The sequence below is a fragment of the Lathyrus oleraceus genome, chromosome 2, assembly GCF_024323335.1.
Source record: "Lathyrus oleraceus cultivar Zhongwan6 chromosome 2, CAAS_Psat_ZW6_1.0, whole genome shotgun sequence".
NCBI lineage: Eukaryota > Viridiplantae > Streptophyta > Magnoliopsida > Fabales > Fabaceae > Lathyrus > Lathyrus oleraceus.
The window spans coordinates 148,447,006-148,519,094 of NC_066580.1; the positions used below are offsets into that span (position 1 = coordinate 148,447,006).

The window sequence follows — 72,089 nt, forward strand, 5'->3', positions numbered from 1 at the left end:
ACTTCAAATAAGGCCACAAATCATGTGTCAACTTCAAATGAATGCCAAGCAGAATTGGTGCAAGATAAATGAACCACTCCAAAGCCAAAATAACATTAAACATGTTAAGAATCAATCCTCCAAATTTCATCTTCATGTGATATGGCATGAGAATTTCACAAGTCATGTAAGTTGATCACTCAAAAAATATTCACAAATGGCTAAACAGCAAAGAAAATTATCAATCAAATAGGAAATGGATCAACAAATCCTACAAAAAATCATGGTTAAACCTAACAAACAGATGGAGACACATGCAAAAATCCAGGGCAAATGGCATTCAATCAGCATGGAAACAAAATTCAAGAAATGGACATAACATAGTGTGACACACATTGTCACACTCAACTTGATCACATCATATCTATCAATCCAGAAACTCAAAAATAGCAAACTATAGATCAAAATCACCAAGAATGAGTCAAAAATGTGCCTATAAAATTTCATGCATTTTGGAGCAGGCATCATTATTTTATGAATGAAATGGCAAAACATATGCAAGAAACATACATGATCAAAATCTCTAGACAAAATTAAAAATCAATCAGGCACAACTTTTGCTATCATACCTAAAAAAAACTAGAGAGAAATTGGAGATGAATGCAAAAATCCCCAGCCAATTTGGATCATCCATGAACATTTTATGATTTTTTGAAGTTTGATCTAAAAATGAAATAAACATTTAAATAATTAAAATGAATTAAAGACTGCAATGGCATTTTTGTAATTATTGAGCGCTAGCGTTGAAACGCAGCGTTTCATTAAACACCGTGGCGCGCTCTGACTGGCTGGAACCCGCGGGAAACAAGAATTCAAACGAAAGCCAGGCGGAAACGGATCAAACAAGCATTTGGAAGCGTTCTTGAGCGTATTCAAAGTGTTCATCATTCCAGAAATCAGCAAGAACATTTGCTCACGAAACTTAGCAAATCATACATCAATGGAATCGTCTAATCACGTACATCAACAATATCAACATGCTCTAGCCTAATTCTAAGTATCCAGCACGAATCGATCAAAAGAAGTTTCACATTCAAACCTTCAATTCCAAATTTCTCACTCAAAACCTAATGAAATTCAAAACCACAAGTTGCAGTGTATTCTAGGTTGCAAGATCTACCTAAACCACATGCCAATTTCAAGAATCGAAGGAGTCGAAATCTGACCTTATGAATGTGTAATCCTTGATGCAGCTAGTTTCGAGCCTCCAATTGCAAAAACAGATGATGATTGATGCAAGGGAAGATGAAAGGAATCGATGCTTTAGCTCAGAACCTCCTGGATCAGCTTGAATCTTCAAACGCCATGTGAGAACTCAAAATGCAACAGCCACGATTTTCCAGTTTTTTCCAAGTTTTGGCTTCAACAGATCTTCTATAGCATCTGCAAATGATGATTAGTACGAAAGAAAGCAAAAAGAATGATGAATTCGAAGGAAAAAGTGAGAAAAAGTTTGAAGAATTTTGAGAGAATTTGGAGATTTTTGGATTTGGATCTGAGAAAATGAATTGTGATTATGCAATTTCTGTTATGATTAATGCTTTATACCATGTGCTAATCAACTTGCTAATCAAGATTAGGCAAATCCAAGTGAATTAGCAAAGTGCAATTTTCATGTGTTTTGGCCAAAATGCCCTTTTCAAAATGCAGCCAATGTAACAGTGCAAATGCAGTCCAAACAAGTCCAATTTTCTGTTTATGATGTGTTGGAAATGGTTTTGAGTGAAAATTACATGTATTTTTCAAAAACACCTTTTTTCCCACCAAAATACAAAATGAACACTTGAAAAATGGACTTTTGCTATGATGATTTTTGATGAAATGTGATGATGCATCATGAAAGTTCATGTCAAATGTGGTTTGCTCAAAAAAGAATCACCCAATTTGGCCTTTCCATTCAAAAGTTATAGCACCTTGAATTTCAACTTTTTCTGAAAATGTTCTGATCACAACTTGCCAACCACACATGAGAAATGAGTGTTCTTAGACTTTTTGGAAAGGTAAGAGCAAGATCTACAACTTTCATGTTGAACAAAATTTCATTTGAAACATTTTTGGACACGTAATTTTGAGGAGAAAAACTTTCCATTTTTGGCAATTTTCAATTACAAGTCACTTTCTATTTTTGGAAAGTTTCCACCTGACTTTATTTTCTTCATTCTTGATGTTTGAAATGCCAAATGAAACTTGTCTAGACATGAATGAAGTGTCTCTAACTCTCTCCCACCTCCAAGTCCATCAATTCAGGCACAGTTGACCACAGTTGACTTTTCTGACTGATAGATGAATTTCAGCTTGACTGATCAAATTGAGCTTCAAACTCCTGATGGAATGGCTCAATGATGAAACCCTAGCTTCCATAAGCTCAAAATAATCATATGATGATGCCCATATCCATTGAAAACCCCATCTCCTTGCCAAGCCCTGACTGGCCCAATGCAGATGATTCAACTGATTAGGGTTGACCAGTGGTCAAAACCCTAATCCCAAGGTATCTGATCAATCTCTTGGATGATATCAAGATCATGATGATGATGATGTATCATTGCAACCAAGATGAATCTCAACCCCCTTGAAAATCAAGAAACCCTAATTTGTACCACACATCCTCAGATGGTTAGTGATCAATCCAATGAAACCCTGGCTTGCATCTTAACCTCTTTATCTTCTGACCAAGACTTAAGAGGATGACTTGCTCAATGTAACCACATGATATGCAACATGCTAATGATTAATGACCTAAGAAATGCAATGCAATATGTTAAGCTAGTCCCAAGAGAGGAGGGCAAATTTTGAGGTGTTACAATGGTGTGACGGACGTCACACCATTCTCCTATATTTTTGGCTTCAGAGACGTTGAGGCCTATTTGTACGCCTGACCATTTGGCACGTGAAGACCCTTTTACGCGGAAGACTTTTGGAAGCAGTTACGAGAAGAGACCAATATAAATAGTAGTTTTTGGCAAACCCTCGAGACGTCCTTTTTCTTCTTCGCCGTTTTCTCTTTTTCGCACTTTTTCTCTTCCAGCAGCATAAGTATTTTACAACATTATTTTTACAACTTTTATATTGTTTCCTTTGCAATTTCTATTTTCTTTTTCAGCAATTACTTAATGTTTTGCACAGTAGTTTCTACACCGGAAACTATTGTGTACCTTTCACTAGATCTAACCTTACGTTAGACCCTAGATTTTTATTCCTTCAATTTTATTTTCCTGTCCGATTGAAGAATTCAAGAACAAATCCAACCGGTCTGTGGTGGAGTGTTCAAGACTGCTATTTAATTACTCAGGTTCTTTAATTATAGTTTGAATTTATATATGCTTTGTTTTACTGTTTATTTATGTTATCTGCCTGAGATGAAATTATTTATGCATGCTGATTATTTAGATCTGTTTAGTATGTCTGGCTAATTCATTTAGGTGTCGGTATGTAAAGTAAGCGGAATGAAGGAATCAAAACTAAGTTGGTTTAATTAAGTTTAAAATAAAATCACTCTTTTTACGGTCTCAACTTACAGGTTTAATAACAAGGTTTTTGTACGAAAGTAAAAGACATAAAGAAGTTAAAATCAATAGAACGAGAGTTTGAGTTTTTAACTGGACAGTGTAAGTTGGACATTAATTCTAGATCAGGGCGAGAGCAATTTTTAGAGTTAATTAAATTCTAATCTTTTCTAAAAAGTATTTTTAAAGGTTAAGTGTGAGGACGAGAGTTAAGCATTTGAATTTAATTATATAACCTAAGTCAACAGAGCGAGAGTTTGAGACAAGGGTGTTTAAACGATTAGTGTTTTCTTAAAAAGAGTTTCTACGGATTCTATTGTTTTCAAAAAGTGGTTTTTGACTTAACTAATAAGTGACAGCTACGTTAATATAAAATCATAGTTTATTCAACAGAGCGAGAGTTTGAGATAAGACTTTTAAACAATAGTGTCAACCGAAAAGATTTATTTTAAAACCAAGAAACCAACGAAGAATTGATTCCCTAATTACGACGAACTACATACCGATATCCGCTTAATTAATATTTAATTTAGATCTTATTTTTTAGTTTTAACTTTTCCCCAAACAATCAAAGTATCATCCGCCTTAGCTTTACGAAGTAACCTTAGAAAACGGTATATCGATTCATAAGTCCCTGTGGGATCGATATCTTTTAAAACTACGCGATAGAACTGTGCACTTGCAGTTTGTACCCCAAATTCGACTCATAAAGTCGCGACCAAGTTTTTGGCGCCGTTGCCGGGGACTTTTATTTAGTCGATATCGTAACTCTTCTGTTACGCTGTAGAGACTAAGGCTTTTCTTTTTCTTTTCTTTCTTTCGTTGATTTGTATGCCACACACTCGCTCACAAGGCGAGCCGTACTATTTACGAATCAACGATATCGAACTATATCTCCGAGTCTTACGACGAATTCGGGAATATCGTGCTGCAAACAATCTCCCTCCTAGCGAAATTCCTGATTTCAAAAATCTTTTTTCTTCGATACCCGAGATGGCAGAACCAGCTCGTGCTCTTCGAGATTACGCCGCTCCATCGCAAGATGAGCCGCATTCGAGTATTGCTCCACCCGCAATCGAAGCAAACAACTTCGAACTTAAACCTTCACTGTTGCAGGCAGTGCAACAGAACCAATTCTCTGGAAATCCTTCCGAGGATCCAAACCTTCATTTATCCGTATTTGTCTAATACGCTGATACTGTTAAAGCTAACGGTGTCACTTCAGAGGCAATTCGACTTCGTCTTTTTCCTTTCTCGTTAAGAGATAGCGCTAGAAGATGGCTTCAATCTCTTCCTTCCAACTCAGTCACCACATGGAACGAGTTGAAGAAAGTCTTTCTTGCCCGATATTTTCCGCCAAGCAAAACAGTTATGTTAAGAGCCCAGATAAATGGATTTAAACAGAAAGATAACGAGTCTCTTTTCGAAGCATGGGAAAGATACAAAGACATGATGAGACTTTGTCCACACCATGGTTTAGAAGACTGGTTAGTAATTCATACCTTCTATAATGGTCTCTTGTACAACACGAGGTTAACAATAGATGCCGCCGCAGGTGGTGCACTAATGAACAAACCTTATGCTGATGCTTACCAACTTATCGAAAGCATGGCTCAAAACCACTATCAGTGGGGAAGCGAGCGAACAATGGTGGAAAAACCCAAATGAAAACTGGCATGTACGAGATAAGTAACCTTGATCATGTTAATGCAAAAGTGGATGCTCTGGTCCAGAAAATTGAAAGTTTAAATGTATCACCTCCAGCCACCGTGGTAGCCATAACTCAGAATTGCGAAGTCTGTGGAATCCAAGGACACACTCCTGCAGATTGTCAACTCCTAACAGGAATCCAAGCGGAGCAAGTAAACTATGCTCAAGGAAGCCCCTACTCGCATACCTATAACTCAAATTGGAAGAATCATCCCAATTTTTCATATAAGAGTAATAACGCTTTATACGCACGTGGACAATCTCCAAATCAAGCCCCAGCTATACCTCCGGGATATCAGAAGCCGATCCCATCTACACCCAACAATAACGCCCATAGGAAATCCAACTTGGAAATTATGATGGAAAACTTTATAGCCTCTCAACAGCAAACCAATAAAGATTTCTTAAACCAGAATGTACACACCGGCGAACAAATTAAACAACTAGCAAGTAAAGTAGATGCCCTGGCTACCCATAACAAAATGCTGGAAACGCAAATATCACAAGTAGCTCAACAACAAGCACCTACTGCTGCCCCAACTGGTACATTTCCTGGCCAACCCCAACCTAACCCGAGAAGCCACGCTCATGCAATTATACTGAGAAGTGGAACGGAAGTTGAAGGACCGTCTGATCCAAGGATAGAAAACCAAAACTCTAAAAAGTCAACTGAGGAAGAAAATAAACCTAAGGAAAAGGAAGAGAGTAATAAGGAAACCATAGAAAAGAAGGAACCTTATGTACCTCCACCACCTTATAAACCACCTATCCCTTACCCTCAAAGGCTTATTAAAACCAAATATGCGGGCCAATTCAAAAAAATTGTTGACCTACTAAAACAATTAAACGTCACAATTCCGTTTACAGAAGCTATTACGCAAATGCCCTCATATGCTAAGTTCTTGAAAGAAATTCTTTCTAATAAAAGGAAACTTGAAGATAGCGAAACCGTTACACTTACCGCTGAATGTAGCGCTATAATCCAGAATATGCCTCCTAAACTTAAAGACCCAGGTAGTTTCTCTATACCCTGTCACATAGGAAAATTTGTCATTGACAAAGCCTTATGCGATTTAGGAGCCGGTATTAGTGTTATGCCTTTATCCATATGCAAGAGACTGGAAATGGGAGAATTAGGACCAACTAAAATGTCTGTGCAACTAGCAGATCGTTCCGTCAGATATCCTGTAGGAATTCTTGAAAACGTTCCAGTGCGCATAGGTCAATTCTACATTCCAACCGATTTTATAATTATGGATATTAGAGAAGACGAAGTTACACCCATTATACTGGGAAGACCGTTCTTAGCAACTGCCGGTGCAATCATAGACGTAAAACGAGGACGACTCACCTTCGAAGTAGGAGAAGAGAAAATTGAGTTCATTCTTTCCCAATTTTTGAAAGCACCTGCAATAGAAGATACATGTTACTTCATGGATATCATCGATGAATGCATAAAAGAAACAGAGTTAGAAAAAGACAAATCATCTGACTATCTTGTAGAAGACAAACTTAACCAATGTTTAGCAATAACACCGGACCCTACGCAATGCCTTAAGAAACCAACCCTAGACCTGAAAACACTTCCCAAAAATCTGAGATATGAATTCCTAGACTTAGAACTTGAACGACCAGTGATAGTTAATGCTGACCTAGGAAGACTCGAAACAGAAAAACTCCTGCATATCTTAAGAAAATATCCAACCGCACTAGGATACAACATCACCGATCTTAAAGGAATAAGTCCTTCTATTTGTATGCACCGTATCATGCTAGAAGAAGACTGTAAAACTTCTAGGGAACACCATAGGAGACTAAACCCGATCCTGAGTGAGGTAGTGAAGAAGGAAATAACCAAGTTATTAGAGGCAGGTATCATATATCCTATATCTGATAGCAAATGGGTTAGTCCTGTACACGTAGTACCAAAGAAAGGAGGTATAACAGTCATTGAAAATGAAAAAGGAGAAACTATAACCAAACGAATCGAATCGGGATGGAGAATGTGCATTGACTATAGGAAACTAAACAAAGCAACCCGAAAAGATCATTTCCCTTTACCATTCATTGACCAGATGTTAGAACGATTAGCAAAACATTCTCATTTCTGTTATCTAGACGGTTACTCAGGTTTCTTTCAAATACCAATTCATCCTGATGACCAAGAAAAGACAACATTCACATGTCCTTTTGGTACCTTCGCTTATAGACGAATGCCGTTTGGCTTGTGTTATGCTCCTGCAACCTTCCAAAGATGCATGATGGTAATATTCGCCGATTTTCTCGAAAACATCATGGAAGTATTTATGGATGACTTTTCCGTATGCGGACAAAGCTTTGAAGAATGCCTTGAAAACCTAGAAAGAGTTCTAGAGCGATGTGTAAAAGTAAACCTAGTACTTAATTGGGAAAAATGCCACTTTATGGTACAAGAAGGAATTGTTTTAGGACACATCATCTCGAACAGAGGAATTGAAGTAGACAAAGCCAAAATAGAGGTAATCGAAAACCTTCAACCTCCGAAAACTGTGAGAGAAGTACGAAGCTTCTTAGGACATGCCGGTTTTTACCGACGATTCATTAAAGACTTCTCTAAAATAACTAAACCTTTAACCGGGCTATTAATGAAGGATGCTGAATTCATATTCGACAATAAATGTTTAGAAGCATTTCAAACGCTTAAACAAGCATTGATCTCAGCACCCATAATGCAGACACCAGATTGGAACGAACCATTCGAAATAATGTGTGATGCCAGTGATTACGCTGTGGGTGCTATTTTAGGACAACGAAAGGATAAAAAGCTTCACGTTATATATTACGCAAGTAGAACTCTAGATGAAGCACAAATGAATTACGCCACAACCGAGAAAGAACTTCTGCAGTAGTGTTTGCGCTAGATAAATTTCGTTCTTACTTGGTCGGAGCCAAAATAATCATTTACACTGACCACGCTGCTATCAAATACCTCTTAACAAAAAAGGATGCTAAACGTAGACTCCTAAGGTGGATCCTGTTGCTACAAGAGTTCGATTTGGAAATCAAAGACAAGAAAGGAACTGAAAACGTAGTAGCAGATCACCTCTCTAGACTTGAGAACCTTGAACCGGAAAGAACATCAATTAACGATGATTTCTCGTACGATAAGCTTATAGCTACTTTGGAAGAAAATAACACTGATAAACAGGTAGAAACCACCTTAGCTATATCTGTTACACCGTGGTACGCTGACCTCGTCAATTATTTAGCTGCCGGAATAGTTCCACCTACTTTATCCTACCAGCAGAAGAAACGATTCTTCTATGACATAAAACACCATTACTGGGATGACCCCTTACTTTTCAAAAGAGGCCCCGATGGTATTTTCCGTCGGTGTATACCCGAGGAAGAGGTAGAAAATATAATCCAACACTGTCACTCCGCCCCTTATGGTGGACATGCAAGTACATCCAAGACCTGCTCTAAAATCCTACAAGCCGGTTTCTATTGGCCAAATATATGGAAGGATGTACATGCAGCTATTAAGAAATGTGACAGATGTCAACGCACAGGAAACATATCTAGACGTGACGAGATGCCACAAAAGGGCGTTTTGGAAGTAGAGATTTTCGACGTGTGGGGAATAGACTTCATGGGACCTTTTCCATCCTCTTTCGGTAACAAATACATACTCGTGGCAGTTGACTACGTATCGAAATGGATTGAAGTTATAGCTTCTCCAACAAACGACACACGAGTAGTAACTAGACTCTTTAAGAATATAATATTTCCAAGGTTTGGTGTCCCAAGAATAGTAGTCAGTGATGGTGGATCGCATTTCATATCCAAGGTACTCGAAAAACTACTGCTTAAGTATGGCGTAAGACATAGAGTAGCGACACCTTACCACCCTCAAACCAGTGGGCAAGTGGAAGTGTCTAACAGAGAAATTAAACAAATATTAGAAAAAACAGTCGCCACATCAAGGAAAGACTGGTCATTGAAATTACCAGAAGCTTTATGGGCTTACCGAACTGCTTACAAAACTCCCATAGGGACAACCCCATTTAAGCTCGTTTATGGAAAATCCTGTCACCTCCCGGTAGAATTAGAACATAAAGCCTATTGGGCTATTAAAAATCTAAATTTAATCTATAAGGCCGCCGGTGAAAAGATAATCCTTGATATAAGCGAATTAGAGGAACTCAGAAGAGACGCTTACGAAAATGCCAGAATCTACAAAGAGCGAACAAAACAATGGCATGACAAGCGCATATCAAGGAAAATCTTCAGGCAAGGCGATACAATCCTTTTATTTAACTCCAGGCTAAAGTTATTCCCGGGAAAACTACGATCTAGATGGTCAGGTCCTTTCCAAATCACCAAAGTTTTTCCCAGTGGAGCGGTAGAAATTAAAGGCAAATCTATGGAACCGTTTACCGTAAATGGGCAACATCTAAAACATTATCACTATGCAGAAAACAATGAAGATTCGCAAGTCTTACACTTAGACGAAATGCCTCCAGAACTTATAGATTATAATTGATAGTTTTTATGTCGAGCTTGCGACATTAAACAAAGCGCTTAGTGGGAGACAACCCACAAATATTTATAATTTTTTATTTTCTCCCTTAATTATTCTTTCAAATTTTGTTTAGTATTCATTCTTAATTTATTTTAATTTATTAAAAAACTTTTTTCTTCTTCTTTCGGCATTTGGCCAAAATCCTGACTAAAACTATTGTTTTTCTTTTCTCTAGCTAACACTAACCTGATGGGACAAATTGATCGTATGGGTATCAAATTCAGAGGGAAAGCTCAGAAACAAAAGTTTGAGGAACTAGCCACGAGAGAGATGCTACCTAGTTTGTATGCTGATGATTGGGCAATGACTGCCCTTGGACTAAGACAAAGTGTCCTGTATTTGTTGAATCAGATTGGGTGGGAAACCTCTCCTATCCGTAGACACTTCGTCACTTACCGGGGACTAACACTAGAATTCCTTAGTTCCCTGATTTATCTACCCAGCCATGGAAAAGGAATAAGCAGAGGTTTCATCCAGTTCAGAATGTTTAACATGGAGTACCAATTTAATATTCAAGACTTTACCAACCTTTTAGGTTTCCCTACCTCCTTTGATACATTCACAGTGAGCCAAGAAGAACTTTTTGAATATAGAGAACTTGAACACTTTTGGGGAAGCTTGACTGGAAATGACGATCCCGAGGAACATGAGTTTCTCTCTGGAAACATACATAACCCGACCTTTCGCTATTTCCATAAGATCCTGACCCACACCTTATTTGGGAAGAAGCCAAACAGTACCACAGTTTCACGTGATGAACTCTTCATCATATTTTGTGCTTCCCAGAACCGTCCAGTAAACGGTGCCACTTTTATGCTAGCAAATTTAGACCACCTTATCCAAGATGAACGAGCACCAATTCGAATAGGAGGTTTGATAACCATGATTGGTAATGCTATCGGATTACGTCAGCCTATGCTTGACTTAAGCCCTTTTTGTGGCATTACTATTATGAGTATACCCTTCCTCTTCAACACTATGTTTATAGCAAACCTAGGATCTGACGAGTTTGAGCTTATAATTAATAACCAAGTTCTTTGCCTATTCACCATGCCCAATCCTAGGACTAGTGTTCATAACCGCAATAACTGGCTCTACAATCTGAACGAAACCCCCTCTCCTGCTAGATCCACTGAATCCATCCAGGACTATGAGATTTGTGATGACCAGATCCCTTATGCTGAATCTGACCCTCAGACACCATCTGGTTACTATGATATTGATCCTCCTCCTCAACCTGTTCAGACCGAAGAATCGGCAATACCCGACCTTAGACATCATATGCCTGGAACTGATTATAACACTGCCATTGAAGCTTTGATGTCAGAACAAGACGCCCTCAGAGAAGAGTTCGCTAACATGACACACGAATTTCTGGGATACATGAACAGTATGACAAATCAGTTTCACGAGTTGCTATATCGTGTTAACTCCTTTGCTCCTCCGGCCAGAGATCATGCAGATGGATAGAAGTTATTTTTATTAGTTATTTAGTTTTAAGTTAGATTATTCATTAATGTTATTTCAAATTATGTTCGTATTTGTTTCTCTTTCGCATTTTTGTTTTTTTTCTTCCAATGTTACATTATGATTATTTTATGAAGCTATTGATTTATTTTACTTTTTTATGAATTATGCAATATCTATCAATAATGCTCTCTACTGTTGCTGCCTACATATCTTATTAAAGAAAAATATATTTATGCACTATTATGCAAAGTAGAATAGCATGCAAGGGAAATTTAAATAGCAGAGTAAAATAATCTGAAGCAAAGCAAAACAAACAAAATAATAAAAATAAATTACTATAATTATTATGAAGAACGCAAGCAGTAACCATGCCAGAATGACTGTGTGACGAGCGTCACACAATCTATCACGGACGTCACGCCAAGTGCTTGTGACGCCCGTCACGCCCCTGTCACGAGCGTGACACCGTCTGACCATGTTAACGTTACTAGCCGTTGGGTGGCGACCGTTACACCACTTCACCTTTTTACCTTCCCCATTTATTCACATTAACCCACATTTATTTACTTTTCAACCACTTCCTTTCCAACTTCCAAACTTTTTTCCTATAAATATCCATCATACCTTTCTTCCTACATCACAACTATTCTATACAATCAAATACATTTCTTTTCTTTCCTATTACTTCTTCCAACTCATTCATCAGTATGGCGGGAAATCAAAATTTTGGAAACATCATCTTCCGATCTGAAGATGATAACTATCAAGGAGAGCAATTCGAGCGTTTCCAACAACGAGGTGTCACCTCTACCAGGTATCCGGATTCAACTTGTTTACAACAATTAGGATTACTTCAAGGTATCGAGTGGATGCTCCGCCTTGCCGATCTAACCTTTCTATGCACTCATAATCAACCTACCTACCCCTCCCTAACCTTAGAATTTTTAAGTTCATATGCATACAACACTCCCACCGGTGAAGACGAATTCTTAACCGGTACCGCAACCTTCCGTATGTTCAACACCGAATACTCCTTATCCCAAAACCAATTGAGCACCATGCTACAGTTCCCTGTAGAAGGTCAAGTCCACCCGAGAATCCCTCCGAATTCCCAGTGGAACATACACGCCTTCGACCTATTTAATAAAATATCCGGCGTAGATACCAACAACTGGGATGTGCTCCTTGCTTCCCATATACATAACCCAACCATCCGGTACTTCATCCGCATCCTGCAAAACACAGTTTTTGGAAGACCGAACAACAGCAAAGTCAACGCTAAGGAGTTATTCTTCCTCGAATGCGTCTTCGAACCGGATACTAAGGTAAACGCCGCCTCCTTCCTATTTCATCATATCCGCACCTTATGTGCTAGAGGCCGGCAACCTTTTGTAATTGGTGGATTAATCACCACCATAGCACTTGGCTTTAACCTAGGGGACCGACTCCAAACTTTAGAATCTTTACCTCCCCTATTTATGGACATAAGCTACTGTCGGTCCAGCCGCCTAATCAAGAACAGGATAGGCGGAGGGTATTATCTTATGGTGAACAACCAAGAGGTCCCAAGCGTTGTTCTACCCAACATTGCCTTAACCGATGTCACCAATCCCAACCGCCATATCTATGATCTTAATGCTCCCGAAGCTACCGAGCCTGCACAAGCAAACCCGTCCACCGACGAGTTTGAAGAAATGGAGCACGGTGATCAGATTCCTGCACAACAATCAGTCCCGCTCAACCCTTCCGATAGTGCAGCTGGTCCATCCTCACGACGTCGTCGACGAAGAAGGCCTGCAACCAATGACGACATCATGGATGCTATTGATGGTATGCAAGCACAAAATCTCGAAATGATGCAAATGATGCGCCAAATGCAACAACAACAAGAAGCGAGGAATGCCATAACCGACCAGCGGTTCACTGATTTGCTTAGCAGGTTTGATAACTTAGAAGTACATCAGCGATCACCCGGTCCAAGAACAAGAGGCGGAAGACAACATTGATTCCTTTTTCTTTCTTTTTGTATTTCATTTCTTTCCCTTAAAACATTGGGGACAATGTTTCATTTAAGTATGGGGGGGGGGGGGGGGGGGGGAACCGTGTTCTTTCTATCCTCCCTTCTTCAAGTATGTACCTTTCTTTTCATTGTTATTTCCCTTATAAAAAAAAATTCTTATAATATAGATTTATTTTAAGTTAAGTCCCTAGTGTGAAAAATTTATATTATCTATTCCCTCAAAAAATTTCATGAGTCATAACAAATATTCAACACACTCAGTAAGTATAAAGGTTGCTTATTTTATCAAACTTGAGACAAATTAAGACTAAAACTATTACCGCCCCGATACTCTAAACAAACCTCAACATGTTAGATCAGAAAGGCAGTTGTTATACAAGTCCCTGGATTTTTAACCTTATAATAACCCCGAGTAGTTTATACAAGAAGTCAGCACCATCTTAATAGCAAACTACGTGGAGGGCCGATGAATATAAGTGAATGATTCCCAAAATAAAAAAAATATAGCAGGAAATGCACTAACTAAGTTAGGTGATCCTCACCAGATCATTTAATCCAAATGTTGCAAATCATGCAAAAACATAATACGAAAGACCCATTATAAGTTGGTTCAGCAGGTATCTGGTACTGAACTTGGTAGGGCGGACTGCGGTCCGATCCCCCGCAATTTGCAATGGACTGAATAACGAAGTTATCCGACTTATGTACCAGAACTTCTAGCTAAAAGGGGATCAGAATCACTAACCGGTCACTCCACTATGTGCGCGAAACGATAAAGGGCTTAATGTGATTTCGCTAGAATGAAAACGGGTGAAATAAGAGTAAAAGAACCAGGCTAGCTATAATAGCATGACTCGAACTGGCTTGCATGAGGTGAGATTATCTGATGTGGTAGCGGTAGTCCTTGTTGTCGAGATTAGACTCAAGATACTTCAAAACGAAATCTACTTGCAACCTAGTACGAATTGATGTGTGTTTTGGAATTTCATCTGGCTAAATTCTTAAAACAAGTTCTATATTGTATTTTGCTTGAGGACAAGCAAATATCTAAGTATGGGGGAGTTTGATAACATGAAATGATATAACATTCTAGGACTCAATTTAATTAAATTATATTATTATTTACTTCAATTTATTTCATTTTATTCGATATTACTCGGTATTTTCTTTCTATTTATCCCAGGTAGTTTATTTGAAGCACAAGTGAAAAAGGAAGAAAAGGAGGTGAAAAAAGGAATGAAAAGAAGCAAATATCAAAAGCCAAAGCCCAGCCCAAAAAGCACAGGCGCTGCACCTGTGACGAGCGTCACACAGGCTGTGACGAGTGTCACGCTTTACCCACTTGTGTTACGAGCGTAACACATGGTGTGACGGACGTCACACCATTCTCCTATATTTTTGGCTTCAGAGACGTTGAGGCCTATTTGTACGCCTGACCATTTGGCACGTGAAGACCCTTTTACGCGGAAGACTTTTGGAAGCAGTTACGAGAAGAGACCAGTATAAATAGTAGTTTTTGGCAAACCCTCGAGACGTCCTTTTTCTTCTTCGCCGTTTTCTCTTTTTCGCACTTTTTCTCTTCCAGCAGCATAAGTATTTTACAACATTATTTTTACAACTTTTATATTGTTTCCTTTGCAATTTCTATTTTCTTTTTCAGCAATTACTTAATTTTTCGCACAGTAGTTTCTACACCGGAAACTATTGTGTACCTTTCACTAGATCTAACCTTACGTTAGACCCTAGATTTTTATTCCTTCAATTTTATTTTCCTGTCCGATTGAAGAATTCAAGAACAAATCCAACCGGTCTGTGGTGGAGTGTTCAAGACTGCTATTTAATTACTCAGGTTCTTTAATTATAGTTTGAATTTATATATGCTTTGTTTTACTATTTATTTATGTTATCTGCCTGAGATGAAATTATTTATGCATGCTGATTATTTAGATCTGTTTAGTATGTCTGGCTAATTCATTTAGGTGTCGGTATGTAAAGTAAGCGGAATGAAGGAATCAAAACTAAGTTGGTTTAATTAAGTTTAAAATAAAATCACTCTTTTTACGGTCTCAACTTACAGGTTTAATAACAAGGTTTTTGTACGAAAGTAAAAGACATAAAGAAGTTAAAATCAATAGAACGAGAGTTTGAGTTTTTAACTGGACAGTGTAAGTTGGACATTAATTCTAGATCAGGGCGAGAGCAATTTTTAGAGTTAATTAAATTCTAATCTTTTCTAAAAAGTATTTTTAAAGGTTAAGTGTGAGGACGAGAGTTAAGCATTTGAATTTAATTATATAACCTAAGTCAACAGAGCGAGAGTTTGAGACAAGGGTGTTTAAACGATTAGTGTTTTCTTAAAAAGAGTTTCTACGGATTCTATTGTTTTCAAAAAGTGGTTTTTGACTTAACTAATAAGTGACAGCTACGTTAATATAAAATCATAGTTTATTCAACAGAGCGAGAGTTTGAGATAAGACTTTTAAACAATAGTGTCAACCGAAAAGATTTATTTTAAAACCAAGAAACCAACGAAGAATTGATTCCCTAATTACGACGAACTACATACCGATATCCGCTTAATTAATATTTAATTTAGATCTTATTTTTTAGTTTTAACTTTTCCCCAAACAATCAAAGTATCATCCGCCTTAGCTTTACGAAGTAACCTTAGAAAACGGTATATCGATTCATAAGTCCCTGTGGGATCGATATCTTTTAAAACTACGCGATAGAACTGTGCACTTGCAGTTTGTACCCCAAATTCGACTCATAAAGTCGCGACCAATGATCGAGCGTGCGATGCATTTAGGTATATTTTCGCTAACTTCAGGTACTATATGTGCATAAGGAAAAATGGATTCAAGCACTCCGACAAGAACCTAATCAACTTTAGAAGGCTATCGAACTCCTCAAAGGAATATGAGAGTAAGAAGGGTAAACATAAAGGTTCATGCTACAATTGTGGAAACGTCAGTCATTATTAGCCGAATTGTTTATTGATCTAGAAAGATGGAGAGAAAGGCTATCATAAGAAATCTAGCAAGTCTAGAAGAGCATATATTGCTTGGGAGAGTGAAAGTGATTCTTCAAGTGATGAAAGCTCAAGTTCAAGTGGAAAATTGGACAAAATTTGCTTCATGGCCAACAAAAATAAGAATAAGAATGTAAGTCTTTCTAAACTTGAATTTATTAATGAATTGTCTTATTCTCAATTACTAAAGGATTTTGAAAATCTACATAGAGAAGTCATAGACGCTTTTAAAAAGTTAGCTTCAAACAAAATAATCTTTTCACATTTAGAAGCTAAAGTTTTAGAAACCAAAAATAATATGGAAGCTCTTAAGCAATTTATGGTAGATTTTCAAAAAGATAAGAATGAGGATGAAGAACCTTCATGGTTCGGTTGCGAAACTTGTCACATTTGGCAAAATGAGGTAAATACTCTTAAAACTAAATTGGACAAGGCATTACAATCAAAGGTTACATTTGCTATTAATCCATCAAAGTTTAAACGGTCTTTGAATTATTCATATAAAAAGTATAAATATGTTCAAAAGGATTCAAATAGCAAAAGTACATCTCATCATAACTTATCTTGTCATTATTCTTGCAAGAAAGGTCACACTATTGAAAAATGCAGGTTTAAGAGACTTTTTGTTCCTAAAGGTGTTTTTTAATGGTTGCCCAAATGCAACCTTGATTTAACTCACTCTCAAGGATCCAATGAAATTTGGGTACCTATTACTCTTGTTTGATACTATAGGTCGAATGTCTTGGTTCTACGGAGAAAATGTGGTTTCTCGATAGTGGGTGCTCAAGATAAATGGCGGGTGACATCTCTCTATTGATTGACTTTGTGCCAAAGAAGAATGGTTATGTTACCTATGGAGACAACAACAAGGGTGCAATAATTGGAAAAAGTAGTATAAGTAATCCCTTGTTTACTTCTATCTCCGATGTTATGTTAGTTGAAGGTCTTAAACAGAATCTTCTTAGCATTAGTCAATTATTCGACAATGGGTTTAAAGTAACTTTTACAAATACTTATTGCATGTTTGAACATAATGAAAAACAATAATGTATGTTTAATGGCTTGAGGTTTAATGACTACTATATGATTAACCTATATGACATATCCTTGATAGGAACTAAGTGTCTAGTGACCATGAGTGAAGACTCTTAATCATGGCATAGGCGCCTAGCTCATGTCAACTTTGATTTACTAAAAAAAGTGACTTCAAAAGATTTAGTAATCAGTAAACCAAAAATAAAATTTTCAAAAGACCATCTAAGTGATGCATGCCAAATGGGTAAGTAAACAAGAATCTCGTTTAAATCAAAAAACATTGTGTTAGGTTTGGTGTGTTAGTGATTGGCTACATTTTGAGAAAACAAAGATGTTGGGCAAAATGTCTTGCCTTGTTGGCACAACATCATAGCGAGCCCTATTTCAGTTTCTCTGAAGCTTTACGAAAACTTTTGAAGACTCTCTGAAGCTTTACGGAAACTTATGAAGACTCTTTAAAGATTTTTTTCACGTATTATATGGTCCAAGAAAAGTGTATTTTAGAAGCAAATGACATGTTGTGCTTTGCCTTATTTCTGAAGAAAAGTTGTCAAAACATTTTACGAAAACTTCTGATACGTGTTGTTTCTACAGAAGGTTATGCAGATATCAAAACATTTGCAGAAACTTCTGATATGTGTTATTTTTGTAGAAGGTTATGCAGATGTCAAAACATTTACAAAAACTTCTAGTATGTTTTGTTTCTGCAGAAGGTTATGCAGATGTCAAAACATTTATAGAAACTTCTGATATGATTGGATTCGATTATGCAAAAGATTGTGTAGATGTCGAAACATTTAAGGAAATATTAGATTTGGTTCTGCAGAAGATTGTGCGTAATGAATGTCAAAACATTTAAGGAAACATTAGATTTGATTATGGAGAATGGATGTGAAAATATTTAAGGAGACATCTGATTTGATTTGATTTGTTTTGATTTGCTGATATTTTAGCCCGGAGCCCATGCTTTTCTAGGGCTATTTAAAAGACGATTCTAAACCTAAGAAGAAAACAAAGTAGTGCTGGAAATTGTTGTTTTAGGGTTTAGTTGTTTTTGTTATTTGTGAGACATTCTAGTATCTCTTTGATACTTGAATTGGACTGAGTTTATTGGGTTGTAATTATGAATCATTCATGAGATTTTAAGCAAGAGTGTATTCTATTTCATCGGAAGTGTGTCTTCTGTTCTTTGATTGTTTTTCAGTTGTTATCACTATTGTGTGATTGAAGGGAAGTGAGAAGGGTCTCACATCTAGGAGAGTATTAGATAGAAATTCCACGGGTAATGATTAGGTGAGAAGTTTGTAAAACCAAAGGTTGTTTAGAACTTCAAACTAATACTATTATGGTGGATTTCCTTCCTAGCTTGGATGCCCATAAATGTAGGTAAAGTTGCACCGAACTGTGTTAACAATTATTTATGTTATTTACTTCTTGTTACTTACTTGAACATTGTTATTGTTTGTGTTGTGACAATGTCCCGCTCCTGGTGTCGTGATATCATATATGACATTTGGGATCTGCATACCAGAACTTCAATTGGCATCAGAACAGGCACCCTATTATGTTTTGGGTGAGCTCTAGGGAGATATTTTCTAGTACTATGAGCAAGGAAGGAGAATTTGTCCACATACCACCTATTCTGGATGGCACCAACTATGATTACTGGAAAACGCATATGATGGATTTTCTAAAATCTATGGATAGCAGAACCTGGAAAGCAGTTATCAAAGGTTGGGAACATCCTGTGGTGCAAGACAAATATGGGAAGAACACAACTAATTTGAAGCCTAAAGAGGACTAGTCAAAGGAAGAAGACGAACTTGATCTTGGAAACTCCAAAGCTTTGAATGCCTTGTTCAATGGAGTTGACAAACATATATTTAGGTTAATAAATACTTGTAATGTGACCAAATATGCATGGGAAATCCTTAGAGCCACTCATGAAGGCACATCAAAAGTAAAAATGTCAAGACTTCAACTTCTCACCATCGAATTTGAGAATCTCAGGATGAAAGATGATGAGTGTATTCATGATTTTCACATGAATATTCTTGATATTACCAATTCATCTAATGCCTTGGGAGAGAATATGTCAGAAGAGGAGCTTGTTAGAAAAATTATCAGGTCGTTGCCTAAGAAGCTTGACATGAAGGTCACAACTATTTAAGAAGCCCAAGACATTTGCAACATGAGAGTGGATGAGCTTATTGGGTCACTTCAAACTTTTGAATTGGCTATCAGTGATAGATATGAAAAGAAGAACAAGAGTATAACTTTTATCTCAAATACTGAGGATGAAGAGGATCAATGTGACTTGGAGACTGATGAAGGAATTTATAATGTCGTTTTGCTTCTTGGGAGGCAATTCCGTAAGGTGTTGAAGAAAATGGATAGAAAATCAAGACCTGATGTCAAGAACATGTCATTTGACATCAGTAAGAACAATGATTCTCAGAGAAAAGTAGGAACAAAATAAAATCCCAATCAAGGAAAAGGTATTTAGTATCATGGATGTGAGGGTTTTTGTCACACTAGATCATAATGTCCCACGTATCTCAAGAAACAAAAGAAAGGCATGTCTGTTTCTTGGTTTGATAATTCTGAAGGTGAAACTGATGATAAAACTGCTAAGCATGTTAAAACTTTCACTGGTAGATATGAATATGATGAAGATTCTTGTGATGATGATGTCTCTTATTGAGAATTGACTGCTTCCTATAAAGAGCTTTGTGTCAAAAGTGAAGAGGTGTGTAAGACAAAAGAAGAGCAGAAGAGAATCATAACTCAAATACAGGTTGGAAAAGAGAAACTTTTATCTACTATCACTGATGTTGAAAACATCAAAATGAGTCTTCTAAACTTGAAAACATGACCAAATCCATAAGAATGTTGAACAATGAGTCTATTATGCTAGATAAAATTCTTCAAGTTGGAAAATGGGCTGAAAACTTAAAAGGTATATGTTTTAATTACTAATATCAAAATAAACAAGGATAAACCCCTGTGACAAAATTTATTCCTCCATAAAGGAAGTATGAGCCCATGATGTCCGACCAAATGTTACAACATCCTGCCAGACATCAGGAAACTCAAACTAAAGTCAAGTTTTTACCTTGGAAATGTCATTACTATGGTAAATATGGACATATAAAGCCTTTCTGCTACAAACTATATGGTTATCTAAAACATCCAACATATCCTAGGTATAATCATGTAATGATTAAAACTAGAAAGGAGTGGAAACCTAAGGTTATTGTCTCTAGTCTTACAACCCATACTTCTCTTAGAGCTTCATCTAGACAAGATTGGTACTTTGATAGTGGTTGTTCAAGACACATGACAAGGGTCAAGAAGTATTTGGTGGACATTAATTATTATTCCTCTAGTTTTGTCACATTTGGTGATGGAGCTAAAGGTGAAATCAAGGTTATAGGAAATATAGGTTACGATGGTCTTCCTATATTAGATGATGTTCTGCTTGTGAAAGGACTGATTGCAAATCTCATCAGCATTAGTCAGTTATGTGATCAAGGTTTAAATGTCAATTTCACCAAGTCAGAATGTTTAGTTACAAATGAGAAGAATGATGTTCTGATGAGAGAAATTAGGTCTAAAGATAATTGCTATTTATGGATACCACAAGAAACTACTTGTTCTTCCACATGCCTAATATCCAAAGAAGATGAAGTCAAGTTGTGGCACCAGAAGCTTGGACATCTGAATCTCAAAGGGATATCTCTTGGTTACTCTACAAACAACATAACTTGCAGGGTATTTATCTTCAGAACCAAGGGCATGATAATGTTGTGGTTAATGATTCAATTATTGTAAAAGGGACTGATGTCGATGAAGATGTTGGAACATCATCTCAGTAGATTGATGCTTAAAAAAATGTGGAAGACACTGAGTCGAATATTGAGCCAACAAGGGCTGAATCAGGTAACCCTCAAGCCAACAAAGGTCCTTCTATCAGAATTTAAAAATATCATCTAAAGGAACTCATTATTGGAAATATTAATGAAGGGGTCACCACTAGATCTAGAGAAGTGATATCCAATGCTTGTTTTGTCTCAAAGTCTGAACCTAAAAATGTGAAGAAGGCCTTGACTGATGAATTCTGGATTAATGCTAATGAGAGAAAAAATACTTTTGTAGGATGCTTCTTTTTGGAAAATAATCTTATATCTTGGTTCAACAATAAGCAAAATTGTGTGTCCCTGTTTACTACTGGAGCTGAGTATATTGCAGCAGGAAGCAACTGCTCTCAATTGATTTGGATGAAACAAATACTAAAGGAATATAATGTCAAGCGAGATGTCACGACATTATATTATGACTTTGAGTATGATGTCAAACAGATCGTCCAAGACATCATGCCTCTAAAGAAAGTTGTTGGGAAAAAGGTCCCTGTTAATATGCTTGAAGTTCACATTGACAACATCTTTTTTCACTCTGTTGAAAATTTTGTAAAATGGAAGTTTGTGTACAAAAGGAGGTTGCATTTGGAAAAAGAACTTGGGAAGGATGCCCTTGAATGTAAGGAGGTAGTAAGTCTTATTGAGAATGCAAGATTAATGAAAAGTGTTGTTGGGTTTGGTAAGTGTTATGAAATGCTAGTAAAGGAGTTCATTATGATCATTACTATGGATTGTGACAATAAGAAGAGTAAGGAGTACAAAAAAGTGTATGTGAGAGGTAGATGTGTGGATTTTTATCCTGAGGTGATTAATAGGTTTATGGGAAGGTGTGAGGATGAGTAGGCTGAAATAAAAGTACCTGATAACACTATTTACAAAGAAATCACTGTCAAACAGGTGTCACAATGGCCAAGAAAGGGCAAGCTATCAGCTAGCAAGTTGAGTGTGGCATATGATGTGCTTCCTAGGATAGGAGCTGCAAATTGGATTCATTTACATTGTTGGAACCAAAACCAAGTTTGACTTTGGGTCTTATATCTTTGAGAAAACTCTGAAGCATGCTAGTAGTTTTGCTGTGAAAATGCCTATTGTTTTTACCTCTCTAATTTGTGGAATAATTATGAGTCAGCACCCTGGGATCTTGACCATTTCTGATGTAACAAGTAAGAGGGAATCTCCTTTATCCTTGCATTATAGGTTGTTTGCAGGGACACATGTCCTAAACATTGTCATGACATCTGGTAAGGAAACTGCTAGCTCAACCTCAAAGGATGGAATAATTGTTGATGCTGCTACTAATGAAGAAACAAATGCTAGTTCTGACATCTAATATGGTTTGATTATTGCTTCGGTATTTGTGTTTGTGGGCCATGCCCTGCATATTTGAGCGCTTTTAGTGCTTATGGTCTGTAACATAATATTTTGCATGCTCTGCTACATATATTTCAGTTTTTCTCCACTACTTCTGTGGTTGTTTGTCATTTTTTTGGCTAAAAACGGGAGTAGTGGTGTGGTGTGGTTATTTGGTATTTTTCCTTTTTCCCCTTGAGGGGGAGTACTAATGGAGGGGGAGTAGTGCTTGCCTCTATTATGGTGTTTAGGGTGAGCATGATGTTTTGATGTTGTCATGATTGTGATATGCTTTAGGAGGAGCATGATATTTTGATGTTGTCATGACTATGAGATGCTTGATGTCATACTTGATATCTTGACATCCTGTTTGGGAGAATTCATTTTTCTCTACAAAAAGTTTGTGTTATGAGAGTTTATTTCTCCGTGAGGTTGGTTTTATCTTATTCTGCTGCGTATGCCTCTGTTGTATCTTAAAGAAGTTCTTGTATGTTTATTGGTGTTTACACGATATGTTTTACAAAGGTTGTTTTAGCCAAAATTTTCCAAAGAGGAAGATTGTTAGGTCTGGTGTGTTAGTGATTGGCTGCATTTTGGGAAAACAAAGATATTGGGTAAGATGTCTTAACTTGTTGGCACAACATCGTAGCGAGCTCTGTTTTAGTTTCTCTAAAGCTTTACGGAAACTTCTGAAGACTCTCTGAAGATTTTTTTTCACGTATTGTGTGGTCTAAGAAACATGTATTTTAGAATCAAAGCACAGGTTGTGCTTTGCCTTGCTTCTGAAGAAAAGTTGTCAAAACATTTTACGAAAACTTCTGATATGTGTTGTTTCTGCAAAAGGTTATACATATGTCAAAACATTTGCATAAACTTATGATATGTGTTGTTTCTACAGAAGGTTATACAGATATCAAAACATTTGCAGAAACTTCTGATATGTGTTGTTTCTGCAGAAGGTTATGCATATGTCAAAACATTTACAGAAACTTATGGTATGTTTTGTTTATGCAGAAGGTGATGCAAAAACATTTACAGAAACTTCTGATATGATTGGATTTGATTATGCAGAAGATTGTGAAGATTTTGGAACATTTATGGAAATATTAGATTTGATTCTACAGAAGATTGTGCATAATGGATGTCAAAACATTTAAGGAAATATTAGATTTGTTTCTGCAGAATGAATGTCAAAACATTTAAGGAGAAATCAAATTTAATTTAATTTGATTTGTTTTGATATGCTGAGTTTTTAGCCCGAAGCCCATGCTTTTATGGGGCTATTTAAAGGACGATTCTAAACCTAAGAAGAAAATAAATTAGTGTTGGAAATTGTCGTTGTTAGGGTTTAGTTGTTTTTATTATTTGTGAGTCATTCTAGTATCTCTTTGATACTTGAATTGGACTGAGTTTATTAAGTTGTAATTGTGAATTACTCATTAGCTTTTAATCAAGAGTGTATTATGTTTCATTAGAAGTATGTCTTATGTTCTTTGATTGTTATTAAGTTGTTATTAGTGTTGTGTGATTGAAGGAAAGCGAGAAGGGTCTCATATATAGGAGAGTCTTAGATAGAAATTCCACGGGTAGTGATTAGGTGAGAAGTTTGTAAAACCAGAGGTTATTTAGAACTTCAAACTAATACTGTTATAATGGATTTCCTTTCTGGCTTGGATGCCCCCAAATGTAGGTGAAGTTGCACCAAACTGGGTCAACAATTATCTATGTTATTTACTTCCTGTTACTTACTTGAACATTATTATTGTTTGTGTTGTGAAAATGTCTTGATCCTGGTGTCGTGACATCATATACGACATCTGGGATCTGCATACCAGAATTTCACATTGTTTCAACTTCGATACCTCTTGAGCTTCTCCATATGGATCTCTTTGGTCCCTCAAGGACAAAGAGAATATGTGGTAATTACTATGGTTTTGTGATAGTAGACGATTACTCGAGATTTTGTCGGGTCATCTTTTTGCATAGTAAAGATGAGACTTTTTCAACTTTCACACAATTTGCAAGGTTATCCCAAAATAAGATGAATTTAAAAATAGTTACTATCTGAAGCGATCATGGGGGTGAATTTGAACCACCTCTTTGAGAATTATTATGATAAACATGACATTGGGCATAATTTATCCGATCCAAGAACTCCACAATAAAACAGTATTGTGGAGCACAAAAATCGTGTTTTAGAAGAGTTGGCTAGAACTATGCTCAATGAGAGCAATCTATCTAAGTATTCTGAGCCAATGCCAGTAGCACGACATGTTATGTCTTAAATAAGATACTAATACATCCTATTTTAGACAAAACTATTTACGCAAATGCTTTGTTTTAAATCAAGGAAAGGAAATCTTAGAAAGTTTGATGCGAAAGAGGATGAAGGTATCTTCCTTGGATACTCTCGATCTAGCAAAAATTATAGGGTTTATAACAAAAGATTATGTATTGTCGAAGAGTCGGTACATGTCACTTTTGATGAATCTTATCCGAGAAATGTCGAAAAAGGTGTTACTTTTCATGATGTAGGTGTATCTTTACAAGACATACTCAAAGAAACCGAAGAAGGAATTGATCAGCCTAAAGTGGTGGAACTTGAGAAAGAAGAAGATAACAATTATGGAAAGGAAAAGGTTGAAAGTCCAATTGTAGTGGATGATCTACCTTTGGCTTGGAAGACCTACAAGGATAATCTAATTTATAACATACTTGGATACATCACCAAAATCTTGGCAACACGCACCAAGATAAGTAATTTTTGTTATCACTTTGCATTCGTTTCACAAGTTGAACCTAAAAATGCAAAAGATGCTTTACTTGACGAGCGTTGGCTTATGGCCTTGCAAGATGAATTAAACCAGTTTAAAAGAAATGATATAACCTTGTCCCTCATCCGCGAGATCATCGAGTTATTGGCACTAAGTGAGTTTTTATACATAAACTCTACGAAACGGAGTGATAACTAGGAATAGAGCCCGACTAGTGGCTCAAGGTTATAACCAAGAGGAGGGCATTGGTTATGATGAAACTTATGCTTCAGTTACTCGCCAAGAGGTTACATGCCTTTTACTAGCTTATGCTTGCTCTAAAGATTTCAAGTTATTTCAAATGGACGTGAAAAGTGCTTTCCTTAATGGATATATTAGTGAGGAAGTTTATGTTTCACAACCTCCCGGTTTTAAAAATCATGAGTATCCTAATCATGTTTATAAAATAAAACGAGATTTGTATGGTCTCAAACAAGCCCCTAGGGCTTGGTATAAGTGACTTAGTAAGTTCTTAATTGATCAAGGATATTCTAGAAGGAAGGTAGATACTACACTTTTCATTAAACATCAAGGAAAACATACTCTTCTAGTTCAATTTTATGTTGATGATATCATATTTGGTTCCATTAACATGTAATTAGTCAAGGAGTTTTCTAAGCTAATGCATGGTGAGTTTGAGATAAGTCTCATAGGGGAGTTGAATTACTTTCCCGGTCTTCAAATCAAGCAACTCAACAAAGGGATGTTTGTGTGTCAAAAAAAATATTGCAATGAATTGCTAAAGAAATTTAGTATGGAAGATGCAAAATTACTTGACACTCCAATGCCCATAAATGGAAACTTGTAAGAATATTGAAAAGGTAAGGATGTTGATGTCAATAAGTATAGAAGTATGATTGGATCTCTTATATATCTTACTGCATCTAGGCCGGACATTATAGTTTAGAGAATTAATCATTAATTTTAAGATAGTTTTCAATTAAGAATTTAGGACAATTTCCAATTAGATTCACATTAGATTTTTGGTTAACTTTTAATTGTTTAGTTAACTTTAGGTTAATTTTAGAAAAAAAATGCATGATTAACATCTTAATATTTTTAGGATTCTAGATATAATAACAATCTATGTGCTTGATTCGTATCCCCGATTGGTTGATCGATCAAAATCAGTTTTGATCAAATAATCACTTGACATCTGTCTAATTTCCCATATCCAATAAAATGATCAAAAGCCTCTTGATCACTTGATAAGACTAATCCTCTGCACTGACATGTAAATGGATCTCACACTCAAGACATTGAAGACAAAAGGGACAACAAGCACAACAAAAAGAATCTTCTTCAAAAACTTGTCAATTACCATTCGAATTGTGCGATACGAGCCTTAAGGAGTGGAGAAGAACGAAAGGGATTATTCTTATCCTTATTTTGAGTATCTTTGAATACGAAGCGTAGGCCTCAGTTATTCAAAGTATTCTCCTTCACTAATAGACTTTAGTGCAATTCAAATCGAATAACTATCAAGTCTTCTTCCTCACATCCCACACCATTCCACAAAACAACAGTGCAACAAATCTTCACCCATTTTCTTCCCCTTGTTTACTTAAGACTAAAATAATTTTTGTAAATACAATAAAAAAACACTTAAAAATACGATACGAATTGCACGCCATGAGCCTTAAGTAGTGGAGAAGGGTGAAAGGGATTATTCGTATCCTTGTTTTGAGTACCTTTGAATACGGGACGTAGGCCCCAGTTATTCAAAGTGTTCGTCTCTATTCATAGACTTTAGTACAATTTAAATCAAGACAATATTTTCAAAGCTAAAATCAATCTTAACCCATCAAACTAATTTTTTGCCTTACGAAATTCAAAACCTTTTCATAAAATACATGTCACCTTCGTTCTATCGCAACACGAACACCATTTAAGTCTCCCATGCGCGAGCATACAAGCAACATTTAACTGCTAAAATGCGAATGTTAACATCGTTCAATAAAAACATCCAACACATTTGTATTTTCTACCACGAACTACAAAACTCTAATTTCCTTATTGCACTATGAGGAAACATATGCACGAGGGTCTGAATCTTTGACGGTCACATTAATTAAAAACTTATTTTTCCCCTTTAATAAATCGCAAATAACCTTTAGATAATAACACCCATTTATGAAAAGAACAATCAAAATGGTTCCCGTTGAGTACAACAGATGTGAGGAATGCTAATATCTTTCCCTTGCATAATCGACTTCCTTACCCTTTTCTCTTCCCTTTGGGTTTTATCAATATTTTCCCTTTCCTTTGGAATAAATAAAGTTAGGTGGAGACTCTGTTGTATCTTTGAGCGTGCGATACGCTTAGGTATTTTTTCGCGGAGTGACACATATTAGCTAGTACAATGACTTTCATCACATCCAATGAGCAAAAAGGGTTCATCCAAGACATGAATATCAAAGATAGTATCTGCCTTGCTTTAGAGGCTATGAACTTGCTTGACATAAAATCTACTGGTGGGAACTTAGCCATTAAGATGGATATTTCAAAGGATTTTGATACTTTAGATTTGAGCTTTCTTCTTAAAGTGCTTCCTAAGTTTGGCTTCAATCCTAAGTTCTGTTCTTGGATCTCCACTATTCATAATTCAGCTCATTTGTCTGTAACAATCAATGGCACAACTCATGAATTCTTCAAATGTAATAGAGCGGTGAGGTAGGGTGACCTTCTCTCTCCTATTTTATTTTTGTTTGCATGAAAATGTCCTTAGTATAAGTCTTTCTTTGCTTGTACAAGAAAAGAAAGGTTGACCTTATGGTCGGAGCAAGACAAGTTAAAGTTCTTTCATATACTTTGTATGCTGATGATACTTTCATATTCTACAAAGGAAAATTCTCTAATATTACAACTCTCAATTATGTCTTCTCGAGAGATTTCGCTAATTTTGGTCAAATCTTTAGTCAATTAAAATCCACCATTTACTATGGTTCAATGTCAGATGTTAGACTTGATGTTTTTGTGGCTAGAACTCGTTTTTCTAAAGGTAATTTCCCTATTAATTACTTAGGTGTGACTATTTTCAAAGGCAGGGCGAAAGCGCATCACTTACATCCTATTGCTAATAAAATCCTAGCCAAGATCTATGCTTGGAAAGATTATCTTCTCTCAATTGCAGATAGGGGTTGCCTAGTTAAATCTGTGATATAAAGTATGCTCATTCACTATATTTTTGTTTATGCCTGGCCTAATGCTACTCTCAAAAGGATTGAAACAACTATTAGGAATTTCATTTGGAACAGTGATGTAAAAGAAGGAAGTTAATTACTATTTCTTGGAAATTCCTTTGCAAGGCTATTCCTCATGGAGGTCTTGGTATCAGGTCACTCATCTGCTTAAATGAAGCCAATAACCTTAAACTAGTGGGAAGCCTTGGGCTAATCTGTTGAGAGCTAGAGTGAAGATATCCTTTGGCTTTATTAGGTATCACATCTTTTCTTCTCTTTAGTCCACTTTTAAATATGAGTTGTTAGTGATCTCCGCTAATTCAATTTAGCTTCCTAGTAATGGTTCTTCCATCTCTTTTTGGAAAGACAGCCGGTGTGGTGATCCAGTTTTATCAATGTTTGATCCTGATTTACTTTCTTCTCAAGGTATGTCGATCCATGCTGAGGTGGAAGAGTTTATTGGTGATAATGTCTGGATTATACCTCCTTATTGGCATGATCTTTTCCCCGAGGTTTGCCTTAAGTTGTCTACCATCAAGCCTCCTTTTGGTATGCTTGATGATCATTTGGTAGGGAAAGATTCTATCTCAGGCGACTTGATTCTAAAAGATACTTATCTTTTCAAGGCTCATGCATCTTTGTCTCTTAATTGGGCAAATGTTATTTGGTCTATTGATATTCCTCCTTCTAAATCTCTTTTGGTTTGGAGACTAATGAATACTAATGATCATAATGATGATGATATGCTCAAACTCAGAGGTAGTTCTTTGGCATCTATGTGTTCCCTCTGTGAGTCAAACTCTAAATCTACTTTTCATATTTTTTTGATTATCTGTTTGCTAAAAAGTTATGGTGCTGGCTCAATTCACTCCTTCAAACCCCTATCTATTTTACTTCTTTGGATGTTTTATGGTTGCTGGGTGATATAAGCAGTTCCAAGCATGATAGTCTAATATTCACATAAACTCTCATTTATCTCATCAATGCCATTTTGTTTGCTAGAAATTGTGTCAGGTTCAAAAATAGAAGAGTGTATATGGAGCTAATTATTGTATAAGTCAGGTCTCAAATCAGCATCACTGAAAAAAAGATCAAGACTTTCTTCTTCAAACTCAAATTTTGAATTTGCATTCAGGTCTGCTTTTAACATTCCCTTTCATCTCATTAAAGCTCCACAAATTAGAAGGTCATCTGGACTCCTCCAAATTCAAATTGGGTGAAAGGAAATTGTGATGGAGCTTACATTCATAACTCTAACAAAACTGTATATGACGACCTTTTCAAAGACCATAAAGATGATTTAATTGTTGGGTTTTATGAGCTTTTACCTTGGTCTTCCTTCTTTATTGTTGAATTTTCTACGTCCTTAAGACTATTAAAATTGCCACTTCTTACCGTTGGTAAAATCTATGGTTGAAATCAAATTCCCTTTTGGTGGTCAAATCTTTTGGGGTCGCTACTCTTATTCCTTGACAATTTAAACTAGAGGAAATTAGTTGTGCGGACTGTTTTGCCTCACATCTAATTCTCTCCGCCTAATTTATTCTATTCTCATTAACATTAGATCTGACTTTGTAAAGAATAAACTTGAATTATATATTTATAATTTTTTTTGAACTTTTTTTTAATCTTTTTTTTTTTTCAATATGTAACTATTTTTGTTTAAAAATTGTAAAACAATATTAATTGTCAAAGAATTTCTTACAACTATAATAATAAAAATCGTACATTAATATATATGAGTGATTAACCGTATAAATAATATATATATCGACTGTATCAAAATTAATCAAATTTTATTATTTTTTAATAATATATCCAATTAACTACTTCCAACGACTACCATTAATATAAATGTATTTTAGTCTCCCTTAATTATTATTTTTTATCTATATTATTTCATTCTAAAAATGATACTGTAATTTTTTTATAAGACAATGAATTATTTTTATAAAATCTGTAATTTGTTTAAATTTAAACAAAACTTAAACTAAAAAAAAATGATATAACTATTACTAATATTTAATTTAATAAAAAGAAATAAGAAAGCGACAGGTTGAGAAAGAACGTTGCAGTTGGATCCGATAGTTAATCCAAAATCGATGGAAACACTGACACCTTAGACAACCCGACCCGATCTCAACACATTCCGCATTTGGATCACAATTTACCCGAAATTTACCCGCATTTAGTTTTGTCCTATATCTCTCTATGTCCCACCCACAAGTCCACAGTGTCCGTAAGTGGATTACTTTCTATAAATACTCGGTCCCATTCTTCTTCCCTCCTTGCTAATTTCCATTTTGTTAGTTCGGTTTAGGTGGAGAGAGAGAGAGAGTGTGTTGAGATTTTTTCTTTCATTTTTCTTATCAATTTCTCTTTATTTGTTAGGTGTTTTTTCTCTTTCCTCATTTTTGTAGGTATATTGTGGAAGAAGACTTTGTAGCTTGACTTTGTTCAAAAGCATGTGAGTTCATTTTCTCCCTTTTCATTAATTTGTTATGTACAATTCTATTTTTATTTTCATAATTTTCTGAATACAGTTTTTTTTAATGAAAATAATTAATTATTTTCATAATTTGTGTTAATTATGTTGTTTTGTTGTTAATCATCATAATTTGGCACTGGTTTAGATCTGCCCCATGTGGATATTTAGGGTTTGTCTTATTAGCATGAGAGGGACATGATGGTAATTAGAATACGCAGATATTTTATATGTCATTTTGTGATTAGATATTGTTGAGAATCCATTTAGGTTTCTCTCATTTGATATAATATTGTTTATTTAGGTTAGGTTTTCCCTTTTTCATCTATGGTTTGAGATCTAAATTTATGGAAGCAATTTTCTCTTTTAAGTTTAACCTATAATCAATTTTTAAATGGAATAATTAGTTGTAGATAAGTATGTAATTAGTTTATTGTTAGAAGGAAATTAAAGTGAAATTAGTGTATGAGTTAAGTAATTAGACACAAGCGGGTCAGTTTCTGTTGAGTTTGACTGAATTCTATGTTGTTGTGGTGGGCCCTGCAGACGATTCAGGGAAGGCCGTAAAGTTGGAGTGAAATTAGATTGAAATCTTAGAAGTTTCTCTCTTTGGATTTGAAGAAATGGAGGTATATGGAAATTCTATGGTTGCCGCTCCTTCAAATGTTATTTATCTGTCAAGTATTTTGGGCCATGATGGTCCGAGTTCTGTTCACAAATGCGACTGGAAATGCCAGAACGAACGTGTTTGCGGAAACATGTTTCGCTGCAAGCTCACAGGGCTGACACACATCTGTGATAAAAACTGTAACCAGAGAATTCTGTATGATAACCATAGCTCCCTTTGCCTAGCAAGTCGTCAGATTTTCCCCCTGACTCCAACAGAAGAACAGGCAGTGAGAGGCGTTCGAAGGAAGCTCGACGCGGCAGAGAGTTCGCCTGTTGATAACATCGGTTGTAAGCGTAGGCGGGATGCACAGTTCCATCCTTCTCCATTTGAGAGATCTTTCTCTGCTGTCAGTCCTATCTGCAGCCAAGTTGGAGACGGCATGGATACAAATTAGATATCGAGATTCATATAACTGAAGGAGATCTTTATCGTTTTTCCGTTTTTTTTTACTTCATTACTGATGAGTATCCATAACTGAACTTGAACACTTATGAATCGCCGATTGGTGGACATGATGTGTCCCCATTCGCCGTAGGTCGTCTTTATGTTTCTAGTAATAATGTAATGCAGTATTTTAAGTAGCTTGACTGTTGAATGGAGATTTGAGCAGGCTGTGTGTAAACAGTTATGAGACTTGAATTGAAATCCGTTTCTTGCTAACTTACCGAGAATCTGACTCTTATAGCTTACCACAGGATATGTTCCGGCATTCTATGATGCTTTAATTTATATGGACCTGGTTGATGTAATTATTAGCAATGTTTCTCATTTTCATGTATCTGTAATCATGAAGCGTCCATATTCTAGTATTAGAGTGGCACACTTGTGTATTCTTCCACTTTTGTTTACTATGGTTCTGTTAAAACAGAAAAAAGTATCGATCTTGTTCCTGCTGGTAGCTCAGGTTTTATCCAGTTCTTCATATGCAAGTTTTTGGATTCTTATGACGGCTGGTTTACTAACTTTTCCTCTGTTACAGGCTCAAGGGAGATGATACTAGTTTTCATTCAAACTTGTTTTGAATTGAATTTCTGTTATTTTTTATGGTTAAAATTGATTGACAAATGGCTGTGTGAGTTGAATGTAAATTGTGCAGGTTTTGAAGCATATGTGCTAGGAAGGTGCCTTCAAAATATTTGTGTTGCAATATTGAATGATTTCTTATGATTGATTTTCTCTGTCATAATGACATGAAATACTGATAAAATTTCATTTTCTTGATGTAGGTACATCCATTGCAAGTTTAGCTCGTGTCTCTCTGTCTTGGCCAAAGTTTGGAGAATGGAGCTGTGAAGAGTTAATAGGATATTTTGACGCTACAAGATGTCAAAAGAATTGAGGCAGGAGCAGTTATGACACTATATCGAAGGCTGATAAAGTAGGTGGCGCTGATCTTAGATATTCATTCTCATTGAATTTCAGACTGCATTGTGTTTGATTTCTCCATTATATATGATCTATTTCTTGTAGAATGTGAGGTGAAATTGAGCGAATAAAGGGTTGTCCTCACCAAGAAATCTATCATCACTGTCACCAAAAATATCTGCATAATGTGTTCAAGGATTGAAAGTAGAGTTTCCTTTGAGGATGTGCAGATGGGCTAGATAGCATGACCTCAAATTTATCATAGGGTCTCATAATAGATTTGTTAGAGTTAAACCATGATTAAATAGGGTTGATAATCATGGTTAACCTATACAGGATCTTCAAAAATTTCAGAAAACCCTGATTGAAAGTAATAGCCTGTTTTTGAATTGAAGGATTGAATGTAACTTATCTGAATTGCCTTGTTCATGGCATCAGCTGAATTTCTTACTTCTGTTTCATTCTTAGCATATTTGTGAAGCTAGAAGATCGTTCATTTTTTTTCCTTCCAATTTTGATGTCTCTATTTCATACCTTGTTTCTTGTAAGTATCCAATCAATGAAATTCTTTTCATGTAAATGCAGCTATCCTAATGGTGGATGTTCTGATTTGCTTTTACTTTTAATGTCATTTTCCTTTGCCAAAAAAATGATATAAAACTAGGCAAGTTTAATTAAAATGTGCCAAGAAGTTTCAAATTTCTTTTATTATTAGTATTACTACATGTGGTTGTTAAAGCTAAAAAATTGAATTCAAAATTCTACCAGCTTTGTTCCAGAAGTTTGTGAGGTGGGGCTAGTCTCCCAACGGGTAGACTTGATAATAATTGAGGACATATTCAAATTTTCTATTGAAAAGTTATTCTTTAGTACCTCTCATAATTAAAGTTCAATAGTTCGAATATGTCAATGTTTTTAAGTCACTACTAATATTAATTGTGTGTGTGAAAAATCACCGTGAAACATAGCTTTTCAAAATATAATGCATATAATGCATACATAACAAGTTTCCATATACCTAGTCAATATTTTTCTCTCTGAGGAATAATAGGTCACTTCTTTATAGGATAATCCTATGCAACTTGCCATCTTTTTGCAATCTCGAATCCCCTTTTCTTTACTAGATTCTTTGTCATAGATTTTCTTTCATAGAGATTTCCTTATTTTGTAGATTTTCATTTTTCCAATGAAATAGAAAAGGCAAAGAATTGCTTCTAAGTTAGGCTATCTATTATCCAGTATCCACAATAAAAAGAAATACTAAACCTATAAAGCTAGTCTTGCGGCTAAGAATTTCATCAAAGCAAAGTAACGTTTTGGTTTTTTTAATACCAAAGAAACTCATAATTCATCATCATAGCATATCACACCAACACTTTATATTACAAATATGAGAAACATTACAAGTCTATTATTTCCACCTCCTCTATTGTCAATATTTTCTATTTTTATAACCATAAAATAACAAACAGCTATAATCATTGATAATGCCAATAGTTGTTGTACCTTGGAAACTCCTAACTTTCTTTTTTGTTCTTTTCACTTTGTTATCTTGCACTTTCTCTAACATATTCACCATAACAAACAATTGTCCTTATACTATATGGCCCGGCACACTTGCCGGCGCAGGAACACCGCCGCTACCAACGACCGGATTCCAGCTTGACTCAGGTCAAGCTGTGAAACTAACTAGTGTTCCTGGTTGGTCAGGTCGGATATGGGCGAGGACTGGTTGCACATTTGATGCAACAGGAATCGGGAAATGTCAAACTGGTGATTGCGGTGGAAGGCTTGAATGTGATGGGAATGGTGCAGCTCCACCTACTTCACTCTTTGAGATTACACTTGGGCTAGGTAACCAACAAGATTACTATGATGTTAGCATGGTTGATGGCTACAATTTGCCTTTGCTTGTTCTACCAAGAGGTGTATATGGTAATAGTGCCTGTAATTCTACAGGTTGTGTAACTGATCTTAACAGAGGTATGAGTTCTAAATTAACGATACCAACGCGACACTGATACTTGTAATTACGTTCAATTTATTCATGTTTTCAAATTATTATTGATGTCGACGTGTTAGTGTCGTGTTTGTGTCTGGGCTTCAGGTGACTGATACGCTTTTTTGATTAAAAAATCCCAAATTTTTATAGGTTGTCCAAAAGAACTTCAAGTGGTTGGTGGTGATGGATACCAAGGTAGTGTAATTGGTTGTAAGAGTGCCTGTGAAGCATTTGGATCAGATCAGTACTGCTGCAGTGGACAATTTGCTAATCCAACAATATGCCAACCTTCCTATTATTCCACAATTTTCAAGAAGGCTTGTCCAAGAGCTTATAGCTATGCATTTGATGATGGAAGCAGCACTTTCACTTGCAAAGCTTATGAATATGACATTGTGTTCTGTCCTACTAGCAACAAGTATATGTTTATTTTCTCCCTCAGATATTATCGCGACTTTTCCATTTTCTTTCAATTTATTGTGCGACGTGCGTCAGATACTTGCAAACAAAAATCTATGAAGCACAAACACTCCTAAGATTAGACGTGTCCCCGTTTTTCAACACACGTAAACTCATCTATGGTTATAATGGTTATAATGGGCGTCTTTTCTAACATGATTCTAACTCTCTTTCAACATTTTGAATTGCAACAGGATTAACAAACCAAATGGTGCATTTCCTCCTCCACCACCGCCATCAATTGGATTTCCTTACGAGAAGGTTCAGCAAGACAGTTCTTCTTCAAGTATTATCATCTTGCCCTTTCGAGAAACAGTGTTTCTACTAGTTATCACAATCTCGATGTTTATAGAGAAGACTTTGCCACGGATTTGAAGTATTGCTAGTAGAGAATCACACATGTTTTTCTTGGAAAGTTAGGTAGAAACATGGAAAATGATATGCAGTGAAAATGAATCACATGAAGAATCAAAGGAAGGAGAATGCAGATATTACTCATTCAGAACTCTAAGATGGAAGATGATGAAAAACCAAAACCAGAGAGTCTATTAAACAACAGCTAGTCATAGTTTCAAGTTAGGCTTGTAAATCTCCAATAAAAAAAACTTTGGAATAAATTAAGAAAATAGTAAGTTATTTGCAATATAACCAGGATTAGAGAAACTCAAATTAGTCATTCTGTCAAATGTTATATAGCCAAATTAATACTTGTGTATAAACTATTTCAATAACAAAAAGATGAAATAAAGTCAAACTATTTCATGTAAGGTACGAGTTGTTCTCCTAAGTTATCATAGGGATTGAGAATTTATGAAAATAAATTTAAAATAATTTAGGTCATAAGTTGTTTCTACCAGCTCTTCTAAAGAGATTCAAAACTATTTATATTTATGATAGTAGATAAACTCAAATAAGACAATCTAAATATGCTATTAAGTTATTTTTGGTATAAGTTAACTTCTGAAGAGGTCAACATTTGAAGGAGTCAGCCTCTGAAGACAAAGCGCAAGGATCAAGGTGACTCTGATGGATCCCTATCAACCTCTGAGTCTACTATGTCATGTGAAGACCGAAGATCTATTTTCTCCATAAGGTCTGTTAGGATGCAACTGCTAATTTCTTTTGTAGTAAAGGATTTTCAAACTACCTTGATAATTTGGTGAAACATCCCAAATATCTCTTTTGAAGCTTCTTAAAGGACTCAACTATGTTGCATCTTCAACGTCTATTTTTATTCTCTATTTAAGGATCTAAAGACTTGAAGAAAAATATATCAATTGACACTCAAAGAGAAGATACTCTGTAAAAGCAAAAGTACAAGTTGAACTTAGAATTTCTTAGTCTTGTAAATCTTAGAAATCCCTAAGTCTTAAAAGAGTATATTTGTGCCGTATTCTTTATACATCTCTGATTGTATATCAAGTGTATTTTTCCAAACAATCATTCATTCGTTAGGTAGATTGTAAGAAGTCTCTTACGAAGTGTTTGAGCATTAAAAGTTTCTTGCTCATGCGTTTAAGCATTGAAAGTCTCTTGCTTGTGTGCTTGAGCAAAATAAGTCTCTTACTTTAATGTTTGAGCAAATGAAGTCTATTGTTTGTGTGTTTGAGAAAATTGTAATCTTGTACTATATAGTGAAAATCTCTTGTAAGTACAAAGGGACTGAATTACTCTCAAGTAGTGAGAGGAACCAGGATAACTTTGTGTGTTATTATTCTTTCTTGCTTATTATATCTACTTCCTATCTCTGTCTATATCAGATTCTACAACCTTGTGTTTAGAATCTGATTTAAGATTTTAAAAAGAAAAAAAAAGTCAATGCAATTCAATCTCCATTCTTGTGTTTTTCTCACCTTCACAAAATCCATTGGGAAAGCAAACTCAATTACAACTATACAACTTCCTCCCGTACTACACCATCCATATTCATACGCAAGAGTTGGTAGAACTCATTCATAGCATACAACTCAGTTGCTACTATACAACTTCCGCCTTTCATATTTCGTCTACCATTAACGCTCCTTCACGATTTCCGAACACAAATCCACCTATTTCGTTGATGGTAATAAATTAAACATTATCTCACAATCATTTGTTTTTCCTTTATATGTTAATTGTTCGTTTTAAAGTTCAAATTTGTAGTTTGATTATCGTTTCTATGTTGTGTTTATTGTTGTTTTCAAATGCTGTTGAAAGTCACCTTCACCTTCTCATCGATTTGACTATTGAACTGGGTTTATTATGGTTTTTTACTATGTTGGTTTTACGTGTTTGATTGCTTTCTTCCATAGTCTGTAATGTTGCGTTTCTTTATTATCAGCTCGATTGTGTAATCAATGACACGTCTAGTTGAGAATGTTAAGGATATCAATGACTCCAAGGATTTGTGAAAATTTTCTGTTAGGATTAAATATTTATGGTATGTCACAAGCATGTCTAACAAAGAGCACATGGAAATGGTTATAATAGATGCAAAAGTAAGTTGTTGTTGTTGTCTATCCAGACAATGACTATATATATTTTTTTGTTTCAAACATAAATAGCCTTTTGTATCTCATGATATTTATTTCTTTGTCTGGTTTTGTAGTGCGACATAATTCAAGTCATTATACAACCACATTTGGTTTAGAAGTATAAGTACACCCTTATTGTAGGCAATGCATACATTATGCAGAACTTTAAAAGTTGCTAAAAATGACTTCTCCTTCAAGGAAATCTCTCATAAGTTCAAGTTGATCTTTTATGGTATATCTTCCGCAAAAACTGCAGATTTGCCAAACATTTCTCAAAACCACATGAACTTGATTAGTTTTGATGACATACTTGCTGAAAAGTTTCAATCTGAATTCTTAGTTGGTAATTTAAGTGTTGAAATTTTGTTGGTTTTCATTTGTAATAAATTGGATTTGGTTTTTGCTTTCTTTAATGGTGTGGTTTATTATTATATGTTATTGGAGGAGTTCATGAAATCATTCAGACACAGATGAATCCGTTAAACAACAAAAACAAAGTTGTCTTTACCCTAATAGATATGCGGTATTATGCATTATTCTTATAACAAGATGAAAAATATGTATTTATTTAGATTATATTTCATATTGACCATTAACATAGTGCATATTTTGCTTGATTATTTTATTGTTGAATGTCTTTAGTTCAATGTACTCTTTAGGGTGACCTTACATCACAATTCTGCAATTACTACAACAATAACAATGAGAGTAATCATGTTATTGTACTTTTGAAAAATGCACGAATCAAGGAAGCTGAAGGTATGAATGCTTTCTATTTGTTGTAGTAATTTATATAATGTGTTTTCCCAGTATGTTTATATAACTGAATTACACTGATGTTACGATAGATGGGATAAATAATTTCAAAGACAAGTGATTGCTTTGACTTATTATTATTTTATTGTTTCAAATTATATATCAAAAGTTTATTATTCTTAGAAGTTGAGGATATGTTTTTTGTTTTCCCGTTTTAAAGTGGAGATTTCTTTATTATCAATATTTAACTTGCAAGTTGATATAACTCAATACTCACAATATTCTTATCTTGATAATTTTACATGGATAACTCAGGTGCTAAGTATTGTTGAGATCAACAATCTTCAATATGTAAGTGTATTTTGATTCATGATTTATATAAATGTTTTTGATGATTAAATTTCAAACTATTGTACTATGTCGTTATCTAAAGAATTATTGTTTATAATAAAACTAGGAGACAACATGTGTCATTGTTGCCAAGTTAGATAAGTTTGAAGTTGGGCAGACTGGGTGCTTTTATGACGGGCGTGGTGAGTGTACCAAGAATGTTTCACTTAAAGATGGAAACTTGAAGTGTTTCTTAAACCATGAGAGAGATGTATCTATTCCAATGTTTATTTATTATATGAGTGGTTATAGAATTTTCAATTGTCTTCAATCAATTAGAAATACTTTGATCAATGCATAAAGGTTGGTGTTGTGTCTCAATTTAATTGAACATTTTATTTTCAATTAGATACAAACTTGAATTTCAGGAAAATGATAAGAAATACAAGGCAAGGCTTGCCTTTTGGGATGATGATTGTGTCAATAAGATTGGAAAGACCGTCCTTGAACTCAATATTGAGCTGATTGAGGTACTTGCTTGCTTATAATGACCATAACATGCTACTTATACCATAACATTCTATTACAATTATAAAGTTTTGTATAATTTTAGGTTGGCGAAGATAATCCACTTGAATATCCATATGCACTGGATAAAATGTTGAAGTAAGAGTTGGCTATTAAAGTTATGTTTCATCCAAAATATGGTTGATCATCTGATGTTGGGTTTAGAGATAATGAAGAGGCAATTCAGAAAATAAGAGACCAATTCAAGTGTGAAGAGGTAGTCTAATACCAAGTACTTATATATTTAGATAATCTACATGTATATTTATCTTGTTATTATGTTTTTTAGCATACATCCAAGTTACAACTCTCTGAGCCTTCAGCGCGGGAGGAACCTCCAATTAATTTGTAATATTCCTTAAGCATCTCACTTTTTATGCAGTTCATAATTTGAGTGACATATCATTTACATATGTCTTTACCATCTCTAATGCAAAAGTCTTTGTCTGCCTCTATTGATTATGATCCTGCTGGTGCAAGCTCTGGCCTCACACCTTCGAAAGGCTCACCGAGTGATTTTGTTGACGATATGGAAAGTGTTCAGCTGTCCTCAACAAAGCTGATTAAATATGTAAAAAAGAAGAAATCATGTTTTAATTTCTTATGTATCGTTTGTCGTATTTTATATATTTTATATTTGCATATTTTGTATTTTGGGTGATGTTGACATACATTTGGTTATTTTGGACCAACAATATTGTTTGCATAATTTCTCTTTTGTAACTTCATACTTATCTTTAAGTCTATACAACTTGTTGTTTTGATTAAGGTTTTCACTGTCAATTTTGCTTAATGTGTCTTATGGTATTTTTATGTACTGAATGCTTAGATCTCAATAGACCAGATTGATTAGTTTGCTTGAAAACTTTACTTGGTTAATCTGTCTTCTGGCCTTTTTATGTACTTGAGCTAGAATCTCAATAGACCTGATTGGTTAGTATGCTTGAAAATTTCACTATATATCTGCATGATGCACTAACTTTACCATGTTATATTTGAATATGGTAAGTATAAAGAACATACATGGTTGTTATATGTTCCCAATGAGTGGTTTTTCCCGTGCGTTGACTTGAATCATATTCATAATTTCTTAATCTCACCAAAATGCATCATTATTATTAACATCAAATTATTGGTGGATAATGCTCCAACATAACATCAATCAATTTTTGGATTATGTATTACCTTAGGGATATATTTTAGATGATTTCCACTAATTGGTGTTGCCTATATGATCCTCATTTGTTTCCATCCATTGCTGATTTAAGTATTGAGGATTATAGTTTAGATTTTAAATAGTTGGGGATAATCTATTTTCACTGTTAGGATGTGTTTTTTTTTGTATTATGATCTTTATATGCACTAGGGCTATGAATCCATGATCCCAACTGTGGAGTATGAAATCATTAAAATTACACTATATATATGTGCCATACCCTAACTAGCCCATGTATTAACATCAATAAAGTTTTTACCCACTATGTTTCTTTGAATGTAATAAGTATAATGAACTTGCATGCATGTTATTAGTTTGACAGTTGACACTTAGTAGTTTTGCCTATGCATTTTTCATATTGCTTATACATCATTACCTAAACTCACCAAAATGCATCATTATGGTTTAAACAAAACTAATTGAGTATAATGCTCACTTTCTAAAATCTAATGTTTAAATGAATGTACATATTTCCAAGTTGGTTTTGGATTTTTACACGCTGATCTATTTCTATATTCTACCATACCTGTTATACTTATGCGTTTAATGTCACTTTCAATTTATTCATGAGTTTTTTTACAAAGTTAAAAAATTCATAATACTTACTAATATAGTAAAAACCCAATTGCTTTAAATGTTAACGCATGGAAGTTATTGGAAGTGAGTCTTAATAAATTTTAATCACAAGGAGCAAGAACATTGGGCTTCATATGTAGGTAATCTTCCATTTAATGATTCATTATTTATAAAAACTATAAAATATGTTATGTTTATGTTATACTGCATTTGTTATCAAATGTATATGTTTGTATATCAGTGCATTGATTTGATATACAACAAACATGGGAAATGCATTTAGTAGATAATAAACATCTTATATTTCATTAGAAAAGTATGCATATAGTTGTTACATTCGAAAATACCTTTTGGATACATGCAACAATAAGGTTTACATGAACAATCAAACTTATGTAAAAAATACCATTAGTATGTCAACAAATACTAACGACAGAACCATAGAAATACTTTTGTTTAAACTAAGCATTCAAATTTCAAACCTAAAAAAACCACATTAGGTTATACTTGTAGCGGTAAATTCATGACCATTAAGCTATGGATAAACTTAACGTCAATAAGACAAGAGTTGCCACCACGCTTTTATTGTTTCCAAAGGAAAAGGGAAAAGTACGAACAAAACCCAGAGATAAGAAGTTTTCAAATCAAAACTAATAAAATGCTTGAGATTATAGGTAAGGGGGTTGGTTACACAGAGGGAAGGTGTTAACACCCAAAGTTTCATAGGTACTCACGGGGAGCCCTTTTTTATGTGTGTATGTGTTTTTGATATAAAATGATGTTTGAGAAAAATAGAGTGTGGGGATGAGAAAAGAATTCATTGATTATATTTTTGTTTTTGACAAGACCTTCGGACTTGTGCCTATGTACCAACATAAAAATGAGGGATCAAAACCTCGTAGTTCGTTGTATCAATTTTAAAGTGGGTGAATTGCTTTTAACAAAAATTTAAATTTAAAAGAGGCACGAAGAGCCTAAAAGGGTTTGAATGAGTATTAGTTCTTTTTGTCTTTTTTTAAATGTTAAGTAAAGTATGGTTAAGTTCATTTACAAGTTTGGTTTAAGGAAAGAATTTTAAAAATGCAATGGCATAAGGCCAAAGTTTCTAATTTGCAATAAAGTATAAGTTTAGAAATCACAAGCAAAGAAGGTTTTTGAAAAGGGGGAGAGATTTGAAATTTAAGAAGTGGGAGGAGATGAAGAGACTAATCCTAAGCAAAAATTTAAAAGTTAAGAGTTGAAAAAGATCTGACCAATGGGATGCAATCCAATAGACACAAATGTCATATAGAAACCCCATTTTTCCTTGGACTTTGAATCAAGCAATATCAATAAGTGATCGGGAAAATAGTAAGTGTACTATTTTGTCGATGTAGTAATAATATGGATGTTTCCCAATGATCAATCTCGAGGATTGTGCAGCAATATATGCGTAAATTGTCACTCAATTGAACAAAACTAATAGTTGGGGTTTTGTAAAAATCACTGTAAGAGAAAATAAAATAGAATAAATATTTTCACAGTTTACAAAAATATGACAAAGATGGTGTGTGAAAATCTCTTGTAATGATCCTTGAGTGTATATCTCCTTAATAATGAAAATTGCTTCAATTACAGGATCTTAAGATTGTTTCCCCCCAAGACCTCGGAGGGAAACCATTGATATTCAATCTAACCTCTAAGTCCTTAGATGATTATGATGAAACCAAGCAATTTCAATTTAACAAGAATAACCCCGTAACCATAGAGTATCCCTAGTCCTAGGTGATATCTACTATGGTTTCACTGTATAAAAACCTTAACAATTGCAATCCTACTAATTGTTAACCATACATCAATCTTGATTTTTCTGATAAAGAAAGCATTACGCAAATTACATAGTGAAATTAACAATAAATAACATGTATTAAGGAAATTATAACTTCAGAGTCATTACACGATCAATTCAGGGACACCCCCTGGCATTGGAGGGTTTAACCTCTCATATTATTCAAATAAGATACAAAATAAAAACGAGACATTACAAAAGGATGGGAATTCCGTTGATCTTCAATCACATCCGCTCTTGAAGAGTCTCTATTCTTCGCCGCTTTTGACCGCTTCAATCTTTATCGTCTCCAATTTCTGATCGTGAAAAAGTCCCTTCTCCATATTCAAAAATCCCCTAAATAGTTCCTGATGACTAATTTGATGTAGCAAAAGTCCAAAATTTCCTCCAGGATCAGCCGTGCCAAAATACAGCAAAAATTAGAAAATAAGGTGTCCATGCCAACACTGCTCGTGTCAGGCAACACGACAGGCCGTGTTGGCTATCTGGTGAATTGGTCTTAACACGCCCCTCCAGGGAGGCTGACACGGGCACCCGTGTTAGCTCCTTGTTTTCTTCTCTTTGCTTTCTTCTCCTGACACGGCCTGTGTTGGGCAACACAGGTGGCTGTGTCAGGACTACTGTGTTGCCCAATTTCTTCTTCTGACGGTCCCGGAACGTCCAATTCTCTTGGCTATCCCTCCGGTACTCTTGCTTACAGTTGAAACTAGTAAAACTACCACAAAGAGGCATAAAATGGAGTATAATGATGCAAACCAAATATAATCAACAACTTGAAATAACAATGCAAAACATCTAGTTTACTAAACAGAATGATAAAACAGGTAGACTAATGTGTTACCGACTTCGTGAAAAGGTGTCAAATGAGTGTCAGAAAACAAGTATAATTGGAGACTGATCACAACCCCAAACTTATCTCATTGCTTGTCCTCAATGGATGCTCGAGACATCAAGACAGTCACCCCCAAATTCTGCATCCACAATGCTACTGTGATCTTTCGCGATTCCCTGTTCACTTTTCATTCACTATTTTACTCTTTCCCGACTTTCGACTTCTGCTACACTTTCACATTGACGCATCTTTTGGCCTGTAGCTTTTCACACTCTCACCAAATCTCTCGGGATCAAAGTGTTTGCACTCAAGAAAAATAGAGCATGTAAAGTCAACTCTTAGGTTTGAAACACAGATACATTCGTAACAAAAACACACAACACACACTATTCAAGGGCTTTTTGGGTTGTAGCGGGGCTAAGGTGTAAGGTGGGGAATCAAAACAGGAAAGGGGAAATACTAGGGGTTCAGGCTCAGAGTATGTGTTGCTACCATCGTAACTATGTTCAATCTTTTAATCACGGGGTATTCCTTTTGGGCACCGTTCTTATTGGAAATTATTGGTTTTTTTATTGCTCTTTTGAGCACACTTTTTACCAACCTCAATTCTTCTAGATAAGTGCTTCATGATACTTCTCATACTTTTTTCATTTCTCTTTTTTTTTTCTTTGAAGTTTCGTACTTTTCTCATTTTTCTGCACTTATCTACTTTTTATCGGTGTCCCAAAATTTTGATGAAACCCCAAACTTAGGCTTTTCCATAGAATTGAGGTAAACAACACTTACCTAAGCAAGGTGTGGTAGTCTTTGGGCTTACGGTTATTTACAGTGGTTAAATGGCAACCAAAAGGAAATATGGCTCGAATGGGGTGAACGAAGGGTGATAATGGCGGGTTAGCTGGAAAGGCTCAGGGTAAAAATAAAAAAAATTACCTCAGTGTGTGCATGTGTGTATGAAATTCCAGAATCTCTTATGCAAACCCAGAGAGACAGAGACATACATGGAAAGCTCTCATGATGACAAGTGTTTGATTTTTTGTAGTCCTCACCATGTTCGGTATAACTTGCATGCTTCCAAGATACCTCTCAGTGTGATGTAGCTTCGTCTTCGCATCGGTTAAGAGTATTCTTGAGAAGTCCAGTGATAGAGAGCCACGTCCGATTATTCAGATTGGTAGCATCAACTTCCGGGGGTTTCTAGAAGAGCAAGTAGAGGAGTATGTCTTTCATCCAATCGCTCCAAGCCTCATTATTCATCTGACACGAATGTCCTCTATCTGTAACACACAAAATACCACACAACTAATTATTTTAAACCAACATAATTAAATGCAAAATGCTGAAAATACTAAGAACAAAAATAACAACTAATGACCCCCACACACACACACTTGAACTAAACATTGTCCGCAATGTTTAATCCAAGATAGAGAGGGACTCACACAGGTTCATTTTGGTGGCGGAAATTGCAACATCAGCTGTTGCATCATCGCGTGCATCTCCTCCATAAGGGTCCCTTGACGGGCTTGCTCTAGGTCTTGGCGTATTTGCTCCGCTCGAAGATCGCTGATTTTTGTTTGCATCCATGACAATTGGTCCGGCGTCACATATGACGACCCGACACTTGGGTACGTGGTGTGCTCTGGCGGAGCAACAAACTGCTCTTGTTCCTGCACCTTTTCATGCACCTCTTCCTCTTATGGGTCACCTATAGCAAATGGGTCAGCATTGTGCTCGTCCATATCATCTTGGACAACACTCTCATATAGCCAACTGGTCGTGCAGGGCCAAGAAGAGCCATAATAAACTGACCAGAACTTATTAAAGCATAATAATCAGAAATTTGTGATATCATACCTTGTTGAACCAATGCTTTCATGTCCAGTTTATGCTTACCTGCCACCGGTATCTCATTAAGTGCAACAAGGTCATATCTGAAATGGTGGGCAATCTGTGTGATGATGCCCCCTATGGAAATTCTCCCTTGGGCTGCTCTCCTCACTCGACCCAGGTAATCCACTGCAAATGTTGCAACGCTCACAACAACTCGGTTTTCCATGGGAAATAAAAAGAAGAGATCCCTCTGGGTAGCCACACATGTGCTATCACCCCTACCAAAAAGCGTGAAAGTCAACACCTTTTGGGCATACCTGAAACAAGGGTTCTGAATGTCAGATGCTTTCGCCCCTTTAGCCACATAATCTGATCGTCCCGTAATGACCAACCAGAAAGTCTTAGCATCAAAACTATCTGGTACAACTCCGGGGCTATATAGGGGTAGGCAAAGAATTTCACCCAGTTGCTCCACTGTCAACTCGTGGTCGACATTGTATAACCTGAAAGTCATGGTTCCTCCAAAGTACATCGTTGTACCTGTCTAACCTTTTCTCAACTTGAACTCAATGGTGCTCAAGAGTTCTAAAGTGATACGCTCATAGGTAGGCGCTTCACAATGCACGAATTCAAGCATGCCGAGGACATGGAACATCCTATCCAATTCTTCTGACAAACCCAATTGAAATAAAGTATCGGAGGATAGGTACCTTATCGAAGTTATTTTCCATTTGACGTGAGAAGAGTACCTCTGTTCATGCTCCGGGTTATCGAAGATGATATCGTGCGAATTCGGATAACGGATGGTCCATTTCCGAGGACGGGATAATTCCACTTCTTTTTGCTTCCCCTTGGAAATTCGCTTCGGCGACATTATTGATTCCTGCAACAAAAATTTATGATCCAAAAATAAAGTATGGAAAAAGGAAAAACGATTACCTTATCCTTGTAGAGGGTGGAGAGTAGAGCAATTTTTGTGAAGGGTGCCGACAATTTGGACGGAGTAGAGTGGCCAAGTTATGAGCTTTTTGGTGGTGAGGTTATGGAGAAAGTTGAAGAACAATGGAGGAAGGAGAAAGATTTGGTAAAAATGGGAGAGAGAAGGTGAGAAAATCAGATTTTATGGGTTAATTTAAGGTAAAATGAGTTTAAGTGGTGGAAAATCCGGGTGGAGTCCACGAAATCACAAAATCCAAAATTTGAAAAAATATGGTCGTTAGGCCTGACACGGGCCGTGTCAGCTGACACGGGCGGCCGTGTCAGGCCACTATTTTTTTTTACTTTCCTTCCAGTAGAGCTGACACGGGTTGTGTCAGCTGACACGGGCGGCCATGTCAGCCTACTTTAAAATTCCTCTTCCTCAGCTTCTTGCCTGACACGGGCCGTGTCAAGTGACACGAGCACCCGTGTCAGGGCCCCGTTTTTTCAAAAGATGATGTTTTTTTCTCTGTTTTCCCATTTTCTGGTATCCAACTATCTTTTATGAGTTTAACTCAAACCTTTTCTTCTACATTATGCGATTTACCTTCGAACATACAAATAAAATTTGAAACACACCAAACACTGAAATAATTAGAATAAAACCGCGTGGGTTGCCTCCCACGAAGCACTGTGTTTAATGTAGCATGGCTCGACGGTCGTCTCTCTCATCCTTGGAGACGAATATTATCGATCAAACCATTTTCCTGCCCCTTGTAGTAATGCTTCAACCTTTGTCTGTTCACCTTAAATGTATCCCCATTACTTGGATTTTTAAGTTCTATTGCTCCATGGGGAAACACTTTGTGAACCAAAAACGGACCCGACCACCTGGATTTCAACTTTCCTGGAAAGAGCTTTAATCTGGAGTTGAACAAGAGCACCAGTTGTCCCTCGACAAACTCCTTTCTCTGCAGCTTCTGATCGTGCCATTTCTTTGTATTTTCTTTGTAGAGTTTGGCATTCTCATAAGCTTGATTCCGAAATTCCTCTAACTCGTGGAGCTGAAGGATTCTGGATTCACCCGCTTTAGCTAGATCATAATTCAAGAATTTGGATGCCCAAAATGCTTTGTACTCCAACTCTAGTGGCAAGTGATAAGCTTTACCATAAACCAACTAATAAGGCGACATAACTATGGGCGTTTTGAAAGCCGTTATGTATGCCAATAATGCATCTTCTAACTTTACTGCCTAGTCTTTCCTAGATGCACACACTGTCTTTTCCAAGATTTGCTTTATCTGCCTGTTGGACACTTCGACCTGGCCACTCGTTTGAGGGTGATACGGAGTGGCGATCTTGTGTTTAACATTATATTTTTTCAGCAGATTCTCCATCAGTTTGTTCAAAAAGTGAGTACCTTCATCGTTAATAAGTGCTCTCGGTACCCCAAATCTCGAAAAGATATTATTCTTTAGAAATGTCACAACCATTTTAGAGTCATTGATGGGCAATGCCACTGCTTCCACCCACTTTGATACATAGTCTACTGCTACCAAGATGTAATTTTTTCCAAAGAATGGTGGCCCCAGGAAGTCTCTTCCCCAGACGTCAAACAATTCGACCTCCAGCATAACATTTTGCGGCATTTGATTTCTCTTAGAAATATTCCCCATTCTTTGACATCTGTCGCATTCTTTGACGATGTCTTGGGCATCTTTGAACAATGTGGGAAAATATAGACCTGACTGAAGAACTTTGGCCGCTGTTCGATCACCACTAAAGTGTCCTCCATAATCCGAGTCATGACAAGCTCTAAGTACATCCATTTGTTCCTCCTCCGGGACGCATCTTCTGACCAGCCCATCCACTCCTCTCTTGTATAGGAATGGGTCATCCCACAAGTAAAACTTGAAATCATGAATAAACTTTTTCTTTTTGTTAGAGTCAAAATCGTTGGGGATTACACCCCCACCAAATAATTCGTGTAGTCTGCGAACCACGGGATACCGATAACAGCGAGGATGTGTTCATCAGCGAACTCATCCTTTATCGGTCTCTTTTCTTCTGTTTTTTCAATTGGTGACATTCGGGATAGATGATCCGCCACTGTGTTTTCACCCCCCTTTTGTCCCGGATCTCAACATCAAATTCTTTGAGGAGTAAGATCCACCTGAGAAACCCCGACTTAGAGTCTTGTTTAGAAAACAAATATTTCAAAGTGGCATGGTCCGTATACACGACAACATTCGATCCTAACAAGTATTTCCTGAATTTGTCAAATGCATAAACCACGGCCAACAACTCTTTCTCAGTGGTTGCATAGTTCGTCTGTGCAGGGTTCAACACATGACTAGCATAGTAAATGACATGTAATAACTTCTCTCTTCGTTGTCCTAGGACTGCCCCTACATCAATATCACTAACATCACACATGATCTTAAACGAAAGAGACCAATCGGGGGCAATAACAATGGGTGCTGAAATCAATTTGCTCTTCAATGTCTCAAAGGCCATGGTGCATTCTTTGTCGAACAGAAACACCTTATCCTTAACCAAAAGAGTGGTCAACGGTTTTGCGATTTTTGAGAAACCTCTTATGAACCTACGGTAAAAACCTGCGTGTCCTAAGAAACTCCTGATACCCTTCTCATTAACAGGAGGTGGGAGTTTATATATCACTTCCACTTTTGCTTGGTCAACTTCAATTCCTTTGTAGGAAACTTTGTGACCCAATACTATCCCTTCTCACACCATGAAGTGACATTTCTCCTAGTTCAGAATTAAATTTATTTTCTGGCACTTGTCTAAAACAAGAGAGAGATTATTTAAACAGTTATCAAATGAGGATCCAAAGACCAAGAAGTCATCCATGAAGACTTCCATATGATTTTCGAGCATGTCGGCGAAAATGGAAATCATGCATCGTTGGAAGGTGACTGGAGCATTACACAACCCGAATGGCATTCTTCGGTAAGCAAATACACCATACAGGCATGTGAATTATGTCTTTTCTTGGTCTTCCGGAGCGACATCAATCTGATTATACCCGGAGTATCCATCTAGAAAACAGTAGTAATCATGTCCGACTAACCTTTCTAACATCTGGTTAATAAATGGCAAATGGAAGTGGTCCTTCCTAGTTGCTGTGTTCAACCTTCTGTAGTCAATGCAAACGCGCCACCTAGTAATTGTATGAGTAGGAATTAACTCATTTTCTCATTCCTTATTACGGTGGTCCCCCCTTTCTTAGGGACAACATGCACCGGGCTCATTCAAGGGCTGTCAGAAATAGGATATATAAGACTTGCGTTTAACAATTTCACCACCTCTTTCCGAACTACCTCCTTCATTGCAGGATTGAGTCTTCTCTGTGGTTGGACTATCGGTTTGTGGTCTTCTTCCATGAGAATTTTATGCATGCACACAGTAGGGCTAATACCTTTCAAAGCTTCAATTGCCCATCCAATAACATTTTTGTACTTTTTTAGGACTTGGATGAGCTTTTCTTCTTGGATATTCTGTAGGCTCGAGTTTATGATAGTAGGACATTTTCCTTCAGGACCGAGAAAGACATATTTAAGATTCTCAGGAAGTTGTTTCAACTCTGTTCCCTTCTTTGGCTCTTCATCCTCCTCACTAGATTGAGGTAGGCGTAAATCCTCCCACCGGTGTGGTCGAGATCCTTTCTACGGAGGTTGTGCGTCTAACAAGGCTAGCACTTCAGATTCCCCGTTGTCCACTTCTTTATCACTATAGAAAATGGACAAACTCAAGATTCTTTCCAAAGGTGACTGTGGTACATTCAAAGGACTATCATATGTCATCACCTGATCCAGAACCTCTATAGTATGACTGGTACAAATATTATCCTTGTACCTCATGGTGTTTTGAACATCGATTTTTAATTCCTCATCATAAACCTTCAACGTTATGGTTCCTTCTTCTATGTTTATCAAGCACCTTCCCGTTTCTAAAAGGGTCTCCCAAGAATGAGAGGGATCTCTTCATCTTCCGGCATTTCAAGAATTACAAAATCCACAGGAAATACAAACTTGTCAATTTTCCCCAGAACATCTTCAACAATACCATACAGTTTCTTGACCGAATGATCGGCAAATTGGAGTGTCATCCTGGTATCTTGCACAACCCCTATACCAAGCTTCTTGTAAATGGATAACGGCATGAGACTCACACTAGCTCCCAGATTAATAAGAGCTTTGTTGAATGACCTATCTCCAATAGTACAAGGGATGGTGACAACTCCTCGATCTTTCTTCTTTATCGGAATCTTCATACCCTGCAAAATAACACTACAAGTTTCAGTTAGAATAATCGGGTTGGTGTCGGCGGTACGCCTCTTAGAAATTATGTCCTTCATGAACTTGGCATATGTAGGCATTTGTTCAAGTGCCTCCAACAGAGGAATGTTAATCTCCAGCTTCTTGAACAACTCTAAGAATTTTTCAAAGTTTTTCTCATGTTGTCCCTTTTTCTTGTTTCTAGCGGGGAAGGGAAGCTTAACAACCGGCTTAGGCTCAATGAATGTTTCTTTCACAATAGGTTTTGGTGCTACCACTTCTTCCCTCACAACTTCATTTTATTTGATCTCAAGATCTACTTCGATAAATTGATCTTCCTCTTCATCCACCCCCTCGATCAATTCATCAGATTTACCACTTCTTATTGTCACAAAGGTCACATTATTATGCTCTCTAGGATTTGTCACGGTTGCACTAGGTAGAGCACCTTGTGCTTGAGAACTCAAAGCTAATTGTTGAGCGATTTGACCCATTTGGACTTCAAGATTCTTTATGGATGTTGTGGTGTTTTTCTGATTGTTTCAGGTTTCTTCTTAAAATTGAACATTATGAGTTGCCATTCTTTCAATTGCAATTTCCCAATCATCTTTCTTAGGGGCTTGTTACTGTTGTTGTTGATATTGAGTTTGGTACTGACCATGTTGAGGGGCGGTTCCTTTTTGGTCTTTCCATGAGAAATTGGGATGATTCTTCCAACCCGGATTGTACGTGTTGGAATAAGGATTATTCTGCTTCAAAAATTTGATTTCCTCCACTTGTTGAGGAGTTGCAAAATAATATACAGTTTGGTGTGGACCATTACAAATCTCACAATAGACGGTAGGAGCCGGTTGGACCTGTGCCACCGGTTGGGTACCTATATTCATCGCCTTCAGCTTCTTCTTAACTTCAGCAGCTATAATATCTTCAATACTAATTTTATTAGATTCCAGCTTTAAATCTATAACCTCTTCTGGTTTGCTTTGGTATCTATCGTACAACTCCAAGTGCTCATTAGCAACAATAGCTTCAATGATCTTCTTGATACCGGTGGCTGTTGAAAAATTGGTGGAGCCACCGGCTGCGGTATCAATCAACTGTTTGGTCTTTATTTTTAGACAATTCACAAACATCTGCATCTGTTCGGTTGGATCCATATTATGAGTTGGGCAGGCGACCAGGACTCTCGTGAATCTCTTGTAAGCGTCTCCCAAAGTTTCCCCGTCCTTCTGCTTAAAATTCAGAATTTCATACCTCTTCCGCAGAAATACTGACGCTGGGAAATACTCATTCAGGAAGGGTTTTTCCATTTCTTCCCAAGATGTGATGCTACCGGTAGGTAGAGAATAGAACCATTCTTCGGCTTCTTCCTCTAAGGTGAACGGGAACATTCTCAATTTCTTAGCTTCTTTGGTGTAACCTTCAAATTTTAGAGTGTTGCTCACGGTCAAAAACCTCTGCAAATGCTTGTTTGCATATTCATTTACTTTTCTAGTAAAATGATTCCTTTCAAGATGATTAATAGTACTCAGATACAACTGGAAATTAGCCACATTCACAGGTTGGTTTACAATAGTTAATCTGCCGGTTGGTGCATTTGCACCTCCGTAGTCACCAAACAGTCTTTCTGGTGGCGGTGGAATATCAGCCATAGTTTCGATCTCTCTATCGGAACTTGAATCTGAACCTGAATGAATGGAAAGTTGTTCTTCGTCTGATTCCAATCTGGCCAATCGAGCTTGTCTGAGTCTTGCCCGCAAAGTTCTCTTGATTTTTGCGTCAAAAGGAAAATCAGCTGAGGCCTTACCTCGCGTACAAATATCATACACATATTAGTTGATTTAATCAAAATAAATTATTCAAATAATGGAAAATAAATTTTAGTTGCAGAGAAACAAAATTTCAATTGAGATAATTTAAACTTATATTTGGTAATCCCCGGCAACAACACCAAAAACTTGATCGGGAAAATAGCAAGTGTACTATTTTGCCGATGTAGTGATAATAAGGATGTTTCCCAATGATCGATCTTGAGGATTGCATAATAATATATGTGTAAATTGTCACTCAATTGAACAAAACTAATAGTTGGGGTTTTGTAAAAATCACTGTAAGAGAAAATAAAACAGAATAAATATTTTTACATTTTATAAAAATATGGCAAGGATGGTGTGTGAAAATCTTCTATAATGATCCTTGAGTGTATATCTCCTTAATAATGAAAATTGTTTCAATTACAGGATCTTAAGATTGTTTCCCCCTAAGACCTCGGAGGGAAACCATTGGTATTCAATCTAACCTCTAAGTCCTTAGATGATTATGATGAAACCGATCAATTTCAATTTAACAAGAATAACCCCGTAACCATAGGGTATCCCTAGTCCTAGGTGATATCTACTATGGTTTCATTGTATAAAAACCTTAACAATTGCAATCTTGTTAATTGTTAACCATACATCAATCTTGATTTTTCTGATAAAGAAAGCATTATGCAAATTACACAGTGAAATTAACAACAAATAACATGTATTAAGGAAATTATAACTTCAGAGTCATTACACGATCAATTCAGGGACACCCCCTGGCATTGGGGGGTTTAGCCTCTCATATTATTCAAATAAGATACAAAATAAAAACGAGACATTACAAAAGGATGGGAATTCCGTTGATCTTCAATTGCATCCGCTCTTGAAGGGTCTCCGTTCTTCGCCGCTTTTGACCGCTTCAATCTTTATCGTCTCCAATTTTTGATCGTGAAAAAGTCCCTTCTCCATATTCAAAAATCCCCTAAATAGTTCCTGATGACTAATTTGATGTAGCAAAAATCCAAATTGCCCTTCGGGATCAACCGTGCCAAAATACAGCAAAAAATGGAAAATGAGGTGTCCAAGCTAACACTGGCCGTGTCAGGAAACACGACAGACCGTGTTGGCTGTCTGGTGAAATGGTCTTGACACACCCCTCCAGGGAGGCTGACACGAGCCGTGTCAACTGACACGGGCACCCGTGTCAGCTCCCTGTTTTCTTCTCTTTGCTTTCTTCTCCTGACACAACCTATGTTGGGCAACACGGGTGACCGTGTTAGGACTACTGTGTTGCCTAATTTCTTCTTCGACAGGCCCGGAACGTCCGATTCGCTTGGCTATCCCTCTTGTACTCTTGCTTACACCTGAAACTAGTAAAACTACCACAAAGAGACATATAATAGAGTATAATGATGCAAACCAAATATAATCAACAACTTGAAATAACAATGCAAAACATCTAATTTACTAAACAGAATGATAAAACAGGTAGACTAATATGTTGCCAACTTCGTGAAAAGGTGCCGAATGAGTGTCAAAAAACAAGTAGAATTGGAGACTGATCAATAAGCAAGTAGCAAAATGAAGAGCAAGGCATCAAATAAAGATAGCCACATCCAAGCTAGCAACTTCATAATCTTCTTCTTAATCTTCTCATGTATCAGATGATATACTCCTTGAATGGCTCAGAATAAGACATTAGACACAGGTTCAAAGTAACATTTGTATCAAGACCATGTAGCAGATGAGCTCAAGTGGATCCCAATACTTGCATCAGATGAAAGCTCCAATCACAATAACTTGGTTTCAGAAATGCTGGCATTGGCCAAGTCCTTTTGCATTGGGAATGTTGCCTAATTCTAAGTCCAAAGCTCAGATCAAATCCAACAGTCCACACAAATATTTTTTTAGGGTTTTTGTTGTTTATTAGGTATTTTAGGGTCCTATGACCACAAACACAAACAAGATACACAAACAAATATATACAATCACAATATATGGCTCAAATGAGCAAAGTGAAAATGACATAAGCATAAACAAGTTAAATGATATGTAAATGCCAAATGGAATGGTAAAATGACTTGAATTTAAATGACATAAAGTAAATTACTTGAACTTAAAAGCAATACAAATAAAAGTTAGTCAAATGTTAGTTGATTAGATGTTAGTGGTGTTTTGATTTTCAATTGATTAAGTCATTCTTTGGAGAACACTTAACTCTCTATTCACAAGCATGGATCCTTGAACCAAGACATCTTCCAAAGGAAGGAAAAAAGGCCAAGTTTCCACACAATACCCTGAAAGGGGGGAGACTTACCATCCCACTTACTAGAATGCTATGCCTTTTGGGTAAAAATTTAGCTCTATGTTAAGCAATCGTAATTGGACTTATATAGAAGTCTCAACTATCTGAGGCAGGGCAATATAAATTTAGGTGCTAATGCATGTTAGAGATATGGTATAATGAACCATACTCCTAAAACATAGCACACTCAAAAATAAAATGATCAAAGGATGGACCTAATCTCATCCATACTTGTATTGATTTATCTAACATAAGTTATTGATGGACCAATTAGCCTTAGGATATTGAGATGTCATTGGTCAATAGAAGAGATGGGATAGAATGGGATTGAAGATGAAGAGGGAGGGGATATGAGACAAACACAAATTGGTCATGGGAGGAATTTTATCAAATTAAAATCATTCATTCATTTTGGGAGATGAAATGTACATTTCATCAATCCCCTAAATCCAATGATTTTAATCCAACAAAAGTCAAATCAACCTTGACCAAGGTCCAAACACAAAGTCAAACTCCACAAGTCAATAAAAATGGCTCAACACAAATTCTACACAATTAATCAATTAAAAATCAAATCAAAATGCATTTAAATTAAATTATGTTTGATCAAAAACCTAAAACCTCTTCAAAACACCAAATAAATGACCAAGAAATTTATCCTAGGTCAATGGAGGTCAAAGGAGCTTAGACAAAAAATTTCATGATTTTTGAAAAGTCATAAGTATTTTTAAACAATTAAAAAAATGCACAAAAACAATTAAATCATAAAAAATATCAAAATTAATCCAAAAAATAATTTTAATTCAGAAAATGAAAGAGGAAAATATTTGATTTTTTTTGGTGAAAGTCCCATATTTTTTGGATTAAAAATGAAATTGATATGAATTAATTAAAAATAAGCAATTAAATGAAATATTTAGAAATTCAAAAAAAATGAGAGCCATCTGATCTCCCTCATTAATTGAGGTGGCAGATCAGATGGATGAAAATGCGCGTTCCACATGCGCTTCAGTCAACTATCCTACACACGTGGTAATCAAAAGAAACGCACGAGATTAGAACAAATCAGTTGGATCCTATGGTTGATATGCATGACAGCACATCACCGGAGCTAGGGCTCCGGTTTTCTTCTTCGGTGGAACTCACCGGACTGGTCCACCATTAACCATCATCAAAATGAAAAAAGCAAGACATGGATTTAAAGAAAAAATGCCCAGGAGCTCGAATCTGGCCTCAATTTTGTCTAATTCCAAGTATATAAAAAGATACAGGGATTTGAATTTTGAGGATCATGAATTGAGTTGCTTCGATTTGACCTCAAAGCAACTCAATCTTCTTGCCTACATTGATAGGACTTTAGACAACCAAAAATCACAAAAAAGAGTGAAGAATTGAGAGAGAATCAAAGAGATGAAGTTTCTGAAAAAAATCACCTTCGAGTTGATCCAATTCCACTTGATCTTGATATGGATTTGATTGCTTTCTCTTCCTCTTGCTTGCAGAAGCCAATTGAGATGAAAAGGGAAGTGAATTTCTGGAGTTTGAACTTCCAAATAGAAGATGAAGTTCAAGAGAAATCTTTAGAAATTCTATGGTAGTGGGGGTTTAAATCAGTCTAGCAAAGCTTGGGCAAGGTGTTGATGATGATTCTAAAGCCTTGAGCTTGTTTAAATAGGCAATGCATTTGATTTTTGCACCACTTGGAATTTGCCCAATTTTAGAAACTTCTTTGTATGGGTGCATGGGAAATGGTTTGTGCCCAAGGAATGATACAACCCACTTCCAATTCGTGTGCAAAGTGTACTGAATTCATCATGTGGAAGCATGCAAAGGAGAATGATCATTTGAGTTCAAAATTTGCCAAAACACTTCCCATAATGAAGCCATGCACATGTCCCTAAATTTTGATTCAAATGAGATGATCTTAGACTTTTTGGGAAGGTGAAATCAAGGGGAACAACTTTCATGTTGAACACTTTTCCATTTGAAGCTTGGATCATGATTAATTTTGAGGTGGAAGTTTGGGAAATCAAACATACTTGAAAATTTTCTAAGTCCCAAGTCAAATGTTCACTTCTTCCACCTTGAATAACTTTTTCTATGGACTTCAAATGAAAAATGTTCCTTCATCAAAGTCATATATATTTCAAACCTATTAAATTTGGTCACAAATTGGACCTCATTTAGATTTGGCATGAAGGAGTTATGCATTTTAGAAGTTGAGGAAAATCACTTGTTCAATGGTACTGGTCCAAAGTGACGCATAATGTTTCCTCTTGGCACATGCACTTGAAAGTTGAATTTGAACTTCCTACAAAGATAAAAGTTGAAGTAGACATCTTGAATTTGATCATTAAATTTGAATTTTTTTCATATCATAAACATTGAGCAAGTTATGGTCTTGGGAAGTTGATCTCCAAACTAGGGTTCAGACAAAATGACCTATAATCTTTCACCATAAAATATGAAATTCCAAGAAAAACTAGCTCTTGACCTCAACATGAAAGTTGTTTGGAATGTCATTATAAGTAAGTTTTCTCTTGGGATAATTTTCATATGACAAAAATTGTAGGAGATAGGGTCTAGGGAACCCTAGTTTTGACCAGTTGACTTTCTCTAGTCAACCACCATGGACCCACTTGATAGCTTGAAATTATATTGACTTTTGGGAGTCATGGAAGATAATATATGCATAAGATGATGTAATGTGAAGTATCCCTTTAAAAATTTGATCAATTGTTGAAGAAACTTGTTGAAGAAGTCACACAAGATACCCAAGTGAATTAGGGTTTCCAAGGTAAACCAATTTCAAACTCTTGATGATTTCTTGATCAAAATAACATGTGAAGAACATGGGGATACATATATGATACTTAGATTCAATGTGAACCATTTCTTGATTGAGCTCCTTGCATTGAGGGTCTTAAACCCTAGATATGAGCTTGATAAAGCATAGGTGAGCACACACACTACCTACAAAAGCAACAAACTATATATTGACATGTTTTTGGCATTTTGGTTAGTAAACAAAGAAAAAATTAAGTATGATACAATCAAATATGCTTGGAGATATCTCCTAATGTAAACTCAATGAATAATGGGTAAGGGGGATGCCAAGGTGTGATCCCAATGCAAATGCACATGAGGAGATGGCATGAGGGATCTTAGGGTCAAAATTGGGGTTTTACAGCTGCCCCTATTTAAGGACGTTCTAGCCGAGGAGATGAAGGTTTAAATCTTCATATCGACTCAGTAGAATGGGCTTAGATAACAACATTTAAAAACAAATTTGGTCCCTAAGAGACCTCATGATGCATATGACATGAATGCTAAAAATAATCTCTGTGGGGAAAATGTTGCCACAAAGGAAAAGAATCTAGAGAGACTGAAAGTCCACATGAGTATAATGCATTCCGTAAGGAAAACTCACTGGGGAGACAGAGACTCTGGGGGGATAAAAGGTTGTGCGTGGGCCAGGCTACGACTTAAAACTGCTGGGGGACACAAGGGATTCCATGAAAATAAATCAAGGGAAAGACTCAGCCGAGGATAAAAGGGAAAATCTACAGGGGAAACAGGTAAATTAGAACAAAGCTGAAATGCCTGAACCAAACAGGAAATGTCGATTTCACTAAGGAAATATGCACTCGAACTCAACTGAGGAAGAAAAGATCTTTGACACAGGAGTGACATAAGTATATTATCCACTACCGGTTACTGGGTAAGGAGATAACATAATCTGACAGGGAAGACATCCGTTACCGGTTAGGGTAAACATATCAAGAATGACTCGCTGAGGGAAACAAAAGGTTTATTCATTACTAGTTACTGGGTAAGAATAACCTGTTGGGGAAAAGCCAAATAGGATTTACAACTACCGGTTACTGGGTAGAAGATTCGCAAAGAAAGAGAATATTCGTCACTGGTTAAAGTGAACATATCAAGGATATGCTCAAAAGGGAGAATATCCGTCATCGTTTAAGATGAACATATCAAGGATAGACTGCCGGGAAAGAGTAGGAATTACATCTATCAGTTACTGGATAGAATACCGAAAAGAGAATACCCGTCACCGGTTAAGATGAACTGATCAGTCACCATTTGCATTAAGTTTTCGTTACTGATCTGACAAGAAACTGAGGATTTTGAAACACTGTGCAAGCATTTTTGATACTTTATGAGTCAATTTTACTTCTGGTATTATATTTAAGCATTTCCATTCATTGTTACGTTTTAATTCTATTTTCGCGATTTTATGCGTGGGATAGCTGTGTTTTTGTCCGACAGGTCCAGGTAGAAGAACCAGAGAACTCAAAACGAGACATTGCGAGATTCTGGCAAGCAAAGAAGCAGAAAACCCTGGTACAGGAGGCCTGACACGGCCACCCGTGTCACCTGACACGGGCCATGTCAGGCAAAGGAGGACGTGGTGTAGAAGACAGTGGCCTGACACGGCCACCCGTGTCAGCTGACACGGGCCGTGTCAGGCATCATCCCCAACCGTGTCACCCATGCCAGGGGCGTGTCAGTTGGGACAGTAGGATGACACGGCCACCCGTGTCAGCCCAAGCCCAAAAATTCCCTTTTCTCGGGCTTTTGTTCGTCGGGCTTTTTCAGAGATATTTTTGGACCTGTCCAACTGCTGCTTGGAATTTTCACTATAAAAGAGGACCTTCTGCCTAAGGAAAAATCATCTTGGAACACGGCAAAATACAGTATTATGAAGCAATCAAGTATTACAGAGAATAAGGAGTTTGGAGAGCTAAAGGTTTTCATGAGCGGGAGCGATTGAAGGTCAAAGTCATCCAATTACTTGTAATGTGTAATTTTTATCTTGCATTTGTTTTAAAAAATATGAGTAGCTAAACCCCTCAATGCTTGGGGGTGTCTCTGATTTAGAGTTGTAACGAATTTGAGGTTACATTTGTATTTATAATATTATTTTTACGGTAACCTTTTGATGTGTTTATTGCTTTCTCTTTCGGACCAATCGAGATTGATTTGTGGTTATCAATTAGGATGGACCGCCATTGATAAGGTTTTCATAAGGTTACTCTACAGTAGATATCACCTAGGACTAGGGATACCCAGTATGAGCCAGAGTATTCTTGATATTATAAAGCTTAACTTCACCTTAATTGGCTATGGACATAGAAATTAGGGTAGATTGATTAAAGGTTTTCTCACCAAGGACTTGGGAGAAAATACCCTTAAGAACTGATAGTAATTGATATTTGTGATGCAATAGTGACTCAGAGTTGTTACAGGGATAAATCATACATCTTCCCTGGTATTGTTCCTTTTATCCTATAAACCTTTATTTTCATCCTTATTTGCTTTTACCTTTATTCTTATATTTTTACACCTAAAAACCAAATAAATACTTTTTTTTAATTGAATGATAATTTAAACTCAATATTGACTTGCAGTCTTTGAGATCGAAATTCGGGGAACTTCCCCATTATTACTATAAAAGGAAAAATAGTACACTTGCTATTTTCCCGATCATGTTTTTGGCACTTGCCGGGGACTGTCAAAATATAGAATTTAATTTTAATTTTAATTAAAATTTTGTTGCTCTACAATAAAATTATTTTTCTGTCATTTATAATTTACTAATTCGTGTATGCGAGGAGAACCCTCAGCTGAATTTCTTTTTGATGCAGAAATCGAGAGAACACTTCATCAAAGACGAAGAAACCAAAGAGTGGATTCCAAAGAAGAAAGCACTTCTGATCACTCAGACGTCAAAGAACCAATGGCTGAGATTCCTCCAATTCCACCTCCTCCCCCTTTGGAAAGACTCCTAGGTGACTATGGAGGTGCAAACGCACCGGGTAGTCGACTGACCATTGTCAACCAAATGGTGAATGTGACAAATTTTCAACTACATCCTAGCACGATCAATCAATTGGAAAGAAAACCTTTCACCATAAAGGTTAATGAAGATGCCAACAAACACCTGCAAAGATTTCTGACCATGAGCACCACGTTGAAAATTGATGGTCATATTGATGAAGCAAAAAAATTAAGAATGTTCCCGTTCACTTTAGCTGAAGATGCGGAAGAATGGTTCTATTCTCTTCCTGTCGGCAGTATCACATCATGGGAAGAGATGGAAACTGCATTCTTAATTGAGTACTTTCCAGCATCAGTATTCCTGAGAAAAAGGTATGAAATTCTTAATTTCAAACAGAAGGATGGTGAATAATTGGGAGACGCCTACAAAAGATTCAAAAGGGTCTTAGTAGCGTATCCAACTCATAATATGGATCAGACCAAACAAATGCAGATGTTCGTTAATGGGCTGAAAACAAAAACAAAACAGTTGATTGATACAACAGTCGGTGGCTCAACAAATTTCTCAACATCCATTGGTATTAAGAGGATTATTGAAGCAATAACTACCAATGAGCATCTAGAACTATACGACGGGTGTACTAGTCAGCCAGAGGGGGTGATTGATCTAAAATTAGAAATAAATAAAATCCGTTTGGAAGACACAGTTGCTTCCGAAGTAGACAGGAAGTTGAAAGCTATGAATATAGGTACTCAATAGATAACGCAGGTCCAGCCAACTCAGGCTAGCACTTGTGAAATCTGTAATGGACCTAATCACACGGTCTATTGCTTTTCTACTCCCCAAGAAATTGAAGAGATCAAATTCTTGAAGCAGAATAATCCCTACTACAACACGTACAACCAAGGTTGGAAGAATCATCCAAATTTCTCCTGGAAAGATCAGAGAGGGAATGTTACGCAACAAGGTATAAGGAAATATCAGACTCAGTATCAACAACAACAACAACAACAACAGGCACCTAAAAAGGCTGAATGGGAAATAGCCATTGAAAAATTAGCAGCCCATAGCATGCTGTTTCAAGAAGAAACAAGGACTAATCAGAAAAACACAACGACCTCCATTAAAAATCTCGAAGGCCAAATGGGTCAGATAGCACAACAGTTAGCTTCAAATTCTCAAGCCCTGGGTACCTTACCTAGTGGTACGGTAACAAATCCGCGGGAACATAACACTGTCGTAACCCGAAGTGGGAAGTCAACAGAGGAAAATGATATGGAAAAAGATGGATTGTTAGAAGTGGATTTAAAAATCAAGGAAACCAAGGACCCAGATGAAGAAGTGATACTACCACCTGTCAAGGAGAAATAGAAGGTTTCAAAACCAGTCATCAAACTCCCTTACCCTCCAAGACAGAAAAAGAAAGATCAACATGAGAAATTTTTTGAGAGGTTCCTGGAAACGTTCAAAAAGCTGGAAATAAACATCCTTTTTTCTGAGGCATTAGATCAAATGCCAATATATGCCAAATTCATGAAAGACATCATCTCCAAGAAGCGTTCCACTGATATAGATCAGATCATCCTAACTGAAACATGCAGTGCCATTCTCCAAGGCATGAAAATCCCAGTGAAAAAGAAAGACATGGGATCGGTTACTATTCCATGCACTATTGGTGATAGAAAATTCAAGAAGGCTCTGATTAACTTAGGAGCAAGTGTAAGCTTGATGCCATTATCCATCTATAAAAAATTAGGCATTGGCACTGTTCAAGATACTCGAATGACACTTCAGTTTGCGGGTCGCTCTGTGAGGCGACCCTATGGGATTGTGGAAGACGTTCTTATAAAAATTTACAAGTTTGTTTTCCCAGTTGACTTCGTCATTCTGGAAATTCCTGAAGATGAGGAGATTCCTCTCATATTGGGCATACCTTTCTTAGAAACAGGGTGGTGTATGATAGACATCGAGGAAGGAACTATGACCCTCAAAGTCTATGATGAAGAGTTAAAAATAGATGTGAGGAACACAATACAATACAAAGATGATATTGGCACAAGCCACACTATAGAGATAATAAATTAAGTAATTGCTCAAGAAAATGAAAGGCATAAATCCTAGTCACCACTAGAACGGGTCTTAAATCTATCAATTTTTGAAAGTGATGAAAATGAAGGAGAGTCTGAGGTGCTCGCTATGATGGAAAAACAACCTGAATGGATTAGATCTAGACCAAACCGGTGGGAAGATTTAAGACCATCACCACCATCAGATGTCACTGAAGAACCAAAAACAGGGGTAAATCTGAAGCAGTTACCAATAAATCTGAAGTATGTATTTCTAGACACTGAAAAGAAATGCCCGACTATTATCGATGTCAGTCTACAAAGTGTCCAAGAAGCAGAACTCATTCAAGTGCTAAGAAAATACAAAGGCGCAATCGGATGGGCAATTGGGGACTTAAAAGGTATAAGCCCGACCGCTTTTATGCACAAAATCTTAATGGAAGATGATCACAAACCAGTGGTGCAACCACAATGAACCAGTGGTGCAACCACAATGAAGACTTAACCCAACCATGAAGAAGTGGTACGCAAAGAAGTTGTAAAATTGTTGGATGCAGGCTTAATTTATCCTATTTCTGATAGTTCTTGGGTAAGTCTAGTTCATGTGGTACCAAAAAAAGGGGGCACTACGGTGATAAAAAATGAGAAGAATGAGTTAATTCCAACCCGAACTGTTACAGGTTGGAGGGTGTGCATAGATTACAGAAGACTAAACGTGGCAACACGAAAGGACCATTTCCCGTTACCATTCATTAATCAAATGCTGGAAAGGTTAGCCGGACACGATTACTATTGTTTCCTAGATGGGTACTCGGGGTACAACCAGATTGCAGTTTCCCCTGAGGACCAAGAGAAGACTGCATTCATATGACCCTATGGTATTTTTGCTTATAGAAGAATGGCATTTGGGTTGCGCAACGCACCAACCACTTTTCAAAGGTGTATGACATCAATCTTTGCTGACATGCTCGAAAAGCATATGGAAGTATTTATGGATGACTTTTCTGTATTCGGTTCTTCATTTGATAATTGTTTGACTAAATTGTCACTTGTGTTAGAAAGATGCCAGCAAACAAATTTGATCATGAACTGGGAAAAGTGTCACTTCATGGTACGTGAAGGAATAGTCTTGGGACACAAGATCTCCAACCAAGGTATCGAAGTGGACATAGCATAAGTGGAGGTAATAGCTAATTTACCACCTCCGGTAAATGAAAAAGGCATCTGGAGCTTCTTGGGACATGCGGGGTTCTACCGCAGGTTCATAAGAGATTTCTCGAAGATCGCCAAGCCACTAACTAGTCTACTGGTGAAGGATACACCATTTCTGTTTGACAAGGAGTGCAGGCAAGCCTTCGAGACTTTGAAGAAGGAACTTGTGTCAGCCCCCATAGTTATTTCCCCTGATTGGTCTCTCCCTTTTGAGATAATGTGCGATGCTAATGATAATGCAGTAGGGGCAGTATTAGGGCAACGTAAGGAGAAGCTATTGCATGTGATCTATTATGCAAGCCACGTATTGAACCCTGCTCAAATGAACTATGCAACCACCGAAAAAGAACTCCTAAAGGTTGTGTACGCGTTGATAAGTTCAGATCCTATTTGTTGGGATCAAAGGTAATTGTGTATACTAACCATGCTGCTTTAAAATGTCTTTTTGCCAAACAGGAATCAAAGCCAAGGCTGCTGCTATGGATCCTACTACTACAAGAGTTCGACCTGGAAATCAGAGACAAAAAAGGTAGTGAAAACATTGTTACTGATCACTTGTCTCGGATGACTCCGATTCAAGAAACAGAAGAAACACACCCCATCAAAGACGAGTTCATCGACGAACGTATCTTAGTCGTTACGCATATCCCATGGTCCGTAGATTACGCGAACTATGCGGTAGGTGGACTAATACCTGATGACTTTGACTCTAACAGAAGACTTTTTTTGCATGATTGCAGGTTTTATATGTGGGACGATCCATTCCTTTACAAAAGGGATTAGATGGTCTGGTAAGGAGATGTGTTCCGGAGGAAGAGCAAAGGGACATCCTAAAAGCCTGTCACAACTCAGAATATGGAGGACATTTTAGCGGAGATAGAACCGCAGCAAAAGTCCTCCAGTCTGGATTGTACTGGCCTACACTGTTCAAAAATGCACAAGAGATGGTAAAAGAGTGTGATAGATGTCAGAGAATAGGAAACATATCCAAGAGAAATCAGATGCCTCAAAATGCCATGTTAGAGGTAGAACTGTTCGATGTGTGGGGAATAGATTTTATGGGACACTTCCTACCGTCCTTTGGAAAGCAATACATTCTGGTCGCGGTTGACTATGTGTCAAAATGGGTGGAAGCAGTAGCACTGCCCACGAATGACGCAAAAGTGGTAATATATTTCCTCAAGAATTGTATCTTTGCACGGTTTGGGGTACCAAGAGCACTGATTAGTGACGAAGGTACCCATTTCCTCAACAAGCTGATGGAAAACCTGCTAAGGAAATACAATGTCAAGCATAGATTGCCACACCGTACCACCCCCAGACTAGTGGACACATTGAGGTATCAAATCGGCAGATCAAGAAAATCCTAGAAAAGACAGTTAGCGCCTCACAAAAAGATTGGTCAATCAAGCTAGATGATGCACTCTGGGCATACTGAACAGCGCTCAAGACCCCTATAGATATGTCCCCGTATCAACTGGTCTATGGTAAAGCTTGTCATCTGCCGCTCAAACTACAGCACAAGGCATTCTGGACTACCAAATTTCTCAACTATGATCTGTCCAAAGCGGGTAAATCTAGGATTCTTCAATTACAAGGACTGGAAGAATTCAAAAATCGAGCATATGACAATGCCAAGATATACAAAGAGCAAACCAAAACATGGCATGACAGGCGTATTCAGAAGAAAGAACTTCAGGAAGGACAACTGGTCTTATTATTTAATTCAAGGTTGAAGTTATTCCCAGGGAAACTAAGGTCAAGATGGTCGGGACCCTTTATGATACAAAAAGTATTTCCGCATGGAGCCGTTGAACTAAGAAATCCCGTAAATGGAGACACGTTCAAGGTGAATGGACATAGGGTCGAACCGTACCTACAAGACCAGGAGGGTGGTCTAATAGACAAAATCCGTCTCACCTAAACAGACGGAGAACCGTTGAGCCATGCGACGTTAAACGAAGTGCTTCGTGGGAGGCAACCCACGCATTTTAAATTTAATCAGTTATGTGTCTTTTTAGGTTTACACAGGAGCTCTACAAGGAGGGAACATCACGTCAACAAATGTCTAAGTCATGAAAAAGGATAATCAACGTGGCCAAAGGTACCGGAGGTTGAACAGGAGAAAAGGCCAAAAAATGGCCAAAATGGCAGCCTGACACGGCCACCCGTGTCAGCTGACACGGGCCGTGTCAGGAGGGTGAAAATTCAACCAAAATAGTGGAAAAACAGTGGCCTGACACGGCCACCCGTGTCAGGAACACTAAAAGTGAAAGGGAATTTTTATTATCAACAATAGCCTGACACGGGCGGCCGTGTCAGCTGACACGACCCGTGTCAGGAGCACTAAAGGTAATATCCAAAACATGGGGATGGACAGTAGCCTGACACGGCCACCCGTGTCAGTTGACACGACCGTGTCAGGCAGGCGGAAATTTTGATTTTTTTTTTTAAATCCAAATTTTTCAGTGGGACCCACACATTTAATCCACTATTAACCATATTTTTTCCTCATTCACCTTATCATTATCAGATTTTTACTACAATCTTATCATTCTCTCTCATTATTCTCACTCTCCTTCTCCCCAAACCTTACAAACTCCATTAAACCTCACAAACCCCATTACCTAAAACCTTCCATAACCAACACTTCCACTCTCCTATCGTAAAAACACCCTTCACAAATATTACTCCACTCGCTGTCCCCGTTCTAACCACGGTTTCGGAATTTCCTAACTTCATAATTCAAATAATTTCTATTTTTGCAGGTCCAAAATGCCCCCGAGGAGAATTCTCACAGGAAAGCAGCAGCTTGCGGAGATGGCGAAGTCACGGAAGCGACCAAGCCGGAACCCAAATCCATACAACATCGTGTTTGACAACCCGGAACAAGAAAAGAGGTATCAAATTCACCGGAAGCAAAAACTCACACCGACGAGGTACATGTGTGAACACACTCTGAACGCACTAGGCTCAAAATGGAGGTATACCGGATGTTCCACGTTTTAGGCATGCTAGAGTTCATGAGCCTGGAAGCGCCGACATACGAGCGCATCACGTTCAAATTCCTTAGCACGTTGGAATTCCAACTCGAAAAGAGGTGGATAGACACGACCAGGTATTATTTCGGCACTTTGAGTTTCCGGCTGTTTAATAATTATCATGAATTGTCTGTTGAGGAATTAGCAGCGATACTCCGACTCCCTCTGTACGGACCAAGAGCGGCCCCAGATGGATTCTCACCTAAGGATTTCTGGATTGCCATCATCGGGAGGATGGATTACACCTCCAAAGATGCTAAGGCCTCGGGCATCCAGAATCCATGTTTTAGGTATGCTCAGAAGGGTTTAGCCCACACCCTGTTTGGAAGAGGCGATAGCACAGGGGTAGCTACTCAGAGAGAGCTATTCTTTATATACTCAATGGCACAAAACAAAGCCATCAATGTAGTTGCCTTTGCAGCGGACTATCTGGGAAGAGTTGGCCGAGCCGACTCTGGAGGCATCTCCGTAGGTGGCATGATCACCCATATCGTTGAGCATTTTGGGTATCAAGCTGTTTTACTCAAAGACACGCTAATTGCAGGTAAGACCAAAATTGACATGTCTGCTCTAATTTCACAAGGTATGATTGTTGTTGCCCCTACTTACTATTATGTGCTTATCCATAAGAGGTTTATTATAGCTCTGTCGGATCCAAACAGAGTTGATATTACTGACTGTGCCAACTGGTTATATATGAGCGCGGGCCCCGACACGGAAGAAGGCCACGACACTGACCATTTTAGTGTAGGTGATCAGTTTATAGATGACCAGGTGGAGGGCACGGAGGTAGAAGAAGAACCTCAAGCACCTCAGGAGCAGTTTGTACCACCACATCAGGAACCTACCCAGCAGGAGGCAGGTTCGTCTTCCTGGTCCACTGACCAATGGACCTGGGTACAAATCGAAATAGGTGACTTAAGGACGGAACAACAACGGCAAGGCATTGAGCAAACCTATCAGGGGGCAATGTTGGATGAGATGAGCAGCATGATGCGACTGTTGATGCTACATTTCCCACAACCACCTCCTCAGTAGGGTACTGTGAGTGTCCTCCTTCGCTCTTGTTCGCAAACATTGAGGCTAATGTTGAGTTCAAGTGTGGGGGAAATTTTATGTTTTTTATTGTTATTTTGAGTATTTTGTTATTTTATCTCAGTATTGTGTTATTTTACTTTTGTGCTTTCTAGATTTGGTTTTTCTGTTTGAAGGTACATTATGCTGCGAGTGTTTCAAGTCTGTGGTGATATGTTGGAAATAGTAATGATCACGATTGAGAGTGGATGAAAGGATCACGCCATTTACCATTGCTTGTTGTGAAGGATCTCCCCAGGAAGTTGACACTGTTGAAAGTAAGATCGGACGCAATGTATATAGCTTAACCAACATAAGTGTCCTGTACATTCCGAAGTAAGGAAGAAGTCGCACCACGCTAAAGAGTACTGTGGATACTGTCAAAGCTTACCCAAACAGGGCGAGTCATAAAAATCCAAACACATTTGATCATCATGAGCGATATTCAGGTTTGTCTTTATCACTCTAAATTTGCGTAGATTCTCTGGGAATGTCACTACATGATTACACACACTGAGGCACTTTGTTTGAAAATAACCCCGAGCCTTTCTAGCCATCCAATATAATAATATTCATTGTAAACCCCATTTGAGCTTGCATCCATTTGTTTGTTTAAACCCCATAAATGTAACCCTTGGCCAAAACACTTCCTTACCCTGTTCAGAGTCATATTAATACATTTAAACTGTGTTGAAAAGCTAAGTTTAGAGTAAAAACCCCAAAAGCTCCTAAAGCCCAAGAAAGTGCAAAAACAAGAAGAAGAAAAAATGAATGAAATAGGAAATCATCGAGAGAAAGAAAGAAGAGAAAAAAATTTATAACTCGAAGATTAAAAAAGAAGCACGAAAAAGGGCACTCGGTGGAAAAATAGAAAAAGATAAAACCGAGCAAACAAAAGAAATCAACACAGTAGGTAACATCGACTCTGAACCAAAAACCACTTGTTTCCCATTTTTTTAAATATCCACACCCTAACCCAAGCCAAGATATAACCCGAAAGACCTTAAAAAGGGTATGTGTTGTGTGTATGTGATATGAAAAGAGAGACTATTCAAACTTGCGAGTTGATATTGCATATTCTGAATTATGAGTGAAAACACTTAACCCGAGAGAATTGGTGAGAATGTGATATAAGCTGACAGGTGAGACCGTGCTTTGAATTGGAAGTGCGATTGAAAACTTACAAGGAAAAGGCAGGAGTTATGGAAGGAATGGGGAAGACGTTAACGAATGATCTCAGTAGTGTTATGAACCATAAAGAATCCGGAGGAGTGACACACAGTGTTGTCTGAAACATTACTTACGGACAAGCAATGATCTAAGTTTGGGGTTGTGATGAGTCACCATTTGCATTAAATTTTCGTTACTGATCCGACAAGAAACCGAGGCTTTTGAAATATTGTGCAAGCATTTTTTATGCTTCTCGAGTCAATTTTACTTCCGATATTATATTTAAGCATTTCCATTCATTGGTATGTTTTAATTCTATTTTCGTGATTTTATGCGTGGGATAGCTATGTTTTTGTCCAACAGGTCCAGGTAGAAGAACCAGAGAACTCAAAATGAGACATTGCGAGATTCTGGCAAGAAAAGGAGCAGAAAACCCCGGTACAGGAGGCCTGACAAGGTCACCCGTGTCAGGCAAAGGAGGACGTGGTGTAGAAGACAGTGGCCTGACACGGCCACCCGTGTCAGCTGACACGACCACCCGTGTCAACTGACACGGGCCGTGTCAAGTGTCATACCCCAAAATTCACCCTACCCTGGTACAATTTTCATCTGATCCATGACCCTACTGCACATGCATGCATTCATTATTTCATCATCACAATTTCATTGAAATTTCATAACCAAATACATATTACACAGACTCAAGACATGGTGTTTACACCCGGAAAAAACTGGGGTTATCCGGTTAAAATTCTGGAAAAAAAATTGATTGGGTAATCGATTACCCTAATCATGGTAATCGATTACCCAGACCAAAAATTGATTTTTTGGCCATTTTAGACTGTGTAATCGATTACCCTAATCATGGTAATCGATTACACAGACCAAAAAATGATTTTTTGGCCATTTTGGACTGTGTAATTGATTACCCTAATCATGGTAATCGATTACACCTGCGCAGACAGTAGTAGTAGCTCTACTTTTTACCCAGAGTACCTTTTGGTTCACCCACTTCAACCCCTTTGCTTCCTCTATAAATAGAACACTATCCCCAGTTATTTTTCAAGCTTGAAAGCCAAAAAACATCTGTCCAAATCATATTCAAGCTCCCTCTTTTCAACCTAAACCCTAACTCACCTAGACCTTCTTTTCTTCTTTGAACCACCCAACCACCATGTAAAAATCCACAATCTCCACACAACAAAAACAGTAGCAAACTTGTGACCTTCACTTACATAATCATTCACCACCATCACATAAACATACAACTTCCTTTCCTTCCATTTTTCTACCATAACAACCATAGCCACCCTCTTCCAAGCTTTTTGCTTCATTCTCAAACCCAAACACAACAACAACCTAGTTTTGACACCACAATCTTGGTAATATTTTGGACTCAAACTCCTTGACATTTTTTGGTTTTGTTTTGTGTTTGGAAATGGGTTTTTACTCTTGGGTTGTGTTTTGAGAGAGATTTGAGTCAACTTTGAGACAAGTGGTTTTTGTTGGGTTTACACCCTTTTGGGGATTTTTTGCTCTTACTACTTTTTATCCACCATTTTCAATCAAACCTTGTTTCTTGTTATCATTTAATATTTATTGTTGACTTATTGTTCACATTTATTTGGTTGATGAGATCTATTAGATCATGGCTATGGTTGTTTAGAGTTGATAAAACCTTCAATGTTTCAAACCTATTAATGATTGATCAGTAGATCCTTCATGATACTTTGAGGCATTGATAGGTTGCCTCTATTTCAACCATGTTTGGGTCATTTGATACATAGATGAAACCATTTTCTTTACATTAACTTGTTATTCTATTTGCTTATTGTTATTCTACTAACCACTAACTACTAACTACTAACTACTAACTCCTAACATTTACATTGTTGCACTTTACTTCCTTGCCATTTATTTTATTGTTCATTTACATTCACTAACCATTATTATTGTGATATTGTAATTCTTTATCTTGTGATTTACTTTTATGTCATTACATTGTAATTTACATTCAAATACTCATTATCATCATCATTGTACAAACGCATCATGCATGTTTATTTACTTGTTATTTATTTTATTATCATCATACATTAAAAATAACAAAAACATGATAAAATGGTAAAGACCAAAAAATATTCACTCCACTCTTAATCAACTTGGACTTAGAGGATTTCATCTTAGGACCTTTGCTTGGAGGCCTTCCTTACTCTTTGTGATACTTTGTAAACACTTGGATTTTCATCCGTAACTTACATGCATGTTGTAAGAATGGCATCATGGCACCACCTTAGGGGGACATGTTTGTAAGACCATTATCCT

The 72,089-nt window shown here is 36.9% G+C and overlaps 3 protein-coding genes and 1 non-coding gene across 4 annotated transcripts; 3 read left to right on the forward strand and 1 right to left on the reverse strand.

Moving 5' to 3' along the window:
- Nucleotides 1–4,916: 4,916 nt before the first annotated feature.
- Nucleotides 4,917–5,023, reverse strand: LOC127125148 (small nucleolar RNA R71). Its single transcript, XR_007804606.1, has one exon. It is a non-coding gene; the product is annotated as a small nucleolar RNA R71 (small nucleolar RNA).
- Nucleotides 5,024–30,877: 25,854 nt separating this feature from the next.
- LOC127118594 (uncharacterized) lies at nt 30,878–32,455 on the forward strand. The gene is made up of 2 exons (XM_051048813.1): nt 30,878–31,107; nt 31,672–32,455. The coding sequence occupies exon 2, from the start codon at nt 31,749–31,751 to the stop codon at nt 32,187–32,189; it is 441 nt and encodes a 146-aa protein (XP_050904770.1). The 5' UTR covers nt 30,878–31,107; nt 31,672–31,748; the 3' UTR covers nt 32,190–32,455.
- Nucleotides 32,456–33,878: 1,423 nt separating this feature from the next.
- Nucleotides 33,879–36,388, forward strand: LOC127118593 (pathogenesis-related thaumatin-like protein 3.5). The gene is made up of 3 exons (XM_051048811.1): nt 33,879–35,143; nt 35,313–35,580; nt 35,816–36,388. The coding sequence occupies exons 1-3, from the start codon at nt 34,648–34,650 to the stop codon at nt 35,994–35,996; spliced, it is 945 nt and encodes a 314-aa protein (XP_050904768.1). The 5' UTR covers nt 33,879–34,647; the 3' UTR covers nt 35,997–36,388.
- A 1,890-nt stretch (nt 36,389–38,278) lies between these two features.
- On the forward strand, nt 38,279–39,890 carry LOC127122340 (uncharacterized). The gene is made up of 6 exons (XM_051052692.1): nt 38,279–38,554; nt 38,794–38,893; nt 39,111–39,241; nt 39,348–39,491; nt 39,649–39,750; nt 39,834–39,890. The coding sequence occupies exons 1-6, from the start codon at nt 38,279–38,281 to the stop codon at nt 39,888–39,890; spliced, it is 810 nt and encodes a 269-aa protein (XP_050908649.1).
- Nucleotides 39,891–72,089: the final 32,199 nt, after the last annotated feature.

What these genes read in the sequence shown, in the direction of transcription:
- LOC127118594 (XM_051048813.1), top strand. Translation starts at nt 31,749, where the DNA reads ATGGAGGTATATGGAAATTCTATGGTTGCCGCTCCTTCAAATGTTATT.
- LOC127118593 (XM_051048811.1), top strand. Translation starts at nt 34,648, where the DNA reads ATGCCAATAGTTGTTGTACCTTGGAAACTCCTAACTTTCTTTTTTGTT. An exon ending in TGTAACTGATCTTAACAGAG is followed by an intron (nt 35,144 to 35,312) that starts GTATGAGTTCTA and finishes AAATTTTTATAG; the next exon opens with GTTGTCCAAAAGAACTTCAA. An exon ending in TTCTGTCCTACTAGCAACAA is followed by an intron (nt 35,581 to 35,815) that starts GTATATGTTTAT and finishes GAATTGCAACAG; the next exon opens with GATTAACAAACCAAATGGTG.
- LOC127122340 (XM_051052692.1), top strand. Translation starts at nt 38,279, where the DNA reads ATGCATACATTATGCAGAACTTTAAAAGTTGCTAAAAATGACTTCTCC. An exon ending in TTGCTTTCTTTAATGGTGTG is followed by an intron (nt 38,555 to 38,793) that starts GTTTATTATTAT and finishes TGTACTCTTTAG; the next exon opens with GGTGACCTTACATCACAATT. An exon ending in ACGAATCAAGGAAGCTGAAG is followed by an intron (nt 38,894 to 39,110) that starts GTATGAATGCTT and finishes CCCGTTTTAAAG; the next exon opens with TGGAGATTTCTTTATTATCA.